General features: G+C 43.7%; 1 protein-coding gene across 1 annotated transcript; it reads right to left on the reverse strand.

Moving 5' to 3' along the window:
• Positions 1-10,447: 10,447 nt before the first annotated feature.
• LOC137431854 (oxysterol-binding protein-related protein 11-like) lies at positions 10,448-39,465 on the reverse strand. Its single transcript, XM_078769272.1, has 6 exons — positions 39,288-39,465; positions 38,960-39,146; positions 22,425-22,607; positions 21,511-21,664; positions 16,587-16,665; positions 10,448-11,132 (listed from the first exon to the last, which is right to left on the reverse strand). The coding sequence occupies exons 1-5, from the start codon at positions 39,463-39,465 to the stop codon at positions 16,621-16,623; spliced, it is 747 nt and encodes a 248-aa protein (XP_078625398.1). The 3' UTR covers positions 10,448-11,132; positions 16,587-16,620.
• Between the last annotated feature and the right edge of the window lie 32,624 nt (positions 39,466-72,089).

The raw sequence follows: 72,089 nt of genomic DNA on the forward strand, positions 1-72,089 counted from the left end.
ACAACTGCGGAGCCAGCACCTCTCTCTCCTCTCTCTCCTCTCTCTCTGCCCCAAAGCCAGATCCTCGGAGGTGGGAGACAAAAGAAAACAAGTGAGTAAGGTGGTAAGGGCGCAAAAGTGCACGCAATACTAGGTAATGCACACTAGGGGCACATGGGAACCAGGTGAGACAGGTACGTTCCTACCGTACGCCCCCCCGCCCCCACCAGGTAACCTACATTGCCCCTCCCTTACCCCTTACTGTATCCACAAAACACAACACTACCCATAAACATCTACTTTACACATCAACAAACGTCCCTACTGTCTTCCCCGTTCCTCCCATAAACCAAATTCGTCTTCTCTCCCTTCTAACCAATCAAATTTGCCATTTCCAACTCAACATCAAAATTTTCCAATTCAACATCAAAATTTGCCATCACCAATTCATCATCAGTCTCTCCTAAGGAGGGAGAGATGGAATCACCCCAATGTCTCATCCACGTCGTGATGCGTCTCACAAATCCAACAGCAATTCTCATTTCCTGCAACACAGAACAAAGAAACACAGGTGTGGAGTCATCATCACCACAGGTAAGTGGCTGCGTTTGGTGCGACAGGTTCATCAATCCTAACTATTTCCTAAATGACTTTAACAACTTTACATTACCCGGGGTCTTTCCCTGCCAATCCATTGGCCAACTTACACTATGGGTTCTAAAAACCAATTCCCATTGCCCAAACTGTGGTGCTTCTCAATTTGGGGTCTCACTCCCCCGATTCATCTCCCGGTGCCCTCGCACAATTTCTGGGCTGTGCCGTGTAGCTCTCCCAGCAGGTCTACCCACCTGCACACCTCCACCACTGTAGTTGCCACCCGAGCTTACCTGCTCCTCACCCTAACCTAACTAACTGGGGAAGGCCCTCTCGCACTCTCACCCCCTCAGTGCCCTCTCTGGCATGGGCTGCCCGATCCACACCCGGGATCCTCAGGCACCCACTGACACTAACGGCTCCCAGAGCCCACCTGCGGCCTCACCTGGCCGACATCCTCACAGTGGTGGAGTGCCCAAACCAATTACACACACTAACAGGCTACACGCCCAGCCATTTCCACAACACTAATGCACCCATCCACAATACCATTCTGCAACCGCACCACAAATGCCAATATCCAACCACAATTTACCTATACCTTCTAACTATTCTTTAAACTACCCTCCCCGGGTACTCGTGAAAGGGGTCCACTCTTCCCCCATCCACACCTTCGCACCATGCACACCACTCCGTACCACTTACTCCAACTCTCTCCACACCACTCATTCGCTGCTCCATGTATTCCACACACCTGTACTTGCACACCTGTGCTCTCATACTTGGTGCCGCCTGCACCCTTCTCTCCCCCAAGCGCATTCGCGCTGATCCACAACACTCACTACTCATACACTGCTCCACACACCTGTCCAGTTCTCACACAGCATCATCTCATCTAACTACTCCCCTCTGAAACTTGCGCTTCCCAGTCGTCCCTTAAAACTATTGCGCTCCCTCGTCATTATCATCCACACTAATCTACCTGCGTCCCCACTACAGGTATCCTTGTCACTAACTAACCTTAACGTTACCTAATGTCATCTTCGCTAGATCCCTACACACAATATCCTAACCCACCCGGGCTAGTTTTCACTGCCATCAACCCCATAATCTATAGCGCATTTGCCCCCACGTTTGTGAGGGATGACAGAGTTGCCATCCCACCACATCGGGCATCTCCCACTACCAATTTTGCACATCAAATTTCAACAAATCAAAAATTTGCCAATCACTACCCATCATCTGCCAATCATTACTGCCAATCCTTTGCCAATCATCAAATTTTGTTTTTCTAATTTCGGGGCCAAAACACTATCCTCGTCATTACAGTCTACTTACTAATGCCTCTCGGTGCGCCAATTCACTTCTAAAGCTCGGCTTCGTACAGCCAAGCCATGAATGCGGGTTGTTTGGTGCCAGCGGCTGGATACGTCCCGCATTCGGTGCAGGGAAGGAGGTTTACCCGGGCCGAGGTCCCACGCACCATCTCGGCACGGAGCCATCCCATGGCCCGATCTCGACCTGCCGGAATGCCTCAGCAAAAAGTGGTCGCCATGACGACCCTTCCTATCGGGCTGCCTGCTCCGCCTAGTGGAGCATGGACGCGGCCGTTCAAAGCGAGGCCCAGCGTGGACCGCGTACGGCGGTCCTTTCGAACCCGCCGTGGCTCGGATCCCCGCTGGTTCTCGCGGCACGCGAAGCCCGGCACGCACCGAGGGCCCGATTCGGCTAAAAGTCGCTCTAACCGCTCACCCGGTTACCGTCGATGCCTCACCTGCATGCTTACACGCATACGCTACCCCTTTCTTGCTCATACCTCCAGCTGTTCCCATGCTCCTCGTACCTTTCCTTACACACCTCGGTATACTCATTCCACTCACAGCCTTGGTCACACACCTGACCACCGAACACTTTGGCACACATTCGTTGGTCGCACACCTCACCAACACACCTCTTCGCGCCCCTTCCTCGGTCACCTCCTCTGTGACAATCACAGGTGTGCTTTCACTCGCACACCCAACCACGTGCCTCACGACCAACTCAAGTGTGCATTCCCACACACGCTCTACCATTCCAGGTGTGCTTCCTTTCTCACCTGTCACAACCAACTCACGCTCCGTGTCACTCTTACTACTCTCACCTCCACTCTTGACAGCGCACTCACCCTTACTCTCGACAGCGCACTCTTCCCTCATGCACCCGTCCGTTACACACCTTTCTCGCGCACACTCTCCCGTTACATCCTCTGTAACACTCACCACAGGCGTGCATTCTCCCTTTACATCCTCCGTAACACTCCTCACTACGCGCTTCCATGTGCTCCCTCGCACACGCGCTACGACCGACTCACTCTCGACGGCACACTCACTCCTCGGCGTGCACTTTTTCCTCACACACCCCATGGTCGGACATTCTCGCACACCTCGTTTTTCGCACACCAGACCTGTCGCACACTTCACCAACGGCCTCTCACGAACACCCGGGTCCATCTCGACCCCCAAGCTCATTAAATCACCTGGCGCATCATACGCACGACCATATTGGTCACCACTTACACCGGGTCCTCTTTCTCTTTGCTTCTCCTCCATCACCTGCGAATCCCTCATCCGGTTAATGAGCACATCATCACGATCCGAACACAGACTTTGGACCAATTCTTTTACTTCCTCCTTTATCTCTTTCTTATCCTCTCTCCGTCGCTTCTTAATTTCGCTCACCCCTTCTTCCACTTCTTCTAATTTCTGCTTCACCTCCTTCATCTCCTCGTGCGCCCCCTTAAGTTCTTCCTCTAACTCCACCTTATTTTTTTCTATGTGCTCCCGCACCTCCCGCTCTTTAACCTCCATCACCTCTACCACCTTGTTCATTTTCCTCGTCAGGTCCTCATGTACCGTCTGACACTCTTTTTTAATTACCCCTACGTCCTTTTTCATCTCCTTCTGTGTCGATTTTAAACCCTCTATTACCGCTGTGTTCTTCTTTACCTGGTCCCCCAACTCCTTTTGTCCCACTGTCAGTTGTTCTACTCCCAGCGTCAACTCCTCTATACCACCTTGCAATTTTACAGTCCCCTTTCTCACCTCCTTCTCCATGCGCTCCTTACAGTGCCTCACCTCCTCGCGCACTCCTCCGACCTCCTCACTCACACCTCTTCTGATCTCTTCTCCCATCACCTGCATCTCCTGCCCAGATGCCACCCTCATCTGCTCCATTTCCTCCCTGTGAGCATCCAATTTAGTTTCTACCCCCATTCTGACCCCCTCTATCTGCTGCCCCATTTTTTAAACTTCCCTTTCCGCTTGGTCCCTCATGTCCCTCAATTTGCCTTCCATACTGTTTTCTAACCCCTCTTACCCATTTTTCACTCCCTCTATCTGATTCTCCTGGGCAGCCATTCTATTTTCTACCCCCGTTAACCCCTCCTGTATTTCCCCTAATCTATTGTCTAATTTCCCAAATTTCTTGTCTAACCCCTCACCGGTACCCCTCGCTTCGTCCCTCATTACCCCCATTTGGCCCTCCAATCGCTCACCCTGAGCATCCATCCGGTTCCCCATTACCCCCATTTGGCCCTCCAATCGCTCACCCAATCGCTCACTATCAGCCCTCATTTGCTCACTATTAGCCCTCATATCGTCCTTCTGCAGGTTGAGGGACGCCTGCATTTGTACCATAAATTGCTCCATGAGGGCCTGCATTTGGGCCATCCCTCCCACTTGTGCAGCGGGTGCGGCCGCCGTAGCCATGTGCGAGGCGCCATTTTGCGCGCCCGCAACCTCGTGCGCGAGGACGCCATTTTGCGAACCTGCCGCCCTCACTGCTTCGCTCTCCTCTTGTCCCTCAATTTGGTCCTGGATCGACCCTGCCTCACTCTCCTCTACCGGAACCCAGCCGTCTTGATCCGCCATAGCGCGACTTTCAAAATTCGGGTTTTTATTTTAAAACAAAACATATTTCGGTTACTTGTAATTTTGAGCGCGTTAAGCGCGCTTCGGGTCCGATCTCACTCCTCGACACCAGTTGTTACGGACACGGCTTAAGATGTTATGATGGGCCGAGCGGAATGGCCGCCGTGTTCGCACAGTTTACCCGATTACCCCCCACTCACCCGATTCCACCCGACGTTGACCAAGTCGCGCTATGCTAAATCAATGATTTAGAAAGGACACAACGACTGGGATAAATGAAACGACACAAGGGGTACAGTTCTCAAGACCTCCGGAGGAGGATATAATTGGTGGTGGAGAAAAGGGGTAGATTACAAGGTAATGAGGTAAAGACACAGAAGAGATAGGCACTTAGACACAATCTTATCTATCCCAGACAGACCACAGACAAACGGAACAAGACTGACTTACACAGGGATTGATGGCAGGGAAGGACAGGCAGTCGATAGCACAAGGTGCACCTTGGCTCAGGGGCAGAATCAAACACGGTCCGGTCCAGAGATGCGGGGAGGTATTGCAGTGCTCGGAGGTGGCGTCCTTCTCTCTCCCAGCTCAGGGCGCATCTGACGTCACCTCCCTCTTCCTGCGCATGCTCAGCGGGGAGTGACACGCCCTCGGCTCGTTGGCTCCGCCCCAGATGGGATCGGTCCGCCGCTTCTATTGGGTGCGGGGGGTTACCGGGCTCCGCCCTTGACGAGGAGCTGACAGCGAGCCCCTACTTGGTAACCCCGTCGAGCACATGCTCGATGGCGGCTCGTTGGAAAGGCTTGGTGCCCTCCCAACACCCCCCACCAACCAAGCCGGAGTGAGGACGCGCACTCCCCGCGCCGCCGCCGTTGTTGTTGCTGTTGTTGTTGCTGAACCGTGAGGAAGAGCTGCGGGGAGGTATTGGGAGGTCCTAAACTTCCTAACGGTGCCATACAATCACATTCTGGTGCAACGAAGAGTCAGAATTAATGGAAACGAGTCCTTAACTGACATAGACTAAGAATAACTAGCAAGATGTCCTATAGTTGTCTACGTGAGATGCGGTGGACCTGGATGCGACATTTAATGGGGGAAATAGGGGAAGGTCGGGTCTACAGAGTGTTGTTTACAGAAAATGGGACTAGGGAATGGGGGATTGGGAATAGTTGGGAAGTATGGAGGAAATAGGGGAATATTTACAAGCGGATATGGATGGATGCCAATCTCATATCCGCAACAATATATATATATATATTTCATTTTTCATATTTTTCATTTTTCATATTTCTTATATGTATATATATATATATATATATATATATATATATATATATATATATATATATATATATATATATATATATATATATATATATACAGTCATCCCTCGCTATATCGCGGTTCACTTTTCGCGGCTTCGGTACATCGCGGGTTTTTTTCGCTAGTATATGTAAAATTATATCGCGGATTTTTCGCTATATCGCAGGATTTTGCGGTATAAATGTATTTTTATATACTATTATTTTAAATATTTTTGTGGTAAAATAAGCATTTTCTAGCCTAAAAAATTAAAAAACGTAAAAAAATAAGAAAAATACAGTATTTAAAACATATTACAAGAAATAAAATACTGTACATAGTGTACAGTAGAAGGGTAGACAAAGAGACAAAGAGTCGTGCGTATGGAAAACGCAGATGCGGCAGCTTCCACTTGCGCTAGTTACCCACGTAATGGGTAACTGTAATGCTCTTTCTGGCTGTGCAGTACATTCATCATCGTCATCACCTTCATCGTCATCAGTACTGCACAGCTAATTCATCATCATCTTCATCACGCAAGTTGTAGTATTGAAGAGCCGGGGCTCTTGCTTGATACGGACGAAATGACGGGCAAGACACAAACTCGTCCGAGAAGATATTTATTCTCAAAACCAACTCGGTAACACTGAAAAGCCCGTTTATCGGGCTGAATTATAAAGCACAACCAGAAACCGAAAGCCACGCCTCTCAAGCGTGGCGTGCTTGGTGGTCACGTGATCAACAGGTGTAGCTGATTATACCCGCACGCGCCGCACGCTTTGGCGGTCACGTGACCAGCCACTCTGGCGCCGGGGATCCCCGCCGGTGACGTCACCGGCTGGAGCAAGGAGATTCTAATGCTTGTCTTGCTTGGGGAACCCATGGGTCGCTACAGTATCTTCAATGGTGAGTACCCATTAGAATTTTATATGTTGTTAAAATTACGTATGTTTAAGAGTGTAAAAAGTGTTTAAGAGTATAGGAAGTGTTTATAAGAGTATGGGAAAGGTTAATAAGTGTGGGGAGGGTCATAAAGCTTTAAAATATATATAAATAATAAAATTAAAATATGGTCGCTACTTCGCGGATTTTCGTCTATCGCGGGGGGTTCTGGAATGTAACCCCCGCGATAAACGAGGGATCACTGTATATATATATATATATATATATATATATATATATATATATATATATATATATATATATATATATATATATATATATATATATATATACATATATATACACAGTATATATATATATATATACAGTATATATATATATATATGTAAACTTTTTCATATAACACCCAGCCTCTAAAATGTATGTATATATACATACATACATGTATGTATGTATGTATATATATACATACATACATACATACATACAAGTAAATAATTATTAGCTTTCCAACCAAGTAAATCGATTACTAGTTTTCCAACTAAGTATATCGATTATTAGTTTTCAAACCAAGTAAATCGATCATTAGCTTTCCAACTAAGTATATCGATTATTAGTTTTCAAACCAAGTAAATTGATCATTAGTTTTCAAACCAAGTAAATTGATCGTTAGCTTTCTAACTAAGTATATCGATTATTAGTTTTCCAACCAAGTAAATCGATTATTAGCTTTCTGACCAAGTAAATCGATTATTCGCTTTCTAACCAAGTAAATTGATAATTAGCTTTCCAACCAAGTAAATTGATCATTGGCTTTCCAACTAAGTAAATCGAGTATTAGCTTTCTAACCAAGTAAATTGATTATTAGCTTTCCAACTCCATAAATAATTGTTAGCTTTCCAGCCAAGTAAATCGATTATTAGATTGCGAACCAGGTAAATCGATTATTAGCTTTCCAACCAAGTAAATTGATTATTAGCTTTCCAACCAAGTAAATCGATTATTAGCTTTCCAACTCCATAAATAATTGTTAGCTTTCCAGCCAAGTAAATCGATTATTAGATTGCGAACCAGGTAAATCGAGTATTAGCTTTCTAACCAAGTAAATTGATTATTAGCTTTCCAACTCCATAAATAATTATTAGCTTTCCAGCCAAGTAAATCGATTATTAGATTGCGAACCAGGTAAATCGATTATTAGCTTTCCAACCAAGTAAATAATTATTAGCTTTCCAACCAAGTAAATAGATTATTAGTTTTCCAACCAAGTAAATAATTATTAGCTTTCCAGCCAAGTAAATCGATTATTAGATTGCGAACCAGGTAAATCGATTATTAGCTTTCCAACCAAGTAAATAATTATTAGCTTTCCAACCAAGTAAATCGATTATTAGTTTTCCAACCAAGTAACTCCATTGTTTACGTTCCAACAAAGTAAATCGATTTATTAGTTTTCCAACCAAGTAAATAATTATTAGTTTTCCAACCAAGTAAACAGATTACTAGTTTTCCAACCAAGTAAATCGATTATTAGCTTTCCAACCAAGTAAGTCGATTATTTGCTTTCCAACCAAGTAAATCGATTATTTGCTTTCCAACCAAGTAAATCGAATATTAGCTTTCCAACCAAGCAAATCGATTATTCGCTTTCCAACCAAGTAAATAGATTATTAGTTTTCCAACCAAGTAAATAATTATTAGTTTTCCAACCAAGTAAATCGATTATTAGTTTTCCAACAAAGTAAATAATTATCAGCTTTCCAACCAAGTAAATCGATTATTAGATTTCCAAACAAGTCCATCGATTATTATCTTTCCAACAAAGTAAATAATTATTAGCTTTCCAACCAAGTAAATCGATTATTAGTTTTCCAACAAAGTAAATAATTATTAGTTTTCCAACCAAGCAAATAATTATTAGTTTTCCAACCAAGTAAATCGATTACTAGTTTTCCAACTAAGTACTGTATATCGATTATTAGTTTTCAAACCAAGTAAATCGATCATTAGCTTTCCAACTAAGTATATCGATTATTAGTTTTCAAACCAAGTAAATTGATCATTAGTTTTCAAACCAAGTAAATTGATCGTTAGCTTTCTAACTAAGTATATCGATTATTAGTTTTCCAACCAAGTAAATCGATTATTAGCTTTCTGACCAAGTAAATCGATTATTCGCTTTCTAACCAAGTAAATTGATAATTAGCTTTCCAACCAAGTAAATTGATCATTGGCTTTCCAACTAAGTAAATCGAGTATTAGCTTTCTAACCAAGTAAATTGATTATTAGCTTTCCAACTCCATAAATAATTGTTAGCTTTCCAGCCAAGTAAATCGATTATTAGATTGCGAACCAGGTAAATCGATTATTAGCTTTCCAACCAAGTAAATTGATTATTAGCTTTCCAACCAAGTAAATCGATTATTAGCTTTCCAACTCCATAAATAATTGTTAGCTTTCCAGCCAAGTAAATCGATTATTAGATTGCGAACCAGGTAAATCGAGTATTAGCTTTCTAACCAAGTAAATTGATTATTAGCTTTCCAACTCCATAAATAATTATTAGCTTTCCAGCCAAGTAAATCGATTATTAGATTGCGAACCAGGTAAATCGATTATTAGCTTTCCAACCAAGTAAATAATTATTAGCTTTCCAACCAAGTAAATAGATTATTAGTTTTCCAACCAAGTAAATAATTATTAGCTTTCCAGCCAAGTAAATCGATTATTAGATTGCGAACCAGGTAAATCGATTATTAGCTTTCCAACCAAGTAAATAATTATTAGCTTTCCAACCAAGTAAATCGATTATTAGTTTTCCAACCAAGTAACTCCATTGTTTACGTTCCAACAAAGTAAATCGATTTATTAGTTTTCCAACCAAGTAAATAATTATTAGTTTTCCAACCAAGTAAACAGATTACTAGTTTTCCAACCAAGTAAATCGATTATTAGCTTTCCAACCAAGTAAGTCGATTATTTGCTTTCCAACCAAGTAAATCGATTTTTACTTTTACAACTAAGGTAATCGATTATTATCTTTCTATCGGTACCATTTTAGATCGACTGGAACAAAAATTGTTCCGGTGAGGTATTCACATTCGCGGTTTCCGTCAGTGAGTCAGTGAGTGAGTCAGTCAGTGAGTCAGTGAGGCTGTACATAAAAACTCAGATCATCTTCTCCGAAACTACACACATGATTTCGGTGAAAGATGTCCACAATCTTCATCACCCCTGATGTAACAAAGTTTGTTCATGGCAATTAAAAAATATCAGGGTCTAAGCGGGTTTACAGGTGGTCAAAGTGGGTCCAGGTTTAACCCATCAAAATAAGGACTGCATTTGCTTTTTCCTCTGGAACTACACATATAATTCCGATGAAAATTGACCACAACCTTCGTCACCTGTGATAGACTAAAGTTTGTTCTCGGCATTAAAAAAAATTTTTTAAATCTGGTGTTTGCCCTCCAAAATAGGTATTTACTTTCTTCTCTGTTACATATTTTGTGGGTCATCCACACCTATCAGTGGTTCCCTGGTTATTATATGTCAGTAGCAACGGCTACATTTAAGCTCAAGGTTCTGCTTTTTCTTCTTCTTCAATCGTGGAAAGATGGGCTTTTAAATCAGGCATTTTTAACATCAGAGACACAAATGTAAGTTCCAAGTTCATCGATCATTAGCTTTCCAATGGTACTGTTTTTAGTATTCTACGACAGCAGGAAGCCTTTAGAAATGAAGCTTGACACACGAATGGACAGACACTTTTCCTTTTAATAATTTATGTCTCTCGGCAGAGGAACCCACCTTGAACCTCCCAGGCTATGAGTTATTTTTAAACACCAAAAACCTTCCCAGGTACACCCTGGGTACAATCATCAGCTTTCAATTTATTCCGTCCAGTGGTTCAGAGTGTATCAAAGTCGAACAAACCAAAACAAACAAACGGACTCTTCTCAATTTCACATATAGTTGTGATGTATTACTGGATGTCTGTCAAATAAAAATCATTGATGAAGCAATGTGCTTTCTTATTATTCAATGTATTGTTTTTAAAGGCACGATTCTGCTTGCATCGAAAAATTAACTTCTTTGTTCCCCTTTAATCCAAGATGTGATTCAAATTTACAGCTTGGCGATCGATAAGTTTGTAGGTATTTACCGGTAACGGAATCAGTTAAAATTTTGGAGAGAGGAAATGAAGCAGTTTCATCCAAAATCGACAATCTGTATTTCTGTAACATCAAAAGGCGATTTGCAAAGTGACAGTTAATGAATGTGCTTATTCTTCTGCGAGTCTGACGCCAATTGGAGATCAGAGTCGCGGTGCTCCTGAAACTCCTCTCCACGTGCTGTATTACCTCCATGTGGCCTTGTGCACCTGTTTCTCCTTCGTTCCATTTTGCGCTCTGTTATTCTGCTCTTCCATAAGTTCTGACATCTGCTTTATATAAGATAAAAGAAAAAAAAACAAACATTGGGATTGTGTTACTGACTGTTAGGGCCATGGTCTCTGTTTTTAAAAGGCCATGCCACAATGATCCAAATCCTTTGAATACATTTGAGGTGTGGAGACCACAATATTAACGCTTTAGAAATAATATTTTATCATGGAAAGCTGGTGCACCAAAATGATCTTTATTGTTTAATCTTCTCCATAATTTCTGGTATATTTGGAAAATTCTGGTTAAAAATATAGAAATTGAAATGTAAACGACTAATATTAATTTTCTCTCTCGGAAATACAAGACGTCTCAATAAAATGTACACAGACTTCAATATTTCAGAATAATTAATCAAACAGCAGAAAGAGTGGGATATTGAATGTTATTTAAAGACTGCGTTTGTCTGTAATTGAATGATTGCATGTCATCAATCAGCTATTACCCATAAGATCGTGCAGAACAACGAGATAGTATACTTTTTGGAATACAAAGACTGTACACATATTGTCGTCTCCCCGGGGTTGAGACCCCTGGGTGACAAATGACCGAACCGAGCTTCAACTCCGAGGCGTACTTCGAACCTTGGCAAGATTGTCTTTGGCACGCGTGGGAAAGCCCGAAACCTTACCTGATCGGACGGCCAACACTGGGTTAATCCGAACTCACAAACAAAGAAATGAAATAAGACAAGAAAAGTAAAATTCAACAAATAATGTTTTAATTAAAATAAATGCAAAGACAATAAAAATGTTGAGGTGAAAACTAATAGTAATCGGCTAAGGTGAGGGTGAGAGACCCTCCATGCGGACTCAATTACAGACAGGGAGAAATAAAATAAAATAAAATGGTTTGGTAATTGGCTGGCACTCAGCTTTGCAGTTCAACCGAGGGCTTGTAGACGTTCGTCGCCTCCAAACCACCGTGTGGGAAGCGCACAAAAATGGCGCGGATTCGCAATCCTCGACATCCCAACGTGAGGTACATCTTGCGATGCCGACTGCCCCGAACCTCTCTTGTTCAGTCTCTTCCCCACAAGCGCACGCAAGCCAAAGATGCGCCACCACCCATGACCAAGCCAGAACAAAGGAGAGAGCGGCAAACATGACCGTCCGCTATGAATCCCAGGATCAGAAGAAAGAATGTGACAGCGTCCAACGAACACCAGCACACAAGAAATCAAGATGGGAAGACAGCTTCTTTTTGCTCCCCTAGATCTCGAATCTTCCACCACTGACGTCACACTCTGTCCATTCACCGAGCTCTGTTCATCACTCCATGGCTCCTTACCCAGTCAAAAATCTCAGGACGTGGTCTCTCTGTTACGAGTAGTCGGGGGGCGGAGTCTAGTCGTTGTTCGGGAATGTTCGGATGACGTCAGGGTGTACTTGCCGATTGGCAAATGTATTGGTTTCTGTCGGTCCTGGCGGCGTGGTTGGCTAATGGAGCCCATTGCCTGGCCGGCTGAGTTTTATAAGAACATTATGGAAAAAAAAAAAATCACTGTGGCAATTACACACTGGGGGTTATCCTGAAACCCTACCTAATTAGCATAGCTCCACCCCTCGTATGGAGACACACATACGATCTTATTTTATACAGATTCCCTACTTATGTACATCAAAATGGCTTCTTCTTCTTCACGTCACACTGTCCATACTAAAACCTACACATTCTAAACTTTCATAAGGTATTCCATGCCTACCCCCACAAACGTCACAATATCGAGACACCCTGTATATTAGTAAACGAACAAAGTTGCTTTTTTACATTTATTAATTGATATGTGACCAGGAATCGAACCCAGGTCCTCTGGAAAAACAATACCAATGCTCTGCCATCTGAGCTATCTGGGCGACCCTGACAGAGTATGCAATTTTCCCACACATATGATTGCAAATCTCTTTCCGTCAATGCTTCCGGGACACACGCTGCCAACCATAGGAGCACCAATGGTCTGAACACGAGAGGGTATTCCTCCAATGGGGGGGACAAATCCATGTCCGCTATTACAAGCACCGCTGGGGGCATAGAAACACAATTAAATAAATGAACAGTATTATCATTAATTAATTGACATTTGTGGGAATTTTTTTAACATTTGGTTAGGGGGAATTTAAGGTGGCACTGTCTTTTTCAAAGGTAGCTTTTGAGTGCCCATAGCAACTGTCCTAAGGGTAATAAGCATGGATAAACCACAGTGTGGACTGGCATTGAAAAATAAACAACACGAGGTGGGGGAGGCTGATTATCGCCTTGCTAAAGGATATTAAATAGCAAGCAAGATTTATATCAGTGACTCATTAGTGAGATGGTAAATCTCATGAATCTATCTTAGTTTGAAGAGATGTAGACATCTGTCAACTCAGGTATTTGAACCCTAAACAAGCAAGGATCAATCACAGTGTGGACTGGCATTGCAGAGATAATACTAGGCGGGGCAGTCATATTATCCACGTCATAGATGGGCACACAGATAATGTGGTACCGTCAATAGAATCCACTCCTCCCCTCTGCCATTGGAGGCTGGAGTTCCCGAAGGCCGTGTTTTGGGACAGGTCTTGTTCTTCATCTATGTTAATGACCTCTCTGATACACTTTACAACCCTCTTCCTTTTTGTAAATGACTCCACATTGTGGCAAAAGGTAGACAGCAGCTGCATCTCTGTCTGCTGATCCGAAATTGATTAGATGCTGGTCTTATAAGTGGAACACACCTTCAATCTTGCCAAATCCCAGATTCTCACTCTAACGTTCTGGAATCAGTTTGAGTTCAAAACTTGCACAAAAGGAAGGAAGCTCTTGTGCAACATTCCAATCGTCAAAACAGCTGACCCAACGTATACTTAAACAGAAGTGAACATTTTTGGTCCTCAATGTATCTCAGTTGGCAAAAATGACAAAAAAAAAGTCTGAATTCAATTTTGAGTCGAGATTGGTGATTTACAAGGACTTGCCAAATAATAATGTCTGCATAGACAAGATCACCCATCAATTTTCTTTGTCATCCATTGGAATCCATTCAGTCTCTTGAACTTCTATGGCTCACCATCAGCCATGACCTTTCCTGGGTAGTCAGGGCTGGCCTCCAACATCAGCCGCAAACTGGGAGTCCTGCATCAATCCAAGTCTTTCATTGGAAAATCAGAAATACTCACAGTCTACAATACAGGGCCTTTGTCCTTATGTCAATGGTGTGCTTCTCTCAACTGTAGGCTAGTGCCCCAGCTTCACATCAGTCTCTCCTGGATTCAGTGGAATCTAATACTCTCAAAATTATTGGAATCTCCCGTGAAGAGACCGAATCATAAGGTCTGTTGCTCTCACATTGCAGGCAGGTTGGTCTCTGTTTTCTACCATCTGTTCTCCAACATTGCCCCCAATGCTCTCTGTCCTCTGACCCTGCCTATCCCCTACATGATGCATGCATTCTTATAGAAACCCCATTCTGGTTAAACTTTCAAAATTCAAGGTGAATGCACACCTAAACTTTTATTCCTCATTTATCTCATCTTCCAGAGGCTGTTTGGTCTCTCTCCTCCAACTGGAACTTCAAACACAGTGCACAGCCATCGCTTATCGACCCATGATCTTTATTACCTTCATGAACCTTAAACTCAACCGTCTTACTTGCCAGCTTCAGTTTCATCACATCCTCCCTCTCTTTTCCTGTTCGTCCATTCTCTTGACGTTTGTCCCACTGCGAGTTCTACCTGGCTCTTCCATGAGCTTAGCTCCTGGAAGGAAAACAAAACAAAACGGTGGTACACAAATCCAGTGTCCTCCCCAATAATGCACTATTAAGTATTTGCGGCTTAATTGTGAATCTTTTTCAGGAAGGTTGTGAAATAAATTAATAAAAAGAAATATGAGGTTAAGAAAACACACGATTCACTGTCTATATGCAGCAACACAATAGGCACCGTCACATACAACATCAACTACTAAGATTTATCAATATGCTCAACATATTTAGAGAATTACAAAAATGTTTATTTATTCCAGGAAAGCATCAAGTTTATGACACAATGAATGGTTGTGTGACAACTGATTGAAATTCAGTTTGAGTTCAAAACTTGCACAAAGGGAAGGAAGCTCTTGTGCACATTCCAATCGTCAAAACAGCTGACCCAACATATACTTAAACACATGTGAACATCTTTGGTCCTCAATGTATCTCAGTTGGCAAAAATGACAAAAAAAAGTCTGAATTCAATTTTGAGTAGAGATTGGTGATTTACAAGGACTTGGGAAATAATAATGTCCGCATAGACAAGATCACAATGATATTCCCCCACGGATCAAACACTCAATCCTTCCACAATAAAGGTGTACAATTACCCTCCATGGATGGGAAAGTATAAACATGCAGGAAATTCCTGACTATCTCGGTGCGTAATAAGATGCACGCTAACGTTGCACTTTCGAGTAGTAAAATTCAATGCAGGTGTTTCAATTCCACAAATAACATCTATGGAGGTTGGAATAGAGAGTAAAAGTCTAATTCTTTGTTCTCAGCTTTTCCCTTCTTCAATCAGCGCTTCATTTGCTTTCCCCTCCCTTGTCATCATCACTATGTAGGCCTCTCAGCCCCTCTTTCATTCCGATCTTCGATAAACCCAGATATTTGTACTTATAGTTATTGCAAAATGGGGATAAAGCTTGCCATTCTATATTATACATACTTGCGAGCATTCTTTATCCTGTCACGGACTCTTGAGTTGGCTTTAATTTATCATTCAGCAAAACCGATTCTAAACCAAAGGACCGACATCGGCTCACAAAGAAAAACCTTTGCAAATAATTTCACCCAAATCAAAATGAAAATGCATTTTCTTTGTTATGCCTGAAATAGTAAAAAATATTTTGCTATCACGAATGATGCAAAAGAGCAAAAGTAAAAACTCCCCCCAACTACCCCCCCCCCCACACACAACCCTCCCCCTTCCCCCCCCCCCCCCAACCCAAAATCCACCACACAAAACCCTTCCCTCCTCCCCCCTCCACCTTGATGGCTAAATCATTAAATTAATAATAGTTCAAGGGGTAATATATGTAAATGTTGTCCCAAATCTATGGGCAAAGACAATGCATCACAATGTTGACATTGCAACAATCGAGATTACTTCCTGTTTCTGCAATACAACAGCATAACATGTTTATTCTCTGGTTTATTAATAGTCATCATGTTGGCAGCAGAAGAGCATGACATACAGCTTACTGTTCATTTATGAGGATTAATGGGTATATTTATTAGGACGAATGTCGTAAATTATCACGTATAACTTTCATTTGAAAATCGTACAGCGTGTCTCTACGTGTCGTGGCTTTACTGACTTTTTACTACTTCCTGCATCGACGACCTTTTTTTAGTACTTCCTGTATCGAGGCCTCACAATGACTTCATTTACATGGCATTCTGGGCGAAGAGACACCGTCATCATTGCTCTTACATTCATATGATCGGTCTTCACTTCTTCCACCCCTTTATGTTGGCCTCCACAGCGGCTTGTGATAAACCCAGCCGTCACCCTGCAAGGAAATAAAGTTTGATTTTTTAAGGCAGAAATTATATTATACGACAGAGCGTAGGCCCTCAATACAAACCCATCACGCCAAAAACTTGTAGCAACATGAAGCATATCATCAACATTCAAAAATTGACCTTCAACATTTAGGGATAGAGTGTAAATTCACAAAATGTGTCCCCATCTACAATCTATCCACAACAAATCGCTGTATTCCTGTATACATTGCAATGCTTATAAACACCAATCTTCGTGCCTTTATTGAATTTCCGCAAAGCTAAAGAATCTCTTCACCTGAACAATATTTCAAAATTTTAATTGTGGAATTGACCTCAGCAGCAGTTCCAACTATTAAAAAAGTGTTAATTTGTCTAATTCAGACATTGTGGTGCCTCGGAGTGTGCCTCACCTTTGTTTGTGCCATTTTATTTTCCTCCTTTTTGTGTGATCTGCTTTCATTATATGGCCCGTCACTTCCACATAAATAGATACATATAAAAAAATAACGTTCATCGACTTCGTCTTTGAGTTCCGGCAAGTTGGTTCGAGCTGTCAATTTCAAACTCAACAATAAACTTTTTCTTCAAACTCGGAAAACATTACAGAGAAACGATCTGCTTCTGATAATTCTTCTTCTTCAAATTTGAAAAGCATCATGGGGAAACACAGCCATGATAATTCTTCTTTTTCCAGAGAAACAGCATGAACAACCCTTTTTCTTCTTCTTCTTCAAAGGATGATGGGGAAACTCAGCTACTCATGAAATTGCGAAAACATCAACATAAAAAAATAACAACCTTTATTATTCACTGCGTTTTGGCAACATACACCACCCAGATCTTCTTCAAACTCATGAGAAACTATTTATTCAAACTTGAAAGACATTACGGAGAAACAATGTGCTTCTGATAATTACTTTTCTTCAAACTCGCCCCCACGTGCCTGTGATGGGGTTCGTGGTGTGTGCGTCGTGCGGTGCCTCAGTCGGTGCCTTGCATGCTAAAAATCTTTAATTTTGCCCCTTTTTGTGTGATCTACTTTCATTATATTAATATACCTACAATAATATACACATAAAAAAACCAACATCAAATGTATAAGCCACTTGGCTTTCATGGTGATACAATGGCTCACTATTCAGTGGGGACATCCCAGGAATTAGAAGGCAAAACAAATTAGAGGATTAAAGCAACGGGACAAGCACTATGCCCGAAAGGTACGCACACTCGCTCTAAGCCATCTAGCCTGGATTTCAATCCCAACCTGGCTATAAACTGTCTTCCTGGTGTTTCACAGGTAGGGCGATTCATCAATGTATGTACCGACCCACGGATGGCCGTGGAACTGGGAAGCCCGTCTGCCAGCATTAGTTGGTGGATTATAAAATCCCACAGTGTCCTTGGCGAAGAGTAGGTGAGCTATAGTAGGTGACACCCTCCCCTTTCCCTCTTCCTACATGTTCCTCCTCCCGTTCTCCACACCTCCCCTCCTCCCCAGAATGTACAGTTTAGCAACATGAGGTGAGGCTTTGCTCTCCCACCCCTTCCTTTCTCCCTCCCTCTCTCTCTCTCCCCTCTTCCCATCTATCCCCTCCCCTCTTTGTCCTCCACCCCATTTCCACTCCCTCTCCCCTCTTTCCCCTTACCCCCTCCACTCTCTTTCTCCCCCTCTCTTCATATTCTCATCACAAAGTGACTCCATGTTACCCAGCAACTCCGGGTACCTCAGCTACTTCTAAATAAGCAGGGGCTAAAGTCATAAAGGGACACCAGCTCGTGTCTGACCGTGTTATAGCTGTTCATCCAAAATAATCCCTTCAACATCACATTTAGCCAGGTTTATGTGCCGACTACTGCAAGAACAGACAAAAATACCAAGAGGGAGGGAGAAACCACTCTCCCTACCTCTTGCATGCCAGTTGCCTCACTGCTCATGCTGAAGAGTGTCTGTAATTCTGACGTCTGAATGTTCACGTTGGCTTGACAATCGGTTTGCAAACAGGTGTGTATCGTGACAGTTAAAGGTTTAGAAAAATAAGTGAAAATTGCAATGTTATGTAGTCCTAGAGATTGCTCGGGGTTAAGGTCATACATGAAGGGAACGGACACATGAAGCAAGCGGGCTCTTCCATTTGGAATGAAGCAACTGCTGTAATAGTCAATACTCATGAGCTTGGATGCCGTTACTTTAGGAAACCATTGCATGCTTTGCACACAAGCACACACAATCTACAAACACATCAAAATTTTCCAGGACCTCCCCTCATAGGGGTGAGCTTTAATGGTCATGGACATACTTCCGCAAGTGCATATCAAGTGATTGGTGATTAATGGCGTACGTGCCCCAAACAGACACGATATGAACTCTGAACTCTGCACTATTTGTCCCACTAGAGTCAAGAAGAAAATGTTCAGGTTTGAGCAATGTGTCATCAAGTGTTGCACAAAAACTGGCAATTCTGACATGAAGTTAACTGCAGCCTCCTGATCAAATGTTGTGAGCACGTCATGTGTCCGTCTATCCGTCAAGTGCAGACGCATGTGCGCATGTGGCAGGTGATGTCGATCCGTTCGTGCAAACGCGTGTGCGCATGCGGCAAGTGATGCCTATCCGTCCGTGCAATCGTGTGTGCGCATGCGGCAAGTGATGTCTATCCGTCCGTGCAGACGCGTGTGCGCATGTGGCAAATGATGTCTATCCGTCCTTGCAGACGCGTGTGCGCATGTGGCAAGTGATGTCTATCCGTCCGTGCAGACGCGTGTGCGCATGTGGCAAGTGATGTCTATCCATCCGTGCAAACGCGTGTGCGCATGTGGCAAGTGATGTCTATCTGTCAAGTGCAGACGCGTGTGCGCATGTGGCAAGTGATGTCTATCCGTCCGTGCAAACGCGTGCGAGCATGCGGCAAGTGATGTCTATCCGTCCGTGCAAACGCGTGTACGCATGTGGCAAGTGATGTCTATCCGTCAGTGCAGACGCGTGTGCGCATGTGGCAAGTGATGTCTATCCATCCGTGTAGAGGCGTGTGCGCATGTGGCAAGTGATGTCTGTCCGTCCATGCAGACGTGTGTGCACATGTGGCAAGTGATGTCTATCAGTCCGTGCAGACGCGTGTGCGCATGTAGCAAGTGATGTCTATCCGTCCGTGCAGATGTGTGTGCGCATGCGGCAAGTGATGTCTATCTGTCCGTCCAGACGCGTGTGCGCATGTGGCAAGTGATGTCTATCCATCCGTGCAGACGCGTGTGCGCATGTGACAAGTGATGTCTGTCCGTCCGTGCAGATGCGTGTGCACATGTGGCAAGTGATGTCTATCAGTCCGTGCAGACGCGTGTGCGCATGTGGCAAGTGATGTCTATCCGTCCGTGCAGATGCGTGTGCGCATGTGGCAAGTGATGTCTATCAGTCCGTGCAGACGCGTGTGCGCATGTGGCAAGTGATGTCTATCCGTCCGTACAGACGCGTGTGCGCATGTGGCAAGTGATGTCTATCCGTCCGTACAGACATGTGTGCGCATGTGTCAAGTGATGTCTATCCATCCGTACAGACGAGTGTGCGCATGTGGCAAGTGATGTCTATCAGTCTGTACAGACGTGTGTGCGCATGTGGCAAGTGATGTCTATCCGTCCATGCAGACACGTGTGCGCATGTGGCAAGTGATGTCTATCCGTCCGTGCAGACGCGTGTGCGCATGTGGCAAGTGATGCCTATCCATCCGTACAGACGCGTGTGCACATGTGGCAAGTGATGTCTATCCGTCCGTGCAGACGCGTGTGCGTGCGCATGTGGCAAGTGATGTCTATCCATCCATGCAGATGCATGTGCGCATGTAGCAAGTGATGTCTATCCGTCCGTGCAGACGCGTGTACACATGTGGCAAGTGATGTCTATCCATCCGTACAGACGCGTGTGCGCATGCGGCAAGTGATGTCTATCCGTCCGTGCAGATGCGTGTGCGCATGTGGCAAGTGATGTCTATCTGTCCATGCAGACGCTTGTGCGCATGTGGCAAGTGATGTCTATCCGTCCGTGCAGACGTGTGCGCGCATGTGGCAAGTGATGTCTATCCGTCCGTACAGACGCGTGTGCACATGTGGCAGGTGACGTCTATCCGTCCGTGCAGATGCGTGTGCGCATGCGGCAAGTGATGTCTATCTGTCCGTGCAGACGCGTGTGCGCATGTGGCAAGTGATGTCAATCAGTCCGTGCAGACGTGTGTACGCATGTGGCAAGTGATGTCTATCCGTCCGTGCAGACACGTGTGCGGATGGGGCAAGTGATGTCTATCTGTCCGTGCAGACGCGTGTGCGCATGTGGCAAGTGATGTCTATCCGTCCGTGCAGACGCGTGTGCAGATGGGGCAAGGGATGTCTATCCGTCCGTGCAGACGCGTGTGCACATATGGCAAGTGATGTCTATCCGTCCGTACAGACGTGTGTGCGCATGTGGCAAGTGATGTCTATTCATCTGTGCAGATGCGTGTGCACATGTGGCAAGTGATGTCTATCAGTCCGTACAGACGCATGTGCGCATGTGACAAGTGATGTCTATCAGTCCGTACAGATGCGTGTGCGCATGTGGCAAGTGATTTTGTGAGTGGTACAAATCCATTGTCGATAATGAACCAGCATACAATGTATTGCCGATCACATGACATGTGCTTGCTGAGGAATTGTAGATAAATATATCAATGCCCATAAAACTCACAATTTGAAGAACGATTTTTGAAAGGTGCCATCGTTTCAAGACGCCAAAAACAGAGGACAACAATTAGTGGGTTCAACAAACACTCTTAAAGAGTCAAAAATAAACATCAACTTCCTTTTTCAATGAACGAATGATATCAAACCTCTTTAACAAAATATTTCGGAACGTATGTAGTGTTGGTCTCGAGCCGTTGTCGCTCCTCCAAGCGTTGTCTCTGTTCCAGCTTATGCTTTTGCTCCGTCGCTTTCTCCACATCGTCTGCGCGGAGTGCATTAGTCACATTCTGCCAAAGCCGCCTGGAAGTAAAGGACAGCAGCGTCAGGGGGGGAGGGGAACAAAAAAACACCACAAAACGCTTTAGTACTCGAGGTTAACGACTTCAATGGGCATGAACACTCGCAATATTTGAGTCAGGCCATGCACACATTTGCATTTACGAAATGCTTGAATACAAACGAACATTGCATGAGCTCTGTGTGTTGGCTTAGCGGTTAGGGTGCCGGCTTGGGATCCTAGGATCCTTGGTTCGTTGGCTTAGCGGTTAGGGTGCCGGCTTGGGATCCTAGGATCCTTGGTTCGTTGGCTTAGCGGTAAGGGTGCCGGCTTGGGATCCGAGGATCCTGGGTTCGTTGGCTTAGCGGTTAGGGTGCCGGCTTGGGATCCTAGGATCCTGGGTTCGAATCCTGGTCGATCGCTAAATTAACGCCAGGGGGGTTGACTCAGCCTGTCATCCTTCCGAGGTTGGTAAATTGAGTACCAGTTCACTGGTAATTCCCTGTGTGTCGCAAGAGGCGACTAACAGGGTTGGTGGCAGGAAGGGCATCGGCCATAAAACATTGCTTCAAAAAGGGGACCATGGTGCCCGAAAAAGGCCAACCCCTGCTCTGCGGGAAAAAATGGCCTCTAAAGGCGGTTCTGTACGTGTAATGTTCTGGCCAGAGTTGTTAGGACAAAGCAACCTGCCAGCAGGAGAGAGACACCTTTTTTATTGTCCAAAAAAGCAAGTAAACGATTATTTTCTTCCGGTGGCGATGCGACGCTTCTTACAAAACAAACCTCGATTCAAACGGACGCTGATTGCAGAGCGGGCGGACCCGTTTGCGAGTGACGGGCAGCGTGCTTGCATCGATGGTTTTTGTCGTGTTGTTGTTGTAAGCGAACTCGAGCGTACCATTCCACTCTCCTTGTGCCCGACACACCACCGTGGTACTGGCAACGTGCTTCACCTCTGCGTTAACCCTGTTTAGGCAAGATTTTGAAAAAGCAGATAAAAATCACATTTTGACACCCACAACACAACCAGACAAGACAAACGCATCGCGAGGAGGCAGTTCGGGCCGAATAGGTACGATTCCTACTTGAACCGCAATGCGACCAATTTTGGCACGTGTGCTTGCCGTAAGATGATCATGTGACGGGGAAGGAATGCGATACCCATTTCATAAATTACTTTTTTTTTTTCTTTTTTTTTTGTATACAAGATCGAGGCTCGTGAAAGAGCTAACATTAATCACAAAAAAATCTAACAGACACATAACACATATAATAAAGGGAGCGGTAGACAACATGGGGAGAGATGGGGAAGCACACAAACACAACATTTGAGAGCAGGGACACCGGGAGATCTGTGGGAGGGAGAGGGCTTGGGGGGGGGGGAGGCATGGGAGGGGGGTTGGGGGTGGGAGAGGTAAAAAACACAGGGACACTGCAAGGACTTCCAGGAAAGAAGTTATTATTATTAAAATTTAAAAAATGTATTAAAATTTATCATTTATAAAATTACAATTTATTTTAAAAATTTCATTTATTAAAACGTATGAATCAAACTGATCACCTTGTGCAAAACGCTATCACTTGCATTGAAATCGACACTACTTTGATGTTTTACGGCAATTATTTAAAACGTTTGTTATCAAAGGAATTGAAATGTTTTAGTCATTATAAACTGTATTTCAAATTTAGTTTATAATAACTGTCATATCCATTTAACATTGCACTCCTTTCAGCCATTATTGGATGGATAATGTTAAATTTACAATTAAACACTATTGACCCCAAATGACCCCCATTCCCAGCATTCCCATTTCCAGGTTATTGTGATCCCCCACCCCATATTTTCGTTTGTTAGTTGTCCATCGTTTTGTTCCTTTTCTATTTCATCTCCACTTTCCCCTTCTTCTTCTTCTTCCTGTGTTTCATTCGGCTTGTGCAGGGGTTGTTCACCCCCCATGTGTCGTTCCCCCAACCCTCTCCTTGATCTAACTCTCAACTACTGTGCTGTTGGTGTTTCCTCCTTTCCAGTTTGTTCCCTTCCATTCTGCTCCAGCTCTTCCATAAGTCTCGACAGTGCATCCAAAAACAAATAATAAATAAATAAATAACAGAGCTCAGTGTGAAATTATATGTTTTCTTAGATGCAGGTTGAAAAGCAATGATTGGCCATACCATACCACGCATGCAAGTTGAAAAGCAATGATTGGCCGTACCATACCACGCATGCAAGTTGAAAAGCAATGATGGCCATACCATACCACGCATGCAGGTTGAAAAGCAATGATTGGCCATACCATACCACGCATGCAAGTTGAAAAGCAATGATTGGCCATACCATACCATGCATGCAGGTTGAAAAGCAATGATTGGCCATACCATACCATGCATGCAGGTTGAAAAGCAATGATTGGCCATACCATACCATGCATGTTGAAAAGCAATGATTGGCCATACCATACCATGCATGCAGGTTGAAAAGCAATCATTGTCCGTACCGCACCATGCATGCAGGTTGAAAAGCAATGATTGGCCATACCATACCATGCATGCAGGTTGAAAAGCAATCATTGTCCGTACCGTACCATGCATGCAGGTTGAAAAGCAATGATTGGCCATACCATACTATGCATACAGGTTGAAAAGCAATCATTGTCCGTACCGTACCATGCATGCAGGTTGAAAAGCAATGATTGGCCATACCATACCACGCATGCAGGTTGAAAAGCAATGATTGGCCATACCATACCATGCATGCAGGTTGAAAAGCAATCATTGTCCGCACCGCACCATGCATGCAGGTTGAAAAGCAATCATTGTCCGTACCGTACCATGCATATAGGTTGAAAAGCAATCATTGTCCGTACCATACCACGCATGCAAGTTGAAAAGCAATGATTGGCCATACCATACCATGCATCCAGGTTGAAAAGCAATGATTGGCCATACCATACCATGCATGCAGGTTGAAAAGCAATCATTGTCCGTACCGCACCATGCATGCAGGTTGAAAAGCAATCATTGTCCGTACCGTACCATGCATGCAGGTTGAAAAGCAATGATTGGCCATACCATACCACGCATGCAGGTTGAAAAGCAATGATTGGCCATACCATACCATGCATGCAGGTTGAAAAGCAATGATTGACCATACCGTACCATGCATGCAGGTTGAAAAGCAATCATTGTCCGTACCGTACCATGCATACAGGTTGAAAAGCAATCATTGTCCGTACCATACCACGCATGCATGTTGAAAAGCAATGATTGGCCATACCATACCACGCATGCAGGTTGAAAAGCAATGATTGGCCATACCATACCATGCATGCAGGTTGAAAAGCAATCATTGTCCGTACCGCACCATGCATGCAGGTTGAAAAGCAATCATTGTCCGTACCGTACCATGCATGCAGGTTGAAAAGCAATGATTGGCCATACCATACCATGCATGCAGGTTGAAAAGCAATGATTGGCCATACCATACCATGCATGCAGGTTGAAAAGCAATGATTGGCCATACCGTACCATGCATGCAGGTTGAAAAGCAATCATTGTCCGTACCATACCACGCATGCAAGTTGAAAAGCAATGATTGGCCATACCGTACCACGCATGCAGGTTGAAAAGCAATCATTGTCCGTACCGCACCATGCATGCAGGTTGAAAAGCAATTATTGTCCGTACCATACCACGCATGCAAGTTGAAAAGCAATGATTGGCCATACCGTACCATGCATACAGGTTGAAAAGCAATGATTGGCCATACCGTACCATGCATACAGGTTGAAAAGCAATGATTGGCCATAGCGTACCATGCATACAGGTTGAAAAGCAATGATTGGCCATACCGTACCATGCATACAGGTTGAAAAGCAATGATTGGCCATGCCGTACCATGCATGCAGGTTGAAAAGCAATGATTGGCCATACCATACCATGCATACAGGTTGAAAAGCAATGATTGGCCATACCATACCACGCACGCAGGTTGAAAAGCAATCATTGTCCGTACCATACCACGCATGCAAGTTGAAAAGCAATGATTGGCCATACCATACCACGCATGCAGGTTGAAAAGCAATCATTGTCCGTACCAAGCCACGCATGCAGGTTGAAAAGCAACAATTGTCCGTACCATACCATGCATGCAGGTGAAAAAGCAATGATTGGCCATACCGTACCATACAATGCAAGTTGAAAAGCAATGATTGTCAGTACCATACAATGCATGCAGGTTGAAAAGCACCGATTGGCCATACCGTACCATGCATGCAGACTGAAAAGCAATGATTGGCCATACCGTACCATGTATGCAGACTGAAAAGAAATGATTGGCCATACCATACAATGCATACAGGTTGAAAAGCAATGATTGGCCATACCGTACCATGCATGCAGACTGAAAAGCAATGATTGGCCATACCGTACCATGCAGGTTGAAAAGCAATGATTGGCCATGCCATACCACGCATGCAGGTTGAAAAGCAATCATTGGCCATACCGTACCATGCATGCAGACTGAAAAGCAATGATTGGCCATACCGTACCATGCATGCATGTTGAAAAGCAATGATTGGCCATACCGTAACATGCATACAGGTTGAAAAGCAATGATTGGCCATACCGTACCATGCATACAGGTTGAAAAGCAATCATTGTCCGCACCATACCATGCATACAGGTTGAAAAGCAATGATTGGCCATACCGTACCATGCATAGAGGTTGAAAAGCAATGATTGGCCATACCGTACCATGCATACAGGTTGAAAAGCAATCATTGTCCGTACCATACCATGCATGCGGGTTGAAAAGCAATGATTGGCCATACCATACCATCCATACAGGTTGAAAAGCAATGATTGGCCATACCGCACCATCCATACAGGTTGAAAAGCAATGATTGGCCATACCGCACCATCCATACAGGTTGAAAAGCAATGATTTGCCATACCGTACCATGCATACAGGTTGAAAAGCAATGATTGGCCATATCGCACCATCCATACAGGTTGAAAAGCAATGATTGGCCATACCGCACCATGCATACAGGTTGAAAAGCAATGATTGGCCATATCGCACCATCCATACAGGTTGAAAAGCAATGATTGGCCATACCGTACCATGCATACAGGTTGAAAAGCAATGATTGGCCATACCGTACCATGCATACAGGTTGAAAAGCAATGATTGGCCATACCGCACCATCCATACAGGTTGAAAAGCAATGATTGGCCATACCGTACCATGCATACAGGTTGAAAAGCAATGATTGGCCATACCGCACCATCCATACAGGTTGAAAAGCAATGATTGGCCATACCGTACCATGCATACAGGTTGAAAAGCAATGATTGGCCATATCGCACCATCCATACAGGTTGAAAAGCAATGATTGGCCACATCGCACCATGCATACAGGTTGAAAAGCAATCATTGTCCGTACCATACCACGCATGCAGGTTGAAAAGCAATGATTGGCCATACCGCACCATCCATACAGGTTGAAAAGCAATGATTGGCCATACCGTATCATGCATACAGGTTGAAAAGCAATCATTGTCCGTACCATACCACGCATGCAGTTTGAAAAGCAATGATTGGCCATACCGCACCACGCATGCAGGTTGAAAAGCTATGATTGGCCATACCGCACCATCCATACAGGTTGAAAAGCAATGATTGGCCATACCGCACCATCCATACAGGTTGAAAAGCAATGATTGGCCATACCGTACCATGCATACAGGTTGAAAAGCAATGATTGGCCATACCGCACCATCCATACAGGTTGAAAAGCAATGATTGGCCAAACCATACCACGCATGCAGGTTGAAAAGCAATGATTGGCCATACCGCACCATGCATACAGGTTGAAAAGCAATGATTGGCCATACGGTACCATGCATGCAGGTTGAAAAGCAATCATTGTCCGTACCATACCACGCATGCAGGTTGAAAAGCAATGATTGGCCATACCATACTATGCATACAGGTTGAAAAGCAATGATTGTCCGTACTGTACCATGCATACAGGTTGAAAAGCAATGATTGTCCGTACTGTACCATGCATACAGGTTGAAAAGCAATGATTGGCCATACCATACCACGCATACAGGTTGAAAAGCAATGATTGTCCGTACTGTACCATGCATACAGGTTGAAAAGCAATGATTGTCCGTACTGTACCATGCATACAGGTTGAAAAGCAATGATTGGCCATACCATACCATGCATGCAGGTTGAAAAGCAATGATTGGCCATACCGTACCATGCATGCAGGTTGAAAAGCAATGATTGGCCATACCACACCATGCATGCAGGTTGAAAAGCAATGATTGGCCATACCGTACCATGCATACAGGTTGAAAAGCAATGATTGGTCATACCGTACCATGCATACAGGTTGAAAAGCAATGATTGGTCATACCGTACCATGCATACAGGTTGAAAAGCAATGATTGGCCATACCGTACCATGCATACAGGTTGAAAAGCAATGATTGTCCGTACTGTACCATGCATACAGGTTGAAAAGCAATGATTGTCCGTACTGTACCATGCATACAGGTTGAAAAGCAATGATTGGTCATACCGTACCATGCATACAGGTTGAAAAGCAATGATTGGTCATACCGTACCATGCATACAGGTTGAAAAGCAATGATTGGCCATACCGTACCATGCATACAGGTTGAAAAGCAATGATTGGTCATACCGTACCATGCATACAGGTTGAAAAGCAATGATTGTCCGTACTGTACCATGCATACAGGTTGAAAAGCAATGATTGGTCATACCGTACCATGCATACAGGTTGAAAAGCAATGATTGGCCATACCGCACCATGCATACAGGTTGAAAAGCAATGATTGGTCATACCGTACCATGCATACAGGTTGAAAAGCAATGATTGGTCATACCGTACCATGCATACAGGTTGAAAAGCAATGATTGGCCATACCGTACCATGCATACAGGTTGAAAAGCAATGATTGGCCATACCGTACCATGCATACAGGTTGAAAAGCAATGATTGGTCATACCGTACCATGCATACAGGTTGAAAAGCAATGATTGGTCATACCGTACCATGCATACAGGTTGAAAAGCAATGATTGGCCATACCGCACCATGCATACAGGTTGAAAAGCAATGATTGGTCATACCGTACCATGCATACAGGTTGAAAAGCAATGATTGGTCATACCGTACCATGCATACAGGTTGAAAAGCAATGATTGGCCATACCGTACCATGCATACAGGTTGAAAAGCAATGATTGGCCATACCGTACCATGCATACAGGTTGAAAAGCAATGATTGGCCATACCGTACCATGCATACAGGTTGAAAAGCAATGATTGGCCATACCGTACCATGCATACAGGTTGAAAAACAATGATTGGCCATACCGCACCATGCATACAGGTTGAAAAGCAATGATTGGTCATACCGTACCATGCATACAGGTTGAAAAGCAATGATTGGTCATACCGTACCATGCATACAGGTTGAAAAGCAATGATTGTCCGTACTGTACCATGCATACAGGTTGAAAAGCAATGATTGTCCGTACCGTACCATGCATACAGGTTGAAAAGCAATGATTGGCCATACCATACCATGCATGCAGGTTGAAAAGCAATGATTGGCCATACCATACCATGCATGCAGGTTGAAAAGCAATGATTGGCCATACCACACCATGCATGCAGGTTGAAAAGCAATGATTGGCCATACCGTACCATGCATACAGGTTGAAAAGCAATGATTGGTCATACCGTACCATGCATACAGGTTGAAAAGCAATGATTGGCCATACCGTACCATGCATACAGGTTGAAAAGCAATGATTGGCCATACCGTACCATGCATACAGGTTGAAAAGCAATGATTGTCCGTACTGTACCATGCATACAGGTTGAAAAGCAATGATTGGTCATACCGTACCATGCATGCAGGTTGAAAAGCAATGATTGGCCATACCGTACCATGCATGCAGGTTGAAAAGCAATGATTGGCCATACCGTACCATGCATACAGGTTGAAAAGCAATGATTGGCCATACCACACCATGCATGCAGGTTGAAAAGCAATGATTGGCCATACCGTACCATGCATACAGGTTGAAAAGCAATGATTGGCCATACCACACCATGCATGCAGGTTGAAAAGCAATGATTGGCCATACCGTACCATGCATACAGGTTGAAAAGCAATGATTGTCCGTAATGTACCATGCATACAGGTTGAAAAGCAATGATTGGTCATACCGTACCATGCATGCAGGTTGAAAAGCAATGATTGGCCATACCGTACCATGCATACAGGTTGAAAAGCAATGATTGGCCATACCGTACCATGCATACAGGTTGAAAAGCAATGATTGGCCATACCGTACCATGCATACAGGTTGAAAAGCAATGATTGGCCGTACCGTACCATGCATACAGGTTGAAAAGCAATGATTGGCCATACCGTACCATGCATACAGGTTGAAAAGCAATGATTGGCCGTACCGTGCATAGTTTCATACACCAAGATAATCTTACTGGAAAAAACAAACAAACATCCAGTACATTTTTGAAGGATTTGTTGTGTTCTGTCAAGTTATCGTCATATTAGTCCCATATTCAGTGAAGCGACAGCCGAGCATCATGCGGTGCCTCAATATGAGTTTTTACTGCATTTGTGGAATAGTCCCATTAACATGTGCTGGCAAACAATGACTCAAACAGGATGGTGCAACTTCCCATAATGAGAGAGTTGTCTTTTACTTTCTCTGCAAAGCCTTTTAAGATTGCACAAATGCACCAATTTCCCAGAAAGGCACCAAAGTGGAATGTCACCGACATGGCCTGCTCGCAGATCTGACTCAAACGAATGTGATCATTTTCTACGGGGACATTGGGCTGACAGTATGGCCTGGAGGTACGCACACTCGCCTCTAAGCTGTCGAGCCTGGGTTTGATTCCCGACTCATCTGACAGCATTCTTTGGTGGATGTGAAATGTCCCATGGTGTCCTTCGCAAAGATTAGGAAAGCTATCGCAGGCACCATGACCAAATTCCAAATTCCTGCACTAATGAGTCAAACGCCAGGTCTGGCCAGCCGGTTCATAAAGACTTGGCCAAGCTTCCCTATCCGGTCCCACAAGAATGGTGGGATAATGGTGGCCGTTAAAGAAGAAGATTTTATATGGGGACATAGAATGATATCTTTATACAAAGACCACAGATTCTCCTGAAGCTGAGGGTGAAAGATGTGGAATTGTACAACTTAATTGATGAGGATTTGTGTTGCAAAGAAGAGAATGATTTCACCCGTTGTACGTAGTGTGTTCAAAAAGTATCCGACCTTTATTTTTCGTGCGTAAAAAAAAAGAAGCTAGGGAGGCGTTGATTGGTGCACGTATGTAGGCGATCCTAATGCGCACGCGTGAATTTTTTCCCACCTGCAGAAGCTGTCATTCGACGGCAGACCGCCGATGAGTGAGGAAATGTAAGTGAGCGCCGTCGGATTTTCGTTTTTGACAAAATGACGGAAAAACTTGAACAACGCTACTGCATCAAATTTTGTGTTTTTGGCCTCGGGGATGTTGGATGCTTCCATTGTGATGACTGCAACTTGGTTTCTGGGTCGTACCCATAAACCCAGGACTCATCGCCAGGGATCACTGTGTTGAGGAAGCTGGGATCGCTGTTCACAGTCTCCAGCATGTCCTGTGCGATCTCCAAACGGAGTTGCTTCTGCTCAATCGTTAGCAGCTTTGGTACGAATTTCGCTGAGATTCTCCTGAAGCCCAAATCCTCCTTCATAATGGAATGAACGGTGTTGAATCTTGCGGATCGTTTCCACTTGGGAATCGCCAAGCTTTACACAAAATTTGATGCAGTAGCGTTGTTCAAGTTTTTCCGTCATTTTGTCAAAAACGAAAATCCGACGGCGCTCACTTACATGTCCTCACTCATCGGCGGTCTGCCGTCGAATGACAGCTTCTGCAGGTGGGAAAAAATTCACGCGTGTGCATTAGGATCGCCTACATACGTGCACCAATCAACGCCTCCTTAGCTTCTTTTTTTTTACGCACGAAAAATAAAGGTCGGATACTTTTTGAACACAGTTGTATGGCGAAAGTGCAAAGGTGGTGAGATAGGATGGCAAATCAAATGAGTAAATTGTGTACGAGTGTTGAGTGAAATAGTTCAAGAACAAAAATATGACTACTTGGGCAATTCAAGTTCGTGCCATTGTCGATACAAGGAAATTTCATGAAAAAAAAAACTAGCACAGAAAGTGTCAAAGGAGCAAAAGTAAAGTTAGAGATACAAACAAACAACTCCTGTACGCCGAACACGGTACACAGTTCGAGACACCTCGTTTTACCACCCTCGCCAGAGATGGTACGGTATTGCATTTGGGTTAGTTTGTCCACACAGAATAATGATAATAATAATGATACATACCAATAATGACAATGACACATAATAATAATGATACATAACAATAATGATAATAACACATAATAATAATGATACATAACAATAAGGATAATAATGATAAAAAATAATAACGAGAACAGCACTCAGTCGAGAGCATACCTCCGCCTGGTGAACAGTTTACGTTTTGTATCTCAGAGTTGACCAGAAAATCGCAACAAGTACAGGTACATTCAAAGTACACCACCCCCATGCCAAATAAATAAATATCCTTCAGCGCAGCATTGCCGGGGCGCCTCTGGCTCCCGGAAATACCACCGTGCAGCTCATAGAAACTGTATTGGGAGGGAGAGGTGTACAATACAATTGATTGATTAACTGCATAATTAAAATCAACGAATAATGATCATACAATATTTTCTTAATCAATTGGCTAATAGCATACCTAACCCACTAGTGCTTCATCCGAAGATGCAACTTTTTGAAAATTAATTAAATGAGTCATTAATCTAAAAAATGTAATATTTAATTGATTAATCAATATATAATTAATCGATTAATTGATTAATCAATAAATCAAAAATATCCTTTACATCACTTGGTCACTGTCGTGTCCAAATATCAGCTTACGAGCTCAAAACGTGCCTGAGATATTGGCCAAATGAGAAAGAAAATAAATAAATGATTAATAATGAAAATAAATAAATAATAATCATAAAAGAATGAAATAATTAATCAATTGGCTAATATAATACCTAAACCACCACTGTTTCATCAGAATCCAACTTTAAAAGAATCAATTAATTAAGTCGTTAATTGAATAATTCAAGAATTAATCGATCAATTGATTTTTTTTTTTTTTTTTTTTTTTTTTTTTTTTTTGTATACAAGATCGAGGCTCGTGAAAGAGCAAAAAATCAATCAATCAAAAATAGCCTTTATAGCCACATCACTTGGTCACTGTCATGTCCAAATATTAGCTTCCCAGCTCAAAAGGTGCCTGAGATATTGGCCAAATGAGAAAGAAAATAAATAAATGATTAATAATGAAAATAAATAAATAATAATCATTAAAAAATTAAATTATTAATCAATTCGGTCACAGAACACATAAACCACCACCATTTCATCATAGTCAGGTTCACTATGTTTTTTCGTTCAAAATCATGGTAGATTAGCAAACCTATACATTTTTGGAAACGTTATTACATGGAAAATCTGAAAATCAATGTTTACATTTGCCAATTCCGACCAATTTGATTCGACCAATTCGACCAATCGACCAATTCCATTCGACCAATTCGACCATTCGACCAATCGCTTCGATCGACCATTCGACCATTCGACCAATTCGATCGATTCGATTCGATCGACCATTCGACCAATTCGATTTGCCAATCAATTTGACCGACCTTTGCTTGTGTGGAACGGACTGTGAAAACGATGCGGACTATATTGTCGGATACGACACACAGGACAGTGATGACGAACTCTAAATGGCATATTCTGTAATCGTGTATGTTTGATGCCATTGACTGCCTGTGCATATTTTGTCATTGACTGCCTGTGTAGATGTGAAGTTATACTGACTGCATGTGTATATATGATTTTGCTGACTGCCTGTGCATGTTTGGTGATATGAATTATTGTGACACATTTTGATGTTATTAACTGCCTGTACAAAATGATAACATGTATTTGATTATGCAACTTATCGCGAATATAAAGACAGTATTTTGCAATTCAAAACCTTTGATTCGTGTCTTACCATTCCCCATAGCACTAATTTGATACTTTCATTGGATTCCTTGTCCCTGAAAATATAGGTTTAGTATATTTTTAAAAGTTTTTAGGGTAATTAGAGGCAGAAATAGAACAAAATATGTATTTTACAGTGGCCATTTTGAAAATCCAAAATGGCCACCATACAGGTATCTCTCCAAATGTAAACATTGATTTTTAGTTTCCTTATGCTATAACCTTTCCAAAAATGTATAGGTTTGCTAATCTAACATGATTTTGAACGAAATATAATTTATTGACATAGTGAACCTGACTAAGAATCTGTAACTTTAAAAAAAAAAAAAATTCGTCATTAATCGAATAATTAAATAATTAATCGATTAATTGATTAATTGATTAATTGATTAATCAATCAATCAAAAATAGCCTTTATAGCCACATAACTTGGTCTGTCATGTCCAAATATTAGCTTCCGAGCTCAAAAGGTGCCTGAAATAATGCCCAGATGAGAAAGGAAATAAATAAATGATTAATAATGAAAATAAATAAATAATAATCATTAAAAAATTAAATTATTAATCAATTCGGTCATAGAACACATAAACCACCACCATTTCATCAGAATCTGTAAGTACAAAAAAAATTTTTGTCATTAATCGAATAATTAAATAATTAATCAACTCATTGATGAATTGATTAATTAATAAATCAAAAATAGCCTTTGCAGCCAAATCACCTGGTCATTGGCATGTCCAAATATCAACTTCGTAACTCAAAAGGTGCCTGAGTTAATGGTCAGAAGAGAAAGGAAATTTAATTAATTAAATAAGTACTTAATTAATCGCTAATAATTAAATAACTCCTCAATTAATTGATTAATCAAAAAACAAATAATACCGTTTTTGTCAAAGCGCTTGCTCGCTATTGTGCCGAAATTTCAGCTTCCAAGCTCAAAGGATGGCTGAGATATCGCCCAAACAAACAAGAAAGCAAGAAAGAAAACAACCATAGTGAAAACTGAGTACTCCCTTTCAGCGTGCATCATTGCCGAGCCCCCTTCGGTGCCCGGCAATGACGTTATGCAGCGCCTGGAGATGGCATAGGAAAGGCGCGGTGTACAATACAGAATCACATTTAATCAAAATCAATCACAGGAACCACCAAAGGTCCAGTCTTTCATACCTGGAGTTACCCCTCGTTTTGGCCATATCACTCAATGGTGAAGATTCACTTAAAAAATTCTACTAGCTGCATCTGGATACGGATCTTTACCAAATTCGAATCTGTTTGTCCTTGTGACACACACAACCTGTCCAACAAGTTTCATCCAAATCCGTCCTTAACTTTTTGAGATATCCTGCTATGTATAGTTTTTAGCCCTATCTTCCAATGGTGAAGAATCACTTTTTTTTTTTTTTTTTTTTGTATAAAAGATCGAGGCTCGTGAAAGAGCGAACATTTATCACACAGAAAGACAAACCGACAAACCGACACATAACCGACAAACCGACACATAGAACAAATAACATCGGGAGCGGTAGACAAGATGGGGAGAGAGGGGGAAGGACACAAACACAACACAACACAACACAACACAACACAACATTTTAGAGCAGGAACCGAGAGACATGGAGACATCGAGAGATCTGTGGGAGGGAGAGGGCTTTGGGGGGGAGGCATGGGAAAGGGGGTGGGAGAGGCATAAAACATATGGACACTGCCAGGACTACCAGGAAAGAAGTTGGAATTACAAACAAGGTGGATCTGGGGTGAATTAGTGGGGGTAGAAAAGATCAAGGTTTTGGATGGGGGAAGATAAGAGATGGTGGTGAACAGCTGTTTTAAAGACCTGGAGGGAGGAGTGGGATTGAAGGGAGTGTGGGAGTTTGTTCCAGAGGCGGGAGAAAAGAGGAATGAAGGAGTGAAGGTGAGCAGAGAGCCGAGATTTCGGCAGTTTAACCATCAGAGGCTTGCTGGCAGATCTTGTGCGACCTGTAGGAATATTTGGGGGACAGAGCACAGAGAGAGCTGGGGGAGCAAGGCCGGAGAGGAGTCGGTAGAAGACGGAAAGACCACCAACCTGCCTGCGGTGAGTGAGTGAGAGGCCCTTGGAGTTAGCTTCATCACGGGAGATTCCAATGATTCTGAATGCTTTGCTTTCAACAGCGTGAAGACGAGATAGGTGTGAGGCAGGAGCACCAGCCCAGAGGGGAGAGCAGTATTCCATTGAGCTGCGGATGAAAGCCTTGTACGTGGTGAGGAGCTCAGGTGTGCCAAGGAAGGACATCGCACGACGGAGGATGCCCAGTCGGCGACTGGCTTTGCAGGCCAGCTTGGAAATGTGGTTTTCCCAAGAAAGATCATGGCAGATAGTGAGACCCAAAAGCTGCAGCGACAGAACTTCTTGGAGAGGATTGTTGAGAAAGTAGATGGGAGGGTTGTCCAGTCGATCTTTTCGGAGAGACATAGTAAGAGTGTGAGATTTGTCAGGATTGAAAGACATGTTCCACTTGTTTGACCAGTCTGTGATTTTGTCCAGGTCTTCAGAGAGTGAGGAGGCTGCAGACTGCCGATCTGAGGGAAGAGGAATGGAGCGGCAGAGAGTGGAGTCATCAGCAAAGAGATAGAGAGGATTTTCCAGAGAGTCGGAGAGATCATTGATAAAGACCAGAAAAAGCACAGGGCCCAGCACACTGCCTTGGGGAACTCCAGCCTGAACAGGAAGGGGAGATGAGAGAAATCCATTCAGGGCCACACGTTGACTACGACCAGAGAGGAAGTCCGCAAGCCATGCATGGAGATTTCCATGGATACCATAGGAGTAGAGTTTGGTGAGCAGAGCTGGGTGCCAGACCGTATCGAGAAACTTTTAATAACTCGTGATTTTAATAAACTTTAATAAACGTAAAACTTTTAATAACTCCCCTATCCGAATCCATATTCAGATCTTCACCAAAATCGAATCGAATCGTCCTTGTCAGACACCCAACCGGTCCACCATGTTTTGTCCAAATCCGTCCACAACGTTTTGAGATATCCTGCTATGTATCGTCTTTGGCCCAATCTCTCAATGGTGAAGAATCACTTAATAAATTCTAGTAGCCGGATCCGAATCCGGATCTTCACCAAAATCGAATCATTTCGTTCTTGTCACATACGTTCTTGTCACATGTCACACAAACGGACAGACAGACGGACAAGGGAGAAAACATAAACGCCATCCACCTATGGACATGGTGGCGGAGGTAATGATAACAATCATGAAAATATTGAAAATGATAACAACAATTACAATGTTTATAATAATGATAATAATAAGTAGGATAATGACAACAAATAAAATTCAAAAAGGTTAGCTCACTATTTTGCTGCGAGTGTCATGTTACTTTATCGAAAATGACCCGTTTGTGCTTCGACCTTGCGAGGTCCCCAAAGCACGTCTTGATCCCGGAAATAGTCGCCGTTTTAACTGCTCGGAGTTTAATCTAGAAGGATGATGCGGTATTCTGTATTATCTTACGAAGATAGATGTTGAGTTTAAATTGCATAACTTTTAACGAACTGGTATCACATCTTTGTGTTAGAATGTCATTTTAGATTCAATATAAAAGTTCATTTTTACTTGCATTCCATAAACCAGCCTCGCTGATCAGCACAAGATTTACACCATATTACAGTGGAGATAGTTATACATTAATTGTGTGCAGCCTAAAGGAATCACGAGACTTAAAACCAAGCAATAGATATATGATTAAATAATCATTCGCGGTTCCCAATCAAAAATTAATGATAAAATAATTATGTAAGAAACCAAGCAACCCCACTCCATGTCATATCCCATCTATAACCTTCTTCCCCTCACCTCCCCATGCAGAGAGATTGCAATTGTCTCTGTGAACCAGGCCTTTTCCTTAAACAGAAATTACCAACAAGTTAACCTGAGATCCCAACTCATAGGTGAAAAGGGATAATCAACCAAGTAGCAAGCAAGTCCGTGGGTGGGGTGGAAATTTTTTGTTGCGCCCGTGAAAAACCGCGAATATGTGAGTCACAGGGGCCGCAAATGTAGAAGCAGGTCGCATTTTATCAACCGCAAATACGCGAAACCCGCAAATGTTGGGACTGCGAATGTGCGAGACACAGGGCTGAAAATGTAGAAGCAGGTCACATTTTATCAACGGCGAATACGTGGAACCCGCAAATGTTGGGACCGCGAATATGCGAGACACAGGTCCGCAAATGTAGAAGCAGGTCGCATTTTATCAACCGCGAATACGCGGAACCCGCAAATGTTGAGACCGCGAATATGCGAGATAGGGCTGCAAATGTAGAAGCAGGTCGCATTTTATAAACCGCGAATACGCGGACCCGCAAATGTTGGGACCGTGAATATGCGAGACACAGGGCGGCAAATGTAGAAGCAGCTCGCATTTTATAAACCGCGAATAGGCGGAACCCGCAAATGTTGGGGCTGTGAATATGTGAGACACAGGGCTGCAAATGTAGAAGCAGCTCGCATTTTATAAACTGCGAATACGCGGAACCTGCAAGTGTTGGGACTGCGAATGTCAGGGTCCAACTGTACTCATAAAATGTGAGTGCTACGTCTATTATGTTTCATTGGAATGCGAGTATGTCTATTAATTACATACTATTGAAATGTGAGTACATCTATTAATTACGTACTATTGGACCGTGACTATATCAATTAATTACGTCCATTAATTATGTACTATTGGAACATACCTTTTAGACCTTTAAACCCTTCAGACTGTTTTTAGACATTTTAAGACCCTTTCGACACTTTAAACCCCTTTGACCATTTTTAGACATTTTAATGACCCTTTAGATCCCTCAAGACAATTCAGATGCTTAAGACCTTAAATTACACCCCTTAGACCTTTTAAGACCTTTTAAACCATTTCAGACCTTTGCCCTTTACACCATGTAGACCTTTCATTTAGTAGATCCTTCCATTTATTTGCCACACAAAATATACCACACAAAACAAGTCCTGGCGAGGGTCTGCAATCTCCAATTGCTCTTTACAATTGTAATTGGAATTATGTGATGATAAAACATAGCTCTTGTACTTGAAACTAAATACCAATCAATTCTGCCTTTCAGTTTGTCACCTGTGCAGTTTACCACCGTAGATGGGCTTTGTGTGGAAGGTGATGCTGGCTGAGTAACCAGAGGAAACGCAAGAGATGGAAACTTTCCCCCCTAGCTCCAGCCAAGGCACAGTAAGTATGGAGCGGGCATAGGCACTGGGCAGGGAAAATGTATACTCTTCACCGTGCTCTTTCAGCCATAGGCGACCTGGAACACAGTGAAACAGAATTGAAACTGCGAAAGGAAATCACCCAATTTTCTTTTTTTTTAAATAAATGAAAATGATGGCAGAAACAGAGCAACAAAACACCTTGGGGTTACGTGGAACAGCTTGACCTCATTTTTCACCAGATGTATAGAAAACCTTCCCAGACTTGTTTTTATGGGCATTTTTAGTCTTGCCATGCCATGGAATGGAATGGAAGTTATACACCATATTTTCCAATAGAAGGTTACAATGCCGGCAAGTTTTCCCTCCTGAGTTTTCTTCTCGTCCTCTTCTGTCCCCAATCCTCCTCACACCCATTGTTTGTCCAAGTCTCCCTCTATCTTGGTCTTCAAATCTGCTGTTGGTGTCCCCCCCAGCCCCCCCTCCGCCCCCCTCTACTGTTCCTTTTGTCTTGTGGCATCCTGATCCGTTCAGTGTACCTGCTCTTCCACGAGCCTCGGCCATGTATACAAAGAAAACGAAGTTCCTTACTCATCTGCGTAATACAATACGAGGCTGGGCCTCACCTTTTGTCATGTCACAATATATTCAGTTCACGATTCTAAAAAAAAACAAAAAAAAAAACATTCCAGCAAAATTATTTTTCCATGGAGCAACATATTGTATTTGAAGTAGGTCATCATAATGGGACCGTCTCTTAGTAATGGTGCCTTTCGAGGAAAAAGGGGAAGTCTCCTTTTTATTTTTTACAAAGATAAAAGTCAATTACAATTGGTTCACTTGTAGGTCGGATTATTTATTGATCTAATTTACATTCGATCGGGATGACGCGAGATCAGACTCAAAAATATAGAACATAAATATGTTCAGCACAACGCCAGCATCTAATCCCAGCGCTGTAAATAACACAATTTTTGCAAATGGAGGAAACCGGAATGCAAAGAGCACCGGCTTCATGTTCGTACAATAAAGCATTGTTTGGCTGAAGCAATGAAGCATGCACGCAACCGATGGTTTCACTCAGGTGATTGCGACAGACATGACGGGCAATGACACATTCCGTAATTTGCTGCTCAATGTCCATCATGATACTTCAGCCCAACCCTGATAACTTGGGAGATTCAGAAACTGATGCAGACTCGAATTGCAACTTTGCTGTGAAGAATACATGTGATGAGAAATAGCATCAATGACAACAATCTACACATTATAACACTATTGCAACGATTCAAAAACTATATGGAGAAACGACTGACGTAGAATGCAAATTCATGACCAACATCCAGTCAAATGCAACAACCAAAGACGAAACAAAAAATAGAAATGCTCTCTTTGCTACCTCAAAGTCTCAACTTAACATGGCCTTCCATTCAATGAAATCCCTCTTTTTCTTGCCCCTCGAACCGTCTTCCTGAGTCTGTTGTCTCAAGCTCTTGCCTCCGGCTCACCGTTATCTCATGGTCTCTCCCATTTATATTTCTGAGCTTTACGACACCCAGCGACCCCGTGTTCCCACCCTTCACCCACTATTCCCTTCACCCATTCAAGCTGAATGAGACACAGCAATCTCTTCACCGCAGTTCATGTTTGTTGAACCTTTTTACCTCCACCAACAAAGGTGGATGGAGGTTATGTTTTCACCCTGTCTGTCTGTTTGTTTGGCTGTCTGTCTGTCTGTCTGTCTGTGAAGCATACATGAAGCATACATTTGAAGCATGAAGCATACACAAGATATCTCAAAAAGTTGTGGACTGATTCGGACTTAATTTTGCAGAGAGGTAATGCATGTGAAACTGACGAAATGATTAGATTTTTGTGAAGATCCGGATTCGGCTAGTAGAATTTTTAAAGTGATTCTTCAACATTGGGCGATAGGGCCAAAAACGATATATAGCAGGATATCTCAAAAAGTTGTGGACGGATTTGGACGAAACTTGGTGGACCAATTGGGTGTGCGACGAGGGCAAATCGATTCGGTTTGGGGGGAAGATCTGAATATGGATTGAGATACGAGATTTATTTAATTTTTAAGTGATTCTTCACCAATGAAGGATCGGGCGAAAAGCGACATATAACATATTTTTAAAAGTTATGGATGACTTATGACTAGGTGGACGAGTTGGTTCGGTGACAAGAACAAGCCGATTAGATTTTGGTTCAGGTCCGAATCCAGATCCGGCCTATCATTGGGATACAAAACAAACTGTTCAGACTGGCGGAGGTATGCGCTCTACCGAGTGCCGTTCTAGTCTGTCCTTTATTCTGCTCCTCCATCATCCTGGATACTCTAGGTCCAGCTCCTTTTGGGTGTTATGACGAATAGATCTGTGCAACATGAAAGATAAATCTTGAAAGGTTTTGGAAATATCGTGTACACAAGCCAAGTTACTGAAACGGTTGCCATAACAACATAATTCAGCCAATCACAGTTGTGATCTAAATAGATTGAGATAATGTCATGAGGAATATATAATCTGCAATATGAAAGCTAAATGTTCAATTAATTTTTGAATTATCGTGCACACAAAAGTACAAGGACGGATGATCGGTCGGTTGGTCGGTCGGACGGACGGAGCCAATTCTAACGTCCCCAGTCTCCAACCTTGTCGGAGGGGCTGGGGCACAAAAACAACACAGCTTAAAAAAAAAAAAGGGCAGCATTAGATGCAAAGCACCTTTTCAATACCATTTACATGTGTTGGTGTCGGAATTTCAGAGATATTAACAAGTGCCCGTGTTACTCCCTCTCTCTACCGTCCTCCAAATTTAGAACAATTGACTTTGATGCTGTTTTTGAAAATGACAACACTTTCATGAAATACCGCAGTACACAGTTTACTATGGAACTGCACCTCAAATTTTACATGTCCAGATGGCAAACAGAGTAATTTGAAAAGGATTAAATGTGGAGCCTCCTTTAAATCAGAGAACTTGTGGGACTATTAAAATCAGGTAATGGATTCAAATGTGGCGAGAATAAAAGTCATTGCAGGTTGTTGAAAATTCAAGATTCGTAAAAGACGGTAAAAAGTGGACAAGATGGCCACTGGTGTGTGACAGAAAAACAGGAAGTCAATAAAGAATCTTCGATCACGACGCAGATGAAGAAATAATAATAAAATCAAATGAATAATGGACTTCAGGGGCACGATGCTTTGGCAATTGAAACTATAATGCGGCATAATGTCGATGTTTCTATTGTAAATGACAACATCTCGTTAATTATTCGCAGGAGATACAATAACCATGGAGGTCAATGGTTAGGCCAAGCACTTCCCATCACTGGCAATAAATAGCAAACAGTGATGATGCATTAACTGAGAGGATCTGAACTTTGGCCTGTTGGTCTGTTTTACATAAACACAGAACGAGGTTCAGAAAAGATTATTTTTTGTCGAAGTGCATTGAAATGTTTTAAAATTAAAATAAAGACCTATTTGACACAGGATTCTCCTTTAAACAGTTTATTCTAAAGGTGTAATCTAAACAGTGCAAAATATCCACCAGGAATGTAAGCATCAATAACTAGAACGGCACTCAGTAGAGAACATACCTCCGCATGGTTGGCCATATCACTCAATGGTGAAGAATCACTTTAACTAGAGAGGTTCCAGGAAACCTGAACTCAACTTGTCTCTATCAATATGGTTAGAATATGCATAATAGAACCACAAACCATATAGTTTATATGTGCTAAAAATATATGACAAAAATTGGTTTTTCAATATGGCCGCCCTGCCACGCCCATTCTTGGGCGTGCAACGCCCAAATGCAATCCCAAACTAGTTTATGTCTTAAAGATGCTCCATAACAAGTTTCATCAAATTTAAGTCAATATTTGTGACTTTTAGAGCATAGACGTCGAATTGTTTACAGACGACAGACAGACAGACGGACAGACAGACGGACGGACGACGGACTGGACATAGTCCAGTTGAGTTAAAAATTATACTAGCTGGACCCGGATCCAATCTTCACCAACATTGAATCGATTCTTCCTTGTCTCGACAAACACAACCTGTCCAACATGTTTCGTCCAAATCCATCCATCACTTTTTGAAATATCCTGCTATGTATCGATTTTGGCCCTATATCTTAATGGTAAAGAATCACTTCATAAATTCTAGCAGTCGGATCCGAATCCGGATCTTCACCAAAATCTAATTATTTCGTCTTTGTCACATACGCTACATCTCTGCCAAATTTTGTCCGAATCCGTCCACAACTTTTTGAGATATGTTGTTCACAAACGGACAAACAGACAAACACAGACAGACAGACAGACAGGGGTGAAAACATAACTTCCATCCACCTTTGGTGGCGGAGGTAAAAATCAAAGGGAGGCGAAAAGCACCCATCTCTTTCTATAAGGAATCGTTTCTCTGTATTACATGGGGACTGAAAATGCGTTTCTTGGGCTCTACGGGATGAAATTGGCTGAAACTTTCAGAAGTGAATGCGTTGTACGTCGAGGTAATATGTTCCAAATTTCAGCAACGTCCGCTTATGCATTCTTGAGTTATATTTAGAAACCATCGAAATCACGTTGGTGTCTGTCCATCCATCCGTCTGCCCAAAATGTGTTGGCGCTCATATCTCAAGGACTATACATTGAAACTAGCTGAAACTTGGAATATACATCGGCCAATAGGTCTGGTTAATGGCTTTTCAAAACAAATTCCACCTAAGTGTCATAGTTTTTGCTTTAAAATTAAATATATATATATATATATAAATATATACACACTTTATAATTCTTCAAAATATTATTACACAAATCTAATGTGCTAGCCCAATGGCCTAATGGATAAGACATCAGACTCCCAAGCTGGGGATTGTGGGTTCAAATCCTGTCTGGGTTGAATTTTTTTTTTCCCCTTACTTTTTCAAGTTTTTTTTATAACGTCTTGAATAATTATGAGCAAATGAACATCTTGTACAATGAGCAAATGCATTTTGTTCGTATTAAAAACGTAACTATTCTTTAACCTGAATTTCAGCATCATTTTGAGTATTGCACTACATAAAATTGCTTATTGTATGGAAGTCATGGAAGGCGCAAAGCGCCCTTTCCATTTTTTGGGACGGTTTCTCTGTATGCAACTTTAACATGAGGAGCGAAAATTCGTTTCTCGGCTTCTACTGGTATTTCTAAAATAATAAAAGGCCGGGTCCGTCCGTCCATAACTCCAAAACCATGAAACCTAGCGGCCCCAAAGTTTGTATGCATACACCTGGATCTCCAACAGATTGCAAGGATGAAAACTGGGTGTTTGGGTGCATTACAACACTCTTTTTGAAGATGATTAACGAGGTGCTCATAAGAAAAAAACCCGATGTGTTGGCTTACCAATATGGCAGCCCACAATCTTGGTCATCCCACTGCACCTTACTGGGTTCCTGAGCCACCATTTTGTTTCGGCCTACTCAAATGTGCCTTGCCTTGGAAACACAATTATCATTACATAATTGAACCATGTCATCAAAATCTGGATTCGCTTATGAGGATTGGATACTGTAAACTAAATAATCTCCAAATATGGAGTGAAATCTGACAAAATTTACCATATCTTGCGATTTTATAACTAAGTATATATGCATTCATTTAAGCGAGGCTGTGATTCTCATTTTGGGGTTCGTTTTTTAAATTAAAATTAATAGTATTTAACTTAATTCTTACTTCCATGGGAACTGCTCGGAGATGCGTTTTTTGAATAAAACGTTTTTAGCAAAGAACACTTTTTTAGTAGTTGGGACTGCTGTAACTGTTAGTGTTAGAGTTAGAGTCAATTCTGAAGTTGGAATTTTGAAGATCGGTTCGGATTAAGAGTTTGTAGAGCTTTTCGCATTGTGGTTTTTAACCGTGTGAGGAAATTGAATAAAGGGATGGAGTGGGGTTGGGGGGGGGGGGGAGGTAGGTCTAGTTGCAACTGCTAAACCAGAAAGCAAAACCGTGAGCTTAAGGGGCGCCCTACATCTGGCAAATACAATACATTTACTTCTTCATGCAGCTGTATGAATCAAATTGGCGCCCCTTTATATTCACTTTTCTCAAGCATTACTTGGTTCCTACTCAGAACATAAGGGTAGTCCAGCATGCACATGAGATTTTTTGAATGCCCCTTACTTTGTATTGTTTGGCATTTTCTACAAGCTATGGAATATGTCCCTTCTTTTCTATACTTTGCCACATGGCACATACCATCTAAAGGGGCCTTTTCTCTGCCACTGGCATTTTACCCATGAATGATACTATGTAATGCAGATATGGGTGTGTGTGTGTGTGTGTGTGTGTGTGTGTGTGTGTGTGTGTGTGTGTGTGTGCATGTATGTGTGTGTGCATGCGTGTGTGCGTTAAATCCCCTGGCTTGATGGAAAAGCAGGGCACAGATTGTGCCCCATGACAGACGAATCTGTGTGAATTGTGAGCATCAATGACCATCTGCCACATGAGCATATTGTCACTGACTGTCACTGCTCACTGCACATCAGCCAACCACACTCGAGTCTATTCTAAAGATCGAGGATTTTATAGTTCGCAAGTACCCAGTGGAGTAGTTGACCATGGTTTCGCCATTTTTATGGACTCGTTAGGAGGACATACCACACAATCATTCACTTGTGATCATGCAAACATAGTTGCCTAAATTATGTGTTGAGCCCCCAAATATGTGCTAAGCCACCCAAATATGTGTTGAGCCCCCCAATTACGTGTTGAGTCCCCCAATTATGTGTTGAGCCCCCTAGCTTGATGGAGTAGCAAAGCACAGATCGCATCCCATAACAGTCGAAGCTGCGCAAACTGTGAGCAACAAGTGTCATCTGCCGCACTCTGCCACACGAGCACACTGTCTACAGCTCGCTGCACATCAGCCAGGATGTGGGATTGTGGTTGGTGTATTAATACAGCCAAAGCAATCCTTTCTGACATGTGCACATGGTGTTTAATGCCATGTTAACTTTATCGTGTCGGAAGGGCTTGTTCGGTGCAGAGCACTTTGGATGAGAATACACAAGTTCTGTCTCATCCCCACCAGGATGACAACAGAAGCCAGACAGCGGCCCAGAGAGTTTCCTGTCACAGAGATCAGGGTTTTTTTACTCAACACCCATCCCGCTACAAGTCTCTGCCTCCCGAGGCTTTCCATTCACCTTCCGGCTCCAGGTCTGAGAAGGCTGAAATGTGGCTTTTTAATCGCCATAGATGATGCTCTTCAAGGCTAAACATTCCACTCCCGATCAGTTTGATTTTCAGTTAGTTTCATCCTGATGTTGTTGGTTGTGTTTTGAACCTATTCCCGTGTCTTCTTTGTACCTTTTCGGTGCATATTGTCGAATAATGTCCTACTGTCCTAGCCCTAAACAATAAACTGTGGCTCATCGTTTCAAGACTGGCACATGCCTCATTAACTTGGGTTAACCATACCCTTCTTGTTTTCCTCCTTCTCTTTTCAAAAAAGAATTAATTGCTCCTCTTTTTTCCAAGAAGAAAAATAATTATTTTTCAATAATTAATCACAAACTTCTTTCACGTGGCAGGTGGACGATGTGAGTTGTTGGTGTACGATGTGAAGTTAGTCGCTTTCAGCAAGCCTCAGACCCTTTTGGTTAGGTGCTGCGCAGTTCTTGCCATCCCTCAAGGAGATGCATCATCATCAGCATCAGCATCATCATCATCATCATCCTCGTCATCATCGTCAGCGTCGTCATCATCATCATCATCCTTGTCGTTTTATGGCCGTTTCCATGCTTGCATGTGTAAGTCGTGACAATACCGTGAAAAAAAGCCATGATAATGATATATATGTATATGTATATACATCTTGGTTTTCTGGTAGGCCTAACACATTAGGCCTGTCGGGCGATGCTGATTATACACTGTCTCGCTTTGTGGCATCAGATTTCCATTGGCTTTCCTTGGGTCAAGCGTTGAATTGTTAATATAAGGTTAAATCGAGCTCGTACGCCCCTCCCAAAAAAAATAGCGTTACGGCATTTTTGAACGGCCCCATATGTTCGTTAAATATTCGTTTCCCAATCAGCCCGTTATCGGATTTTTAAAGCCAATTCACCTGCGCTTTATGGCCATACCTCGAATGACCACGTGCAAGTTTTTATGGAAAAAGGTTTATTACCAAAGAGAGAGCGGGACTGTGAAAGACACAGACACAGACACAGACACATAACAGACAAAACTGACGTAACAAATATAAAATAAATCCCCTGTTCGGAATCACAATGAATCTTATCTATCTCATTTTATTGATTCACATGGGAACACGATACAGACACGGCTCTATCTCATTTTATTGTCACCCGTCGCACCGCGGAGCGAAAGGGGGACTATGGTTTTCCCCTCCGTCCGTGTGTGCGTCCGTCCGTGCGTCCGTCTGTCCGTGCGTGCATGCGTCCGTCCGGCGTGCGTGCGTGCGTGCGTAAGCGAAGGACCGAATTCTAATTTGGTGTGTGGGTGCAACCCACGTCAAAATCCAAGATGGCCACCGCCATGTATGTCTGAACCATGTGAGCGGAATATCTTGAAAAATAAGCAAAGTACCAACTTCTAATCTGGTGTGTGGGTGTATCGAGGCATAACGAAGAACGCTATTGCAAATTGGGTCGCCACGTCAAAATCCAAGATGGCCACAACCATATATATATATATATATATATATATATATATATATATATATTGTTACTGATCGCGGTTAGATGTTGTAGACCGAGCGGTTGGTGACCGCGACCTAACAAACTTACCCGATTCCACCCGAACTTTGGCCGTATCGCACCCTAGCTGCCCAATCTGGAAAAGACTAAAACGACGCAATGTAAAGAGGAAAACGAAGGCCAAGAAAGGTTTGGAAATACGACTGAATTTATTGGCTATTTACACACAAGCAAAAAGAAAGCAATCAAGGTTTATTTACAACACATAAGACGCAGGTGACAGTGCAAATACTAGCTTATAGTTATACAGACTTAACTTATTCCCAGGACAGAACAAACAAAGACACTGACTCACGCGGGGAATGACAGGAGGTGGTCCGTTCAGCTGGCAAAGGCAGCCGGTTCGGCTCGTTCAGCCGTCGAGGTTCCGTTCCGACCTCGCGTCGTGGTTTAAAGCGAACACGACAACCGCTGGAACCAACGTGGTTGCGTCGACGCCACGACCCTCTCGCTCTCTCAGTAATGATGGGATTTCCTCTCAGGCAAGGCACGATCTCTCGCGTCAGGCAACCCTCTTGTGCTGTGCACTCATCACCTCTGTTGGTCTCAAGCCTTCTCTCTTCCCATCTCCTCATGCGCTCTTGCTCTGATGACCCAGCTCTTTGTGACCCTCCTTGTCTCAGCTCAAAGTGCATCTCCTTTTGGACATGCCCTGCCTTGGGTTATATAGGCCCCCGCCCCTCAACCTTTGCGAACCTCCCCGATCGCTCTTCCTCCGCCCTCTCTAGCCAAACCCCTGGCTCATGGTTGGTCGAGTGGGGCTGGCTCACTCCTCCCCTCTATGACGAGGTGGAGACACGCCTTTCTTCCCCAACCCTGCCTCGTGGCCAATGGTGGTTGAAGAAAACCGCCCAAAATGCGGAAGGCAATTGGAAGGGAGGTTTTGGGAATGGGAATGGAAGTTTTGGGAGTGGGAATGAAGGGAATCTATCTCTTTCACTGGTGCAATGGAGTATTTCAATTAATGGAAGACACAGCCTTACACTAATACACATAATAAGGATATAACTGTCAACAAAGATATATCGTGTCCTGCATGTATGTTTTATGGACTAACTACGGGAACGCCCTTTGACCTTTATACAACCACAACCGGAGGGAGGAGGGGTGATATTTTACAACAACCTTTTACAACAACATTTTACCACAACAATAAATAAAAAATACATTCTCATATCCACAACAATATATATATATATATATATATATATATATATATATATATATATATATATATATATATATATATTGTTGCGGATATGAGGATTGTATTTTTTTGATTGTGTAATATTGCTTGAATATGGCCCCTCCTGCCTCCAGAGTTGTGTAAAGGTAAAAAGGGCGTCCCGGTAGTTAATTCCATAAAGCACACATTGAAGGGCACGATAAAACCCTTGTTCAGTAGCTTATATCTTTATTATGTGTTTTAGATTAAGGCTTTGTCTTCCATTAACATGACACTCCATTGCACCGAGTGAAAAAAAGATAGATTCCCTTCATTCCCATTCCCAAAAACCTTCATTTCCCCTTTCGTAATGGCCAAGCCTCAATTTGGCAATTACATCCCCTCCAATTGCCGCCATTGACCACGAGGCAGTGTTGGGGAAGAAAGGCGGGTCCCCACCTCGTCATAGAGGGGAGGAGTGAGTCAGCCCCACTCAACCAACCACGAACAAGGGGTTGGACTTGGAGAGGGTGTGGAGAGAAACATCAAGGAGGTTCGCGAAGGTTGAGGGGCGGGGCCTATATAACCCGCCGCGGGACGTTCCCCAAGCAGACAAGAGGAGATGAGATGAGGGATGAGCTTTTACGAGATGAGCAATGACAAGAGCTGAGTGTGTGGTTTTTGGTCAGAGCTGGGTTGGTCGTCAGTGGTGGTCAGTGGTTGCGTAGAGTGGAGGGGTTGCGTTGAGTTGTCGGTGGTGAGGAAGAGTTGGACTAAGAAAGAGTCCTGGAGTTAGTGAGAGAGGGAGAGAGAACCCGTCACGCCAGACCCCCACCAGCAGCGTTGGCTTGGCTCCACCAAGCAGCTCCGACCCGTTACCCCGCGCACACGACAGGATTGGTGGCATCGGCGGCCGTCGAGGTCCAGCCCGATGTCCCGTGCGGGATCAAACTCCAGCCAGCTCCGTGCCTTCCTCCAGCCACCCACCTCCAGTCATTCCTGCCTGCAAGTTCCCCATTCGTGTACATGAGTTTGTTCTGTTTGTGCTGTCCAGGGTAGTCAATTAAGTCTGTATAAGCTAGTATTTTCCCTGTGTCTCTAAAAGCTTCTGTATATTATTTTCTTATCTTTCCTTCTCCTTGGTTATTTTGAGCCTGTAAATAGTAAATAAATTTAGTAGTATTTTCAACCTTTGTTTCGTCTTTTTTATTCCTTTTCTTCACATCCTTCGTCTTTGTCTTTTCCCTGATTGAATAGCTGTGGCGCGATACGGCCAACGTCTGGGTGAATCGGGTTTAGTCGGGGAAAAACTGTTCGGCCGCGGCGCCTCCGCTCGGCAAACAACATCCTTAACCGCGGACCGTAACAATATATATATATATATATATATATATATACATATATATATATATATATATATATTGTTGCGGATATGAGGACTGTATTTTTTTTGATTGTGTTGTATTGTGGTAAATTGGTGATGAATATTGCTTGAGTCTGCGCCTCCTGCCTCCGGAGCTGTGTAAAGGTCAAAAGGGCGTCCCATAATTAGTCCACAAGCATACACGTCAGCCAATAATAGAATACCCCTGTTCGATAGTTATATCTTATTCTGTGTTTTAGGGTAAGGCTGTGTCTCCCATTAATTGAAATACTCCATTGCACCAGTGAAAGAGATAGATTCCCTTCATTCCCACTCCCAAAACTTTCATTCCCATTCCCAAAACCTCCATTCCCCCTTTTCGTCGATTAGAAACTACCTCCGCTTCAATTACCGCCATTGACCACGAGGCAGGGTCGGAGAAGAAAGGCGTGTCTCCACCTCGTCATAGAGGGGAGGAGTGAGCCGGCCCCACTCGACCAACCATGAGCCAGGGGTTTGGCTAGAGAGGGCGGAGGAAGAGCGATCGGGGAGGTTCGCAAAGGTTGAGGGGCGGGGCCTATATAACCCACGGCAGGGCGTTTCCCGAGGAGATGAGCTTTTACAGAGTCGAGGAGGGAGGAGATCAGAAGACAGGAAGGCCTTGAGTTGGACTAAGCAAGAGAGGAAGTTGTTGGACTGGGTGGGACTAAGAAAGAGAGAGAGAAAGAGTCCTGAAGCTTGTGAGGGAAGGAGAGAGAACCCGTCACACCAACCCCCCACCAGCCGCGTTGGCTCCACCAAGCGTTCACCTCCACCAAGCTCCGCGTTGGCTCCACCAAGCGTTCACCTCCACCAAGGCTCCACCAAGCTCCACCAAGCGTTCACCTCCACCAAGGCTCCACCAAGCTCCGCGTTGGCTCCACCAAAGCTCCACCAAGCTCCGCGTTGGCTCCACCAAGCTTTCACCTCCAGCGATCCACCTCCTGCGATTCCTGTCAGCATTCCCCACGTGAGTCTGTCTTTTGTTTGTTCTGTCCCTGGGTTAATTAAGACTGTAGGTAAGCTAGCGTTGCACTGTGTATCTAATCTCGTCTGTAAATAAACGTGACTGCTTTCTTCTTGATTATATGTGTAAATAATAAATCCAATTACTCTTCTGTACGTCTTCTCGTCTTATTCCTTTTTCCTCTTTGTATTCGGTCGCTTTGGAGTTTTCCCGATTGAATAGCGGTGGCGCGATCCAGCCAAAGTTTGGGGTAAATCGGGTGTTAGAGTCGGGGAATAACTGTTCGGTCGCGGTAATACACCACCGCTCGGTCAAAATAACATCTTAACCGCGTCCGCAACAATATATATATATATATATATATATACATATATATATATATATGTCTGAACCTTGTGAGCGAAATTTCTTGAAAAATAAACGAACTACTAACTTCTAATCTGGTGTGTGGGTGTATCTACGCATAAGGAAGAACGCTATTGAAAATTGGGTCGCCACGTCAAAATCCAAGATGGCCGCCTTGCATCTTCCACTTTGTCAACTCGCTTCACTTCACCGACGGGAGACCTAGGCTTCTCCCTAGGCGTAACGCTTGTTAATTCACATGGGAACACGGGACAGACACTGCCTTATCTAATCTTATTCATTCACATGGGAACACGGGACAGACACGGCCCTACCTAATCTTATTCATTCACATGGGAACACGGGACAGACACGGCTCTATCTAATCTAATTAATTCACATGGGAACACGGTACAGACATGGCTCGATCTCATTTTATTAATTCACATGGGAACACGGGACAGACATGGCTCTAAATAATCTTATTCATTCTGTTCCGGATTCGTCACTTCCGTTGTTGTGGTTCTCATCCACTGTAAACATTTTTGATTCCATGTACTATTATTGTTGTCGTTTATGGGAAATAGAGATTACTATTTTCAAAAGGTAAAAAAGTTAATGTTTTAAATGAAACCGGAACCGGACGACGACGAAGAGGAAGAGGAGGAAGAGAAGGCAGAGCGAGTGAGTCAGACAAGAAGCCTAGCTGCTTCGAGGTCTGGAGCGAACGGTTGGAAAACGAGAAGTCACGAGTGAACTTTAGGGTTTCCCGGGAAAGGGATTCCTGCGACAGAGTTGTCATTGCTGTGACAGATAAACCTGCGTGGCAGGTTTTGTGGTCGATTCCGGAGAGAATCATCAGAGTGCCGTTACGCCACCAGAACGGGCCGTCGGCCATTTTGACTCGCGCAGGATTTGCGCATTGCTCAAGGTTTTTCACTTCGCTTCCACCATTCTCACCGCATCCAGACATAAATTTGGTGTGTGTGTGTAATGTGGCTTTTGAGTGGGAAATCTGCGGTTCGCCGATTGAGAGCCGTCAAACGTCCATACCTGAAGGTGTGATTTCCCTGTCGCTTCTCGAGGACAACTTCGCCCATCTTTGGCAGCGTAACTGTCAACCCAACGAGAGATTCTGGTCTCGATACGACATCATACGGATGATCACTGGAGTGGATCGACTTTGGCTTGAAGCCGGAATCAACTATGGCTTGAAGCTGGGAAAGAGACATTGGGAATGTTCTTCTTTTCGCTCACTTGGAGCAGTGAGTTATATTGTACGAACCTGATGGCACCATCATAGCAAATATATATTGGTTGTACAATTGATTACTATTGTGGTTGTACTGTTATTCCTGTGTGATCTTAATACAATACTTGTTTGTTGGTAACAATTGGTGTGGTTTCACCATTGATCTTTGACATACGGAATAACACATCTTTCTGCTGTGACTCCTCTCGGGGCTCGGAGGTACACCGTGACCGGGGTCTGGGGAGGAGCACGTAACAATTCACATGCGAGCACGGTACAGACACTGCTCTGTCTAATCTTATTCATTCACATCGGAGCATGAGACAGACATGGCTCCATCTAATCTTATTTATTCACATGGAAACGTGGGACAGACATGGCTGGTGATTCATTCACATGGGAACACGGTACAGACACTGCTCTGTCTGATCTTATTCATTCACATGGGAACATGGGACAGACATGGCTCTAAATAATCTGATTCATTCACATGGGAACATGGGACAGACACGGCCCTACCTAATGTTATTCATTCACATGGGAACACGGTACAGACACTGCTCAGTCTAATCTTATTCATTCATATAGGAACATGGGACAGACATGGCTCTATCTAATCTTATTCATTCACTTGGGAACACGGGACAGACACGGCACAAGGTTAATGAGACAGATTAGACAATGTCCGCTGAGCCGTGACGTAATGTTTTTTTTTTCTTTCATTTTCTGCAACAATACTAACCTGAAAGGCAAGAAACTTGGGGTGTGTTAAGTTACGAAGCAGCGAGCTAGCGCTTGCCAAGCCAGTCATCCTTCCCTATCAACAGTTTTGAATGGAGTGCTTGCTTGAATGCTTAAGCGGCTTGGCGAGCTCCCCACAATAAACTTGGTGCATGAACACACCACTCACTGACGTTCTTGAAGCCCGAGCCTAGATCTACTGTAATCTATATACCCCAGAGAGGATAATAGCATTAACCCTTCCTGCTGCTCCTGTACTAATTGCCTGAAATCAGACCCAGCTGTCAGTCAGACTCATAATTGATATTGAACCAAACCATGAAGACCCTCGGAGATTAATTGTATAAAACCTTCAACAGCAAGGATGAGGGAGTGGAGTGGACAGAGGAAGCAAAAATAGATATTTTGTGTCAGGTTTTGACTGCAGTGCGGTCATTCTTATTTGTAATCGACAAGTTGTATTTTGAAGGAAAAAACTATCATATCCTGTGAATCCTTCCTTTACAAATAGGATGGCGTCCATAGCAATGGTGACACAAATGTCTATTATGACAATAAAAACAGCTTTTTAAAGGTCGTTTTTTGTTTAGTTGTGCTAATTTTAAAAATTCTACATTTAAAGGCATCTCATGGCTACTTCTTTCAATTGGAGATGTTTCTTCTTTCAATAGTATGGAAGTGGATTGACAGTTGCACACAAGCGGGGGAATGAGTGAAGAAGAAAAGAGAGACAGAGGTTATGACAAAACAACAGCCTGCAAAAGTAAGAAGGTTGGTTTAGGTTGGGTGAATGGGGGTAAAAAGATTACGGGTATGGATATTGCATTTATTTTCGATTGCAGGTATGGTACAGGATGCACTGTTGAGATTCGAGATGATAATGTACCGTTTTCCTGAGGTCTTGAAGGGAAGAGTGCAATTGAATAGTCTCCAAAAGGTGGTTCCACAAACGGGACAAAATAGGAACAAAAGAGTGGAGGTGGGAGTAAAGCCTGCACCTTGGGGAGTTGAACCATGTGGGGGTTATTCCAAGAAAGGGTGCATCCTGAAATTTACTGGGAAGGGTCAGAATGCAGAAACAGCAACGGGAACGACACTGGTAGAGCAGATGTAAACAAGCGTTACGCCTCGGTCCCCCGTTGGTGAAGTGATGCGAGTTGACAAAGTGGAAGACGCAAGGGGGCCATCTTGGATTTTGACGTGGCGACCCAATTTGCAATAGCGTTCTCCCTTATACCTAGATACACCCACACACCAGATTAGAAGTTGGTACTTTTGCTTATTTTTCATGATATTCTGCTCACAAGGTTCAGACATACATGGCGTCAGACATACATGGCGGCGGCCATCTTGGATTTTGACGTAGGTTGCACCCACACACCAAATTATAATTCGGTCCTTCGCTTATGCACGCATGCACAGACGCATGCACGTTCGCACGCACAGAGGGGAAAACCATAGTCCCCCTTTCGCTCTGTGGTGCGACGGGAGACAAAAACAAAGAAAATAGGCATCCAACCTGTCTGCGATGTGAAAGCAGTAGGCCTTGTGCTTCGGCCTTGTCATGGGATAGGCCAATAATGTTGAGAGCTTCAGAATCCACAGAATGTAGAGGAAAGAGCGAGATATCGAGATCGAGATCTGATGCTCGGGCCTCAGCCCATAAGGGAGAAGAGTACAGTACTCCATAGAGCCAAGGAAAAAGGCCGTGTAGGCTGTGAGTACTTGGGATTTCTGTGGATGTCAAGTCTGCAACAGCTTGTCGGCACAGAGCGACACAGCTGCGTTTTGTCTGTTTGTCAATGGGATGAGATACTGTATAACAATATGGAGTGGTCTGCAAAAAGAAAGGGGTTTTTAGGGTAACAGAGAGGTCACCAATGTAGATGAGGCCCAACTGTCAAAGAAACTGCCTTGGGCACTCCAGCCTCCACGATAGGAAAGGAGAGCGCTCCACCGATAACAATGCGTTGACTGCATGAGTGGAGGAAGTCACAAATCCAGGAATGAAGGAAGACAGCCTTGTATGCCACTGGGAATATGAGAAGCAGAGCAGGATGACAGACCGTTTAATGCTGGAGATACTGTATGTCCATGGAGATGGTCTTAAGTTAATGTTTTAATTTCATGGCCTCCAACCATTGCCGAGAGAGAAGGAAAACCATGTCCAGAGACAGGACAACATCCAAACCGAAGGTAAAAGATCATGCTGTCTGAAAATGGGAAAGACATGTCAAGGAGCATGGAGTCGAGATTGATGGTTACAATTTAATTAATGTTTGCACAAATTGAGGGAGATATGGAGGCGTCATCGTTGGGTGGATGGGTACATCACACAGACACATTTTAGGTGGTATGCACAACACAAGTTTGGGCAAGGGGTGGGGGGTTAGTTAATGTGGACATTGGACCACCTCGGGCATATGGAAAAGAGAATATCAAGTGAAGCTTAGAGGGATCAGAGATATTCTGTGAAAGGAATGTTCGCGTGAGGCATACAATGTCGGGAGCTGCAGCAGCTACAAGAATGGAAACATCGGTAACACGCACATATGCACCGATGTTTGTGTGAACAAAGCTATTCCTCAGCAGAGATGAAAAAAGAAAAAATTCAACACCGTCAACTCAAGCACTGATGCCTATTGCACTTGCTAACAGGAAAAACCAATTTCCATCAAGGATTAAGAAAGTAATTCAGGACAAATGTACATCATTTGTAAAAAATATATATATATTCCTGCCAGATTCGCACAGATGGCACGTGAGCACACGAAGCGAATGCCACCTGCAGGAACACGTTTTACTTCTCGATTAATGGACCGCAAAGAAAGCTGACAGTTTACGGACAAACGGAATGATTCAATTTGCAGGTTCCCTGACATCAGCCAATGAAAGAACTGCAAGCATTTGGGAACGAAATGAAAAATGATTGGAAAGCTTGTAGTTAGATCTTAATGACCTCAAACAGTTATCATTAAAAAGGTTCACATCGTAACAATCAATCAAACAACGAAGGACATTTATTTGAGCAGCGCCGTTCAGCATCGTGAGCGAGATTTGAAACAAAAAGAAACGTTTTTAAAAGGTTTTAAATTTGAGCATTTGGCCAAATGATGAGATTTTCCACATTGATCCGAGTAGCGCAAGCAATATTTATTATATCTGGTGAATTCCAAAGGGTGAATACGTTTGAATTTTATGGAACAAATTGGTCAAATTATTCCCGAAGTTCATGACGAGCTTCATGAGGAATAATAGTTTTATTAACTTTTCCACTGAAAGTGGATGGAGGTTGTTTCACCACTGTTTGTCTGTTTCGTTGTCTGTGAGCACGATAGCTCAAAAAAGTTATGAATGGATTCGGATGAAACTTGATGGACAGGTTGGGTGTGTGACAAGGACGAAATGATTATATTTTGGTTAAGGTCCGGATCTGGATGCGAGAGTTATTTAATTTTTAAGTGATTCTTTAGCAATGAGAGAAGCCTGGTGCTGGCTCAACGGTTCAGGTGGCTGGCTTAAGTTGTTAGGGTCTTGATTGAGTACGAGCCCCTGTCCTGCCATTGAAATAGCACCAGGTGGGTTGACTCATCCCGTCATCGTTTTGAGGTCGGCAAAATGAGTACCAGCTTCCTGGTAAAAGGAGCACTACATCAGCGGCACAGCCACACTTCCAGAAAGTGATGTAACCAGCAGCCTCAGGCTGCATACAAAACAATAATATGAAATTAAATAACACTACGAAACAACATTGATCGTGCCAAAAACTATATAGAGCATGATATTTCAATCAGTTGTGGCCAGATTATTTCAAAACCTGGTGGATGGGTTGGGTAGGTGACAAGAACAAGCCAAATCGATTTTGGTTAACGTCCGGCCAGAGATCCGGCCAATCGGTGGGACACAAACGTAAAGTGTTCAGTCTGGCGGAGGGAGGTATGCGCTCTACCGAGTGCCGTTGTTGTTGGAAATCGTCTTTGTGTCCATTGAATGGATGCTTGTTCCCTTCTATCAGTCAAAATTAAATCATTAAATTCATTAAATTCTCACATGGACACCATGTTATGGTGGATGATTTCATATAACAACAACATGGTGAAGCTAGAACGGCACTCGGTAGAGCACATACCTCCACCTGGCTGAACTCTTCACGTTTTGTATCCCACTGATAGGCCGGATCTGGATCCTGACTTAAAAGCAGAATCTAATCGGCTTGTTCTTGTTACCGACCCAACCTGTCCAATCAGTCTCAACCTTTTGAGAGATCCTGCTGACAGACAGACAGACAAACAGATAGACAGGGGTGAAAACATAACCAAGTAACATAACCCATAACATAAACATAACCTTCGGTGGTGAAGGTCATAAAGCAATTTCAAATACCGAGAATTATTCAGTCCGATTATCATGAAATAAATTCATGAACTCTGTTAAATTAAGAAAACCTCATTGACCAGTCGTAAACTAACTTCAGTGAATTTCATGGCATTTCCCCGTGGTACTAGGATTTTCTGCCTTATGGGTCCCACATGACCTTTAGAAGATTTTATATGTGGAGGTTTTTAATGGTTCTAAAGCTCGTGGAGAAACTTGCACATTAATATGACGATCCTAAAGGAGATACGAGCATACTTTCACATGAAATCCGTACATTAACAGGCAAGAGACAAATTAACACAATGTGTGGGTTTGAACCCTGGATTCCAGAATTGTGAACTATTGATTCAGGTGAAAACACCAAACACACCAACCAAGCAGTTGCAGTATTTGCAAGGTCAGGCTTCAAACATAAACAGGAAAACAGGGTTTGTTTATGGAGAGATCTTCAGAAAAGAAAACCTGCGAAAAAAAAAATAGTATGTGCACCAAACCTCTCTGTGTGCTGAATAGTAAAAGTAAAGTGGCAAAGAAAAGATTTAGACTCCGGAATTAATTCTTGGGGAAAATGGCAGTGGCATAGAAAAGTAGAAAAGGCCCCTTTATATGGTATGTGCCATGTGGCAAAGTATGGAAAAGAAGGGACATTCCATAGGTTATAGAAAACGCCAAACAATCAAAAAGAAGTAACATTTCATGGCTTGTAGAAAATGCCAAACAATGGAAAGTTTGGCAGTGTTCTAGGCCCTGTGCTTTTTCTGGTCTTCATCAATGATCTCTCTGACTCTCTTGAAAATCCTCTGTATCTCTTTGCTGATGACTCTACTCTCTGTCGCTCCATTCTTCATCCCTCAGATCGGCAGTCTGCTGCCTCCTCACTCTCTGCAGACCTGGACAAAATCACAGACTGGGCAAACAAGTGGAACATGTCTTTCAATCCTGACAAATCTCACACTCTTACGATGTCTCTCCGAAAAGACCGACTGGACAACCCTCCCATCCACTTTCTGAATAATCCTCTCCAAGAAGTTCTGTCACTCAAGCTTTTGGGTCTCTCTATCTGCCATGATCTTTCCTGGGAAAACCACATTTCAAATCTGGCCTCCAAAGCCAGTCGCCGACTGGGCATCCTCCGTCGTGCGAAGTCCTTCCTTGGCACACCTGAGCTCCTCACCACATACAAGGCTTTCATCCGCAGCTCAATGGAATACTGCTCTCCCCTCTGGGCTGGTGCTCCTGCCTCACACCTAGCTCGTCTTCACGCTGTTGAAACCAAAGCATTCAGAATCATTGGAATCTCCCGCGATGAAGCTAACTCCAAGGGCCCCTCTCTCACTCACCGCAGGCAGGTTGGTGGTCTTTCCATCTTCTACCGACTCCTCTCTGGCCTTGCCCCCCCAGCTCTCTCTGGGCTCTGTCCCGCAAATATTCCTACAGGTCGCACAAGATCTGCCTGCAACCCTCTTATGGTCAAACTGCCAAAATCAAGACTCTCTGCTCACCTTCACTCCTTCATTCCTCTTTTCTCCCGCCTCTGGAACAAACTCCCTCACTCTCTTCAATCCCACTCCACCCTCAAGGTCTTTAAAACAGCTGTTCACCACCATCTCTTATCTTCCCCCATCCAAAACCTTGATCTTTTCTACCCCCGCTAATTTCACCCCAATTCCACTTTTTTGAAATACCAACTTCTGTCCTGGAAGTCATTGGTGTCCTTGTGTTTTATACTTCTCCCTCCACCCCCCCCCCCCCTTCCCATGCCTCCTCCCCCCAAGCCCTCTCCCTTCCACACATCTCCCTGCTCTCAAATGTTGTGTTTGTGTGCTTCACCTTCTCTCCCCATCTTGTTTTCCGCTCCCGCTTTTTGTGTGTTTTGTTTGTCTGGTTGATTTGTTTGTGAAGTAAATGTTAGCTCTTTCACGAGCCTCGATTCAGTATACAAAAAAAAAAAAAAAAAAAAAAGGGGACATTCCATAGCTCGTAGAAAATGCCAAACAATATAAAAGTAGGGACATTCCATAGCTTGTAGAAAATTCCAAACAGAAAAGAAAGGACATTCCAAAAATCTCATGAACATACTGGACTACCCTTGTGTTCTTAGGAGGAACCAAGTAATGCTCTCGAAAAGTTCATTTAAAGGAGCGCCCTACATCTGGCAAATAAAATACTGTGATGTCGGTGGGGTAGAGTGATATATAGATTCAGGTAGATCTGCATAGGTAGGTGCTCCGATGACCGTGGATAGAAAGAACCACTATGATGTACATAAGTAGAGGACCTGTTTAGCCTGAGTGTCGGATTAAGTGTATCTTTGTGATCATACAAGGATGATACTTGTGTTAGTTATCGTAGGGATTATGCTAATTCCCCGGTTTGTGAGACCTTGTGATTTATCCGTTGTCCCTTATGGCACCACACATAAACACGAGTGAGAAATCCCACCATTAAAAGCACCACAGATAGCAAATAATAATAAAGCCCAACTGGAAGCCAGGCATCAAGCACCAAGTCAAACAATCCCACCTGGCAGGCACACATCGCTCAAGCAGGCCGAAGAACACCCCGGAGACTCGTGATTGGCCAGGACGGAGCAAGAAGCGACTCGCTTTTGGGCGGGAGTTGACCAACGGGAAGAACAGAGTAAGGAAGGACTTGTGATTGGCCAGGGGCAGAGCAAGAGTTGACCCGCTGATTGGTGGAAGGAAGGCTAAGAGGGAAGCGACGCACTGATTGTTCGCCGACCGATGGCATGAGGGAGAAGCAACACGGCCATTGGTGGAGAACTGGGCCAAGGGCGGTTGGCCTGCGAGGTTCGGTGGAGAGAGGTAGATGATGTCACGAGCCGACGTTAAAAGAGCTGAAGGACCGACATTTTCTCTCTCTTCTTCTTGCCCTCATCTATTGCCTTCGCTTTTCGCCTTCCTCTCTCTTGTTCCTTTGTCCTTCTCCCTTGCGCTCTCGTGCTGGGACCGACTTTGTAGAGGACGCCACCGGGAAACCAGGAGACGCAGCGGGAACTGCGGTTCTCCGAGTGGACGACGCGTGGACGTGCGGCTTGCCGCTGGGGCGTGCAAGGCCTGTTTTCGCGCCAACGGCCGGGTGGTTCCCATCAACGCACCAGACGAGTTGATGAACCCTGGCACCCCGAGCTGGTTGAGCTTATTAGTTATTTTCATTCCACGTTATTTTATCCCTGTGTCTGTGTTTAAGTCTGGTGTGAGGGATCCCCATTAAGGACATTTATTTACCGTCGCATTTCTTGTTACCGGCATTCCGTTTAATAAACCTGTTTATTTTTGTACATTTTAAACCCGTTCCCGCTTGAGTTATTTTTGCAGGCTGTTGGGACCGAGCAGCGGGATCGCACAGGTAATCTCTTCAGCTTCACCGAGGGGAAATCACACGACAATACATTTACTTCTTCATGCAGCTGTATGAAGTAAATTGGCACCCATTTATATGAACTTTTCTAGAGCATTACTTGGTTCCTCCGAAGAACATAAGGGTCGTCTAGCATGCACACATGATTTTGGAACATCCCTCGTTTTGTATTTTTTGGCATTTTTACAAGCTATGGAATGTCCCTTCTTTTATATAGTTTGCCACGTGGTACAAGCTATGGAATGTCCCTTCTTTTCTAGTTTGCCACATGGCACATACCTTGTAAAGGGGCCTTTTCTATTTATATGCCCTAGCATTTTTCCCAAGAATATTGTCATGTTTATGGGGGTCGGTAAGAGAATACAGTAGGAAAGGTAGAATTGTATCGAAATAGTATGGACCGTGTGATGTGTAGGAGCATTTCGGTGTACTAGGTAGGGAAAATGTAGCTTAAGGTTGTGTGTAAATGTTCGTCATACGAGGGATGATGACATCTTAATTAGTAATCGGGTTTAAGGCTAATTTCCCCTGTGCGTCAAACCTGTTGTCATTCCTAACGTTTTTGCCGATACGTCCAGCCAAGTATGACACAGCCGGCCATTAATCACGCTTCATGAACTGCTGGCCAAGCTAAGCCCGCTCCTATGGACACGAGACAGCATAGACCCACCCAGGAGAGGTGGAGCAACCATATTACGGGAGCGGTACTGGGCAGGGGGGGGGGGGGGCGAGGGAATAGGGGAGCAGGCCACGCCTCCTGAATGCCATAGGCAGAGCGCGGAGCAAGCTCGAAGAAGATTCTCGATTGGTTCTCGCCGGAGAATAGGGTTCGCGATTGGCTCTCGCCAGTGGAGAAGAAGAAGCGGTTGGTTTTTGCTTGAGGAAGAAGCTTGGCCATTTTTGATGTTCCTAAAAATAGCGTTTGGTGTGACAGGATCATGAGGGAGCTTGGACTGTTGAGCTCTTTGGTGGGCTGGAGGCCGCGCAGTCTTTTCCGAAGTGGAGGAGAAACAAAGAGGGCCATCTTACTATAATTCACCAAATGTCTGTCTGTCCGCTCGAAGGTACAGCAAAAACGGCTCAACCGATTGCAACGATATTTTGGGTGGGTATTCCTGGGACCCCTGGGAGTAAAATACGCTATATTGTTTTTCCAATTTTTCAAAGTTTTCCAATTTTCCCAAACACGATGGAATAATGTTTACCGATATAAACAGTGATGTGGCTTTTATTGAAATTCTACAAATACTGTTTAGATTTTGATGACAATTATGAACCTGCCGCGAATGCGGAAGTGGACAGATGACAGCAAAGCACAGGTTTGATAATATCCAAATACAACCATCATTCAATCGTAATGTTAAATCATTAAACGTTAATCGTGTTAATCGTTTTGTTAAAGTATCAATTGATGATTGGAATTGAGTGAATACAATTACGATTTTGAAATCGTAATTGTATTCCCCAAACCGTACGGATCTTCACATCAGGATTTAAATATTTGGTATATGTCACGAATGTTGTTAAAAGTTTTTTTTTTTTTATATTAATGTTATTTCATTTGTGATTGGAGTTATTCTGTTTGGAATGAATAAAGAGATATCGAGTTCAAGTGAATGACGAAATGCCGTGACGGTTTCTACTTTCTAAACGTGAATTCGCGGATCGCCATATGCAGATTCGCCATTGACTGGGTATGGAACAAACGTACCCGTTTGTTTGTCAACGGGTACGTTTTTCATGTAAGTCCTTCACAAACTTGCTGTCCATGTCTGACGTGTGACTGAAGGTGCTACAGGAATGTGGAATTTATTGGTTTCATGCTTTAGCATTTGCCATTTATGCATTGTCTGTTTGCTTCTGGCCTCCCACCCGTGTGTAGCACGGGTACCCCACTAGTCTTTATAACTCGCCTCATCCCCGGGCGAGCATGGCGCCTTCGACGCGTGACGTCGCCGCCGGCCGCTTGGTGGCTCTCGGGCTTCGCCAACCTCCCAAAAGGGGTTGGCAAGATAAGTGAAAAAGGGTATGTATATATTTATTTTATTACTTTTCACAGTGTGCGTGGTTTGTGTCTGTGTGAGAGGATCCTCAAAGTAGAATTTACTTTTACCTCAGTATTTATTTTCGTCCACGCCTCATTTTATTATCAATCATTATTGTTGCATTTATTTGTCACGTTGTGTTTGGGTTTTGGAATAAACCCATGTGTTTTGTGAGCATAAGCCTTCGTGTCTCTTCCCTTTTGCGTGCATCAGTAACCGCCATAATCGGGAGGTCGCCTCGGGAGTTAAAGCTGGTTCGGCCCATCCGTCCCAGGCTGGTCTTAACTTAAGAACGTTTATAAAATACTTCAAGGGGTGTTTCAAAACATTCTAAGAACAAATAAAATATAATGCTGGGATTTATTGGACCACCAACAACTATATTTTTCAATAGAAAAGTAAATATAGGTGCAGTGAAAGCTTCAAAAAATAACTTTTTTCCCCACCATTATTTCTATTATGAACAAGAAAGACTATAATACAAATGAAGAAGAGGATTCGAATGGAATGACCTTGAGAAGGGAATGTAACCGGTTGCCGTGGAAGGAGGAGGTTTTTGGTTTGACATCTGTCTGTTAGCGGACGCACGAGAAAGGTATGATGGGGGAATGCATTGTTTGCTTGCTTATGAACAATGAAATGCTGGTAGAATCTTTGCTGTAGTTCTGACATTATATTTTGTTCTGTTTATATCGGGTATGTGGAGATAGATTTCAATAAAGCCTCATATCTGGAAACCGAGGTCTCGGCTTGATTTCAAAACAATTTATTGAAATCCATCTCATCTCGAGTGCCATGGACATGTTTCTCAAACCGGAGAGGTTCAATGGCGATTCCAATGCCAGCAATGCTGGACGACACTGGACCCACTGGCTCCGATCTATGGAGCTCTACATGCAAGCCTTGCCCGAAGCTGCGGCCCAAGTCGATTCGCAGATCCGCCCAAGCCGCGGACCAACAGTAGTTGGATGTTCTCATCTGCAACATGTCGAGCGAAGTTTATGAATATTTCTCCCACTGTGAAACTCACACCGATTCAGTCGCTGCTCTGCGAGCTCTTTATGTAAAACCACAAAGTGCTATTTACGCTCGACACTTGCTCGCTACGCGCAGGCAAGATGCAGCTGAGACTTTGGAGCAGTTTACTCAGGAGTTACGACAACTCGGCAAGGATTGTGGAGTGTTGGATCAGGCGGCCCTCGATGATTTAATGTGAGATGCTTTCATTACTGGTCTCCTTTCTCCAGCCATCCGTCAGCAGCTGCTAGAGACCGTGACCATGACCTTTCAGGATGCGTACGCACGGACCTGAGTTTTGCAGCTGGCCCAGATTCGATCGGAGACATACGGGCGACCTTATTTGACAGCGAACGCTGCTATTGCCGAGAAACGATCGGACGCGGTTTCAGCTGCTCGGACTAGTTTGATCGCCACTGGGAGCAGTGAAAGTGATGTCAGCCAATATCTCGTTTGCAGACATGGCTGGTCCACGGTGCCCTCCAGCCAGCACATGTACATGGATTCGGCGGCTCTATGGCAGAGTTCCAAAGGATTTTGCATGGTGAACTTTGAAGCCAACGAGATATTGTACTCGGACGTTAAAATGATGATATTGCCGAATCTGTGCTCCGACGTCCTCTTGGGAGATGATTTTTTGAATAGGCATGGGTGTTTAGAGATACGTTTCGATAGTGCACAGCCCTCCAAAGTCTTCTCGGTATGTAGCTTGCCGGAGACGTCAATCGAACCACCCCCGTTGTTTCCTTGCCTAACTCCTAATTGTCGCCCTATAACTGTGAAATATCGGCAATATTCGCGCCCTGATGCACAATTTATTGCCGACGAGACCAAGCAGCTTCTAAATGAAGGAATAATTGAGCCTAGTAGCTCACCCTGGAGGGCTCAGGAGCTCGTTGTCAATAACACTAATCACCGGAAGCCGATGGTCATTGATTATTCAAAGACGATCAATCGCTTTATTCAACTGGACGCCTATCCACTACCAAAGATGGATGATATGGTCAGAGAAGTAGCTACCTACAGGGTATTTAGCACCTTGGACCTCAGAAGTGTGTACTACCAGATACCTATCAGGGAGAATGATCGACCTTACACCGCTTTCGAATCTGGCCAAAGGCTCTATCAATTTCGTAGAAACCCCCACGGCGTCACTAATGGGGTTTCATGTTTCCAATGGGTTGTGGATGACATTTTAACCAGGGAACAACTGAAAGATGTTTTTGTGTACGTCGATAATGTGACCGTATGTGGCCACGATCAAATACAACATGACTCAAATTTACGGCGGTTCTTGGATGTCGCTAAGAAATACAGACTGATCTTCAACAAAGAGAAGTGTAATTGCTCCATTCAGACAGCGGATCTTTTGGGGTACACCGTGACCGGAGGGGAGATACGACCTGACGCCGCTAGGCTACAACCTTTGCTCGACATGTTGCCTCCTACCGACCGTGCGGCCCTGCGCCGAGTACTGGGACTGTTCACGCACTATTCATCTCATCAAGAGGCAAAGTGGATACCCGGATTCTCAGACAAAAAACGCCTTTGGTGGAATGTAAACTATTTCCACTGAACGAATCCGCGAAGGCCGCCTTTCAGCAATTGAAAACAGACATAGCTAATGCTGTGGTGACCTTGATCACCGAGAATATCCCTTTTATGATCAAGACAGACACCTCGAACTGCGCAATCGCGGTGACTCTCGATCAGGCTGGGAGACCAGTCGCCTTTTTCTCTCATACCCTGTCTGATCGTGAAAGGCGACATTCCGCCATAGAAAAGGAGGCTTACGCGATCATTGAAGCTGTCAGACGGTGGCACCATTTCCTTCTAGGGAAACATTTCCAATTAATCACAGACCAACAGTCAGTTGCGTTCATGTATGGCGGACGTCATACGCAGAAGATTTAAAATGAGAAAAATCGCTCGCTGGCATGTGGAATTAGCCAACTTCAGTTTTGACATTGACAGACCGGGACGAGATAATCTGGCAGCTGACGCTTTGTCCCAACCTGTCTGCGTGGGAATGACCACCGACGATTTATGGGATATTCATAATTCGCTCTGTCACCCCAAAATCGCAGAATTAGCTCATTTCTTGCGCAGTGGAAATTTGCCTTTTTCTATAGAGGACGTCCGGGAGTTGACTCAGCCTGTCATCCTTCCGAGGTCGGCAAATTGAGTACCAGTTCACTGGTAATTCCCTGTGTCGCAAGAGTCGACTAATAGGGTTGGTGGCAGGAAGGGCATCCAGCCATAAAACATTGCTTCAAAAAGGGGACCATGGTAGCCGAAAAAGGCCAACCCCTGCTCTGCAGGGAAAAATGACCTCGAAAGGTGGTTCTATAGAGGACGTCCGGCGTCTCTGCAAGACATGCTCCGTGTGCGCCGAAGTCAAACTGAGTTTTTATAAAGTCTGTGGGGATGTTGATTCAGGCCAGCCGCCCGTGGGAACGTTTGAACGTTGATTTCAAGGGTCTGTTGCCAGCTGCAGGGGGGCGCCTATACATTTTTACTGTGGTCGATGAGTACTCTCAATTTCCATTTGCTTTTCCATGCACGGACATGTCTTCGGCCACGGTGATTCAATGTTTGCGACAATTGTTCTTACTGTTTGGATATCCCGCATTCATTCACAGCGACAGAGGTACGGCATTTCTGTCACGAGAGATTAAGCAGTTTCTCCAGGATCGAGGTGTCGCCACGAGCCATACCACCGCGTACAATCCTCAAGCCAATGGCTTAGTGGAACGTTACAATGGGATTATATGAAGAGCCGTGTCTATGAGATTGTGATCACGCGGGTTACCATCGCAACAGTGGGAACGTGTACTTCCGGACGTCTTGAACGCAATTCGTTCGTTACTATGTACCACTACGAATGAAACTCCCCACGAAAGGATGTTCCATTTTCAGCAATGTAGTGCGAGTGGGTGAGCGTTGCCCTCTTGGTTAGCCGGCCCCGGACCGGCTCTGCTGAAACGAGCCGTCAGGCGAAGTAAATATGAACCGTTAGCGGATCGCGTTAGCGGACAAGCTGATTACTAGCTTGCTTTTTACGGGTGAATGTAATAAAAAATGAAGACGAGGATTCGAATGGAATGACCTTGAGAAGGGAATAGAACGGGTTGCTGTGGAAGGAGGAGGTTTTTGGTTTGATATATGTCTGTTGTGAGCAGACACTTGAGAAAGGTATGACGAGGGAATGCATTGTTTGCTTGCTTATAAACAATGAAATGCTGGGAGAATCTTTGCTGTAGTTCTGACATTATTCTTTGTTCTGTTTATATAGGGTATGTGGAGATATGTTTCAATAAAGCCTCATATCTGGAAACTGAGGTCTCGACTTGATTTCATAACAATGTTTTGAAATCCATCTCATGACAAAAAAGCATGAAAGTATAAAACACATACAGGAACAGAGCTACCAAAATGCAGTATTGTTGAACCATTGTGTGCAGATTGAACCAATAAGAGGGGTTAACATGGCATATACTGCCCTCATGTGGCCATTACACCAGGTAGGTGTACATATACAGTCACGTGAAAAAGTAAGTACACCCCATGTAAAGTTTTGACTTTTTCAACATATTTCAACATACAGCTATTTGATCTTCATTTCAACAATATTGATAGATAAAGGTGATATAATATAACATATATCATGAAACATTTACATTTTGTAGTCCATTGTATAATTTAAATAAACATAAATGCAAATTTCACATGTGGAAAAAGTAAGTACACCCTTGGCTCTAATAGGTGGTATTGCCCCCTTTGGCAGAAACAACCTCAAGTAGGCGTTTCTTATAACTGTCGACCAGTCTCTGACATCGACTGGGAGAAATTTTTGCCCCCCACTCCATGCAGAATTCTTTCAGATGTGCGATGTTTCAGGGGTTTCTTGCATGCACAACTCGTTTCAAATCCCCCCACAACATCTCGATGGGATTTAGTTCCGGGCTTTGACTTGGCCATTCCAGAACCCTCCATTTCTTTCTTTTCAGCCATTCCGTGGTGGATTTACCTGTATGTTAAGGGTCATTGTCATGGTGCAAGGTCCACCTTCGGTTGAGCTTCAACTTTCCGACAGATGGCCTCACATTATCCTCAAGCACCCTCTGGTACAATGAAGAATTCATAGTGGATTCTATGATGGTGAGCTGCCCAGGCCCTGATGCAGCAAAGCTGCCCCAAACCATAATATTTCCACCAACCATGCTTTACAGTTGGTATCAGGTTCTTGTGGTCAAATGCTGTCTTTGGTTTTCGCCAAACATGTCTTCTGGTACTGTGGCCAAATAGCTATACCTTTGACTCATCTGTCCAGAGCACATTGTTCCAGAAGTGCTGGTCTTTGCCGAGGTGTTCATTGGCAAACTTTAGTCTTGTCCTGATGTTCTTTCTGGACAGCAAAGGTTTCCTCCTGGCACACCTCCCAAGTACATCAAATTTGTGCAGCCTCTTTCTAATGGCAGACTCGTGCACTTTGACATCAACAGTGGCAAAAGCTACGTGTAGGTCCCATGATGACATTCTGGGGTTCTTAGAGACTTCTTTCTGCATCCTGCGGTCTGCTCTCGGGCTGAACTTGCTGGGGCGGCCTGGCCTGAACAAGTTGGCAGTTGTTTGGAATCTTCTCCACTTGTAGATGATCTTCCAGACTGTCGAATGATCGATTTCAAATTGTTTGGAGATCTTTTTAAATCCCTTCCCAGACTCGTAGGCATCTATAACCTTCTTTCTGAAGGCCTCAGAGAGCTATTTTGATCGAGGCATGGTGACGCCGCACACTTCAACAACAAAGAGCAAACCAAACTAAATGTCTGAGGTTTAAATAAGACAGGTTCCTCCAAGATCCTCTCTAACGATGTTCTAATCATTTGCATCTGAGCTGGTGCACCTGATTCTAATTTTAGGTATTTGAAGTAGTGATATATGTAGGGGTGTACTTACTTTTTCCACATGCAAAATTTGCATTTATGTTTATTTAAATTATACAATGGACTACAAAATGTAAATGTTTCATGATATTTGTTATATTATATCACCTTTATCTATCAATATTGTTGAAATGAAGATCAAATAGCTGTATGTTGACATATGTTGAAAAAGTCAAAACTTTACATGGGGTGTCCTTACCTTTTCACGTGACTGTACACACACCTCTTTTGATCCAATGACTGACTCACTCACTGGAAAGCTGCTATTTTGCATACTGATGCAACTCAGCAAATATCCGAGGAAAAATCACAACACAGTCAGAAAATTTCTTTAAAAGTATAAACAAAAATATCGACGAACTAGCGAGATACCCGTGCTATGCACTGGTGTAGCAACGTGGCTTAATGAAGTATTTTGGAAACACTATTATTGGGTGACAAAAGTGCCAAGTTTTCTATGAATGTTCCTCGTGCCATAATGATTAATTTCAGAGGAGTAGCCACCCAGAAATAGTACAGAGACCTCAGTAGGGGAAACTGAAATTCAACATTGGATATTACCCACATATATGACATATGTCCTCAAAAGGTCTTTTATAACAACAGTTATTGAAAACAAAATAAACACCAAACAGTCAAAAAAAATGAAATGAATGATCGTTTTAAGGCCATTTTACCCGCTAGAGCGGGGTTTAGCCTTGCGGGCCCCATGACAATCATAGTTCCTTGTTTGAGGCAATGTTTTTATGGCCGGATGCCGTTCCTGACGCCAACCCTTGGTCACGCTCTTACGATGCGCAGGGATACGGTGTACCTATTCTCAACCGGGGTACACACCGTGATCATTCATCTCAGCAAGCTGGTACTCAATTTGCCGACCTCGGAAGGATGACAGGCTGAGTCAACCCCCCTGGCATTAATTCAGTGATCAATCGGGATTCGAACCCAGGATCCTAGGATCCCAAGCCGGCACCCTAACCGCGAAGCCAACACCAGGCTAAGCCAACCAAACAGTCAAAAATGCATATAATGAAACTGATATGGATGTCACCTGTACATTTATTCACTTTAAATGTCCGCCCCATACTTCCCTTTCTCCAACCTGTTCTGAAATCTCTGACGCACCTTCAACAGCTCTCCCTACCTCTTCCTCCTCTTCCACATCATACCGTACCGCTCCCCCCCCCCCCCCTGTTCTGTATCCGATGCTCCCCCTTCCTCTTCTTTAACAGTATGGACCTCAAACATCCGGGGCCTTCGCTCAAACTTGACTGATCTCTCCATACAGGTTGCTTCTGACAAACCAGACGTGATCTGCTTAACAGAAACTTTCCTCCTTCATGATGTCTCTGATTCCTTGGTATCTCTCCCAGGTTACTCCCTCCTCCGGTATGATAGACCTGAGCCTCGTCCTGGAGGGGGAGTTGCTATCTTTATAAAAAACTCTCTTCCTCACTCGCCCTGCACTGCCCTCTCTCCACCTCACCCCCAGGAATACCTTTGGCTACGGCTTCCCCTTCGCTCCCACCTTTTGTTCATATGTGTGTTGTACCGTCCACCAAACAGTGATGACTCCATCTACATCTCGCTGTCTGATTACATGGACCAACTTCTATCTACCCATCCCAACTCTCTCTTCCTCATATGTGGTGATTTCAATTGTCACCATGCCAGTTGGCTGGGTGTGGGTACCTCTCACCAGCCATGGCTCTTCAGCAAAGGACTTCTGTGACTCACTGGGACTGACACAATCTGTCAATTTCCTGACCCGGATCTCAATCAATGGAGCAGCTTCTCTTCTGGACTTGTTTATGACTAACTTCCCTGAAAATGTCTGCTGCTCTTCTTCTGCTCCAATCGGCTCATCTGATCATGTGCTTGTTAAAGTGGACATCTCTCTGACCATTCTCAGAAAGCCTCCTCAGCGTCGACGAGTCTGGCATTTCACTCAGGCCAACTGGCATGGTCTTCAAGCAGCCATCAATCATCTGGACTGGTCTCCCATCTCTACCGCCTCTGACATCAACTCATCCTGGGAATTCTTCCAAAGTAAACTGCTCTCTCTCATGCACAGATTTATCCCATCTCGTCTTCAGTTGTCATACCCTTCCTCCCGTCCATGGTACGCGGAATCTTGTGGTGAGGCTATTGCCCAGAAACAACTTGCTTTCGTCTCCTGGAAAGCAAATCCAACGGAAGGAAATCTCATTTCCTTTCACAAAGCCCGAAACAAGTGTGTGTCCACCCTCAGGAGAGCCAGGAAACAATGTCTATCCGTTCTCAGGACAGAACTCTCTTATCTGTCTCCCTCTTCCAAATCCTGGTTGGGTCTGGTCAAATCTGTTTCTGGTGTTTGTTCCCCCTCCATCCCCTCCCTCACCTCAAACAGCCACACGGCTGACTCCGCGCGTGAAAAAGCTGAATGCCTCAACTCTGTGTTTGCCTCTAAATCTTGTGTCCCAAACCCATCCCTCTCTGTAGCCACCGTACCCAGTCGTACCCAGCTGCTCCTGGACTCTGTGTCCTTTCCTCCTGACAAGGTGGAAAAGTTTCTGTCAACCCTCGACTCTGATTCTGCAACTGGACCTGACGGCATCAGCCCACGGGTCCTAAAAT

This window comes from Myxine glutinosa, unplaced genomic scaffold (assembly GCF_964187855.1).
Source record: "Myxine glutinosa unplaced genomic scaffold, kmMyxGlut1.1 SCAFFOLD_1883, whole genome shotgun sequence".
Lineage (NCBI taxonomy): Eukaryota > Metazoa > Chordata > Myxini > Myxiniformes > Myxinidae > Myxine > Myxine glutinosa.

What these genes read in the sequence shown, in the direction of transcription:
- LOC137431854 (XM_078769272.1), bottom strand. Translation starts at nt 39,465, where the DNA reads ATGGGTGTGAGGAGGATTGGGGACAGAAGAGGACGAGAAGAAAACTCA. An exon ending in GAAGGTTTTCTATACATCTG is followed by an intron (nt 39,147 to 39,287) that starts GTGAAAAATGAG and finishes ACTGTGTTCCAG; the next exon opens with GTCGCCTATGGCTGAAAGAG. An exon ending in TACGGTGGTAAACTGCACAG is followed by an intron (nt 22,608 to 38,959) that starts GTGACAAACTGA and finishes TTGCCTAAACAG; the next exon opens with GGTTAACGCAGAGGTGAAGC.